Below are 63,037 nucleotides of genomic sequence, written 5' to 3' on the forward strand. Positions count from 1 at the left end.
TATTTCTAAATTATATGATTTTTAATTATAAAATACATATATAATTTTAGGTTATTAAGCAAATTATATAAGAAAATAAGTCCAAATAAACCTTTTAACTTTTCAGTAAATATCAAATAAGCTCAAATTTATCTTTGGCTCCAAATAGCCCCACAACACTTCATCTAAGTTCATATAATTACATAAATCCAACAACCGACAAATAATAGCATGTGAAATACACAAATAATTATATAATTAAATTTATTACTTATTTTTGACATAATAAAATATAATCTAATTAAATATTAAACAAAATATTTAATGATATTACATTTTCATCGAGTGTTTGAAACATGACTCCGATTCATTCAGTAGAAAGTTAAAAAATCAAGAGTCAAAAGTTATCTTTATAAGTTTTAACTTTTAAATAGGATAATTATTAATTTAAGTATCTAAAATTAATATTTAACACCATAAAAAATAAAAATATTAATGAAGTAAAAATTTAATGTATTTTTTTTAAATATTTAAATAATATTAATGAAGAGTTAAGAATTACAATTATACTAAAATTAATTAAATTTTAGGATCTATGCCAACATTACATTGCAAAATTTAAATAATTTAACATTTTCAATTTGAATATCATACAAAATATCATATTTATGATAAATCTAGTTTTTAATTAATAGATGTAAATTAATATTTTAGCTTTTTTTACATTCGATTAGAGTTTTAAATTTAAGATTTTATTATTTTAAAAAATAAACTAATATTATTAAATTAAAATTTATTAATAAATTTAAAGTTTTCATATAATTAATAAATTTTGATTCAATATGTAACTTTTTTTAAAAATTGAATATTGTCCATGTAATTTAAATCAGGCAAGTTTAACAATATGCTTTCTTTAACCTGCCTAATGTGTGTGTGTCTATATATATATATATACAATTGATTATAAAAAATTGAAAATTAAATAGATGGATTTTAAAAAAATGCATAAATTAATTTATAGGTTTCACTAAGCATTATAGATTAAATTATAATTTATCTTTTTTTTAGTAGTTTTTTTATATTTTAAATTATACCTTTTAGACAAAAATACATACAATTATACAGAAAATAGAGAAAAAATTTAGCAAAAATTAATGTAAGTAGAAAAAAAGAGCAAATTAAAATAACAAGTAATTACGTCATCGATTTTTATTTATTTTATAGATTTACTTAATTTTAATAAATGAATAATAATAATAATAATAATAATAATAATAATAATAATAATTAATCATTAATTCCTTATGATGAGAATCAATTTGAGTTAATCATTAAAAAAAGTTAATGTTATATATCTATCTATAATATATATAAATGTGCGAATGTATTTTCCTATTAAATTGATTTTACTTAATTTATATATGTTAAAAATACATATGATATTTTCTCACTTGTGAATTAAATTATGGATATATCAGGAGCACGTATGATTTCAATGTGAAATAAATATGAGCTGATTTGATCTGACTTTATATGATTAATACCCACTTACTATTGATTTTCTATCAATTTGAGTTATGGGCTTTGGTAATTTAATTTAATATTTCATAATCATTAATTGTTTGGGACCTAAAAATGTTAAAATTAAATTATAGTCTATAGTAAATAATATAAAAATTTAAAAATAATTTTATTTGTTTAAAAGTTCTCCTATCATTAATATATATATATATATATATATATATATATATATATATATATATATGTATATATATATGGAGAGAGCCAAATGAAGATATAAATAACCATAAGCATCCAAATCAAGGGAGATTGAGTCACTTTACCTAAGGCCAATAGGCCACAAGGAAGACTCTCAGTCTCTCTCATTTAGAGGTAAGCATTTGGTTCGAACCGAATCGAACAGAACCGAAATAGATAAAAAAATCGAATCGAATTGAACTGCTCTATTTCCGTTTGGTTCGATTTAAACCAATCAGTTTTGATTTTTGATTGATTTTTTAATTTAGACTTGATTTTCAAGTTATTTGGTCTAATTTGACTTTGATTTGAACTTAATAACCATTAATCAATGAAATTAAATAATTAATATGTATAAAATTAAATATATTCATAAATTTCCCATAATAAAAAATCGATTCGGTTCAATTTAGTTCGATTTGAATATATAAATTACTATTCGATTCGATTCGGTTTAATTAATTTTTTCTCTTCAAAACCGAACCGAACCTAAATAACCAAAATTTTTATAATGTAAAACAGAACCGAACCGAACCGATTGAATTTTAAAATCAAACTGATTGAACCAAATTAACTCGATTCGATTTGATTTTTCAATTTAAACCGAATTCTGCTCAGCCCTACTCTCATTCATACGGCAAACAAAAGGCTTTCCTGGACTATATGTGGATTATGGATATCCAATTCCAAGGAGAAGACTACAAATTAACCATCAACAAATGATTTGATAAGCACTTGTTGGGATCATGGACAAAATTTAATTCCACACCAATTTCAACTATTGCATCTGTCCCTTTCCACGATATATTGCTCAATTACTCACACAACCAATATATATTTTTTTATAATAAATCAATGATTTTATGAGTAAAATTTAAATTTAATTCATTAATTAAAAAAAAAAGATTCAGGGTAACCAATGCATCAAATTAGTAAAACCATATAAAAATAATTAATTTTTGGCATTAATTAATGATTTGATTAAAATTAAAATGTCTTATGGTTGGGATAATCAAATCATGCCCCATCATCTTTGTTACTATTATGGAAAATGTTTGGGCTTCATTGGATTGTTTTTGCTAATTGGGCCATGAAATGAAATACAAACTGTCTTACCCTTGAAAGGCTCAACCTGAATTAAATCCTAAACCAAACTACTGGTGAGAAAACCCTTTCAAGCCAACACAAGAGACAGATAACACCCTACCAACAAAGGCTTAAAAGAAAAAAGGGTAAATTATAAGTTAGTTTTTGAGGCATATCATTTTAGTTCATGAGGTTTCAATTTTGTTGAGAATTATGGACTATAAATCTTTTTGGCTTGGTTAATTTGTCAATATTTATATGTCTTTAATTTTCTTGTACACTGTTAATATGAGACTTATTTCCATAAGTGATATTCCAACAATTTCATTAACAGAATGATCATTCGTCTTAATTATTATTAATTTGAAGTAATTTAAAATAATTATTTTCATCCAATTTTGTTTTGTTAATAAAATGTCACTCAATCCAAGTTTTATTTAAAGTAATTATTTATTTCAAATATAAAATTTTAGAATAATTATAATTAAATAATATGTAATTATTCAATTATTTAAATATAAAAAATAAATAATTAAAAAATAATATGCTTTTCTAAATTATAAATAAGTAATTATTTCGATTTAAAATCTAGAAAAGAGACCATTTTGTTAGCAAAACAAAATTTAAGAATTATAATTATTTCAAATTAATGATAATTTAGATCGAGGGACTAATCTTTTAACAGAATGAAATCTTAAGAACAAAATTGTTTTTCCTAATAAATACAGAATAATAGGCTAGATATGCAACTAATTAATATATTTAATTACTAATTAATTTAATATCACATTACACTGTTAAGATTGCCTTCACAACATGAATAATAGGCTAATAGCCTCTTCATTAATGGAGATACTCTTAACACATATATTAAGAGAATTTCACTAATAAATTTTAATTTAATGATACTGGCTTAACATATTAAATTTTGAATTTCAATTGCAATTAGTGTTTAGTAAATAATATGTATGTGTATGAATTTATATATTGATTAGTGTCTGAGGTATTTTTTTTATCGATTTTATTTATATATTTATAAGAGTGTGATTATAGAAAATTCGAGCTCATATGAAAATAGGTTTTAGAATTACTAGATTAAATATTTACATTTAAATTTGTTCATTTATTATATATACTTTAATTAATTTTATATAAATTTTGATATAAATATTTAATTTAATAATTATTAAATTCATTTTCATATGAGATCGAATTTATTTTAAATGTATTCTATTTATGATATGAAACTTTTATAATAAATATCATAAAGGTGATCATCAAAATCCAAAAGATGAAATGACTAATTAATTTCGATGGCATGCTTTTAGAAGTTCCCACTTTTAAAGCTCTCTCTCATTATGAGTTGTTTAAGCATGCGCATGCTTATAGTGGCCTACCTTAATATATAACTTTTCAGTTTATCAAAATTAATCCACTCTTGTAAATATTCAAATAATTACTCTCAACTGTTGATCTCTCAGTATTTCCCTTTAATTATTATCCCTTTGATTTAGAGGAAAGAAAAAAAAAAAAAAACAATTATTAGAATTTGAGCAATCTTTATCATCATAATCCTTTATTTGGAAACTATAATTTTGTAATAATTTAATTAAATTAATTTTTTTAATCAATGCTTATATTTAAAATAAAAGAATTCAATTTTTTTAATTAAAAAAAAATATGTATGATTGTGTGAGACTTCTTTTAAATTCTTTTTTTTTTAAATTGATTATTTCATAAGAATCTAATATTAAATTGATGTGAATATTTATCTTTTTCTTAAATTTAATTAATTTTCAGATTAATTTAACCCTAAAAAGTTTCCATAGGGAGCAATATTCCTTGTCTAGAGTGCAAACTACTTTATGTGCATCCTAAGTTTCAAGGAAAAAAAAAATCCATAGCTTATAATAATGATATTTTGATACAAATATTTCTTTTTCCTATTTGCCCCTTTGATTTTTGAAAAATTATTAGATGCACCTAAAATATTAAATTTAATACTCTTTACACTCACATAAGTGTGAATATTTACATAAATCATGGGAAGTAGATTCTACGTCTATGTGAATGAAAGAGTATGTGTTCCAGGTGTATTGTAGAATTTGTTCTGATTTTCTATGTGATGGGGATTTACATTATGGGAAAACTTACTTGAATTTTTAAGTTTCCTAAATTGTAAAATGGGCTCGATTGCTAATTGATAGTTACAAATGTTGTAACCTTTATATTTTGAGCATATGAAAATGGGATTTGCATGAGATGCATATATTTTAAGCTAAATTTAAAATTTTTATTAAATCTTACCTTTAATTAGTCTGAGTTTAAAATATAAACATACCCATCTCACTCTTATTGTATATGTGGACCTAATATATATATTTTGTCTTAATGATAAATAAGTCTAATCTGCAGTGAGTTATAATGATATGACATATGTTTTCTAAAATTCATCCAATAGAAAAGCAAGAAAATGCATGAGTAGAGACATAAACAGACAACATTTATTATTTTGCATATCTGTATACAGTTAATTGCATAATTTGGAAATAACATGACCAGTTGACGTGACACAGCTTAATTATACTTACATACTCTCTCCTAACAAAGCTATATATATATATATATATAAAAGTAACGCATCTTTGGTGTGATCAAAACTTGGTGTATACATGTAGATATAGTAGAAAGCTCTTTCTTCATTTATTTAAATATATATAATATGATATATACAATAGCTAGCTAGTGCTTCGACTCTCAGTCAGCCCTTAATGGCCAAAACCCTTCAGTTTGGTATGAGCTTGAAAGGAGGTTTAACGAGAGCTGGAGCAGGATCATATTTTCCATAGTCTTTGGTGTTTGCTCGCAGAAGCCTTTCGTGGATCATGCTTAATTCATCCTGCTTTGATGGCTTGCTTAATTCCTACCAAGTAATAATTAAGTGACCATATTAAAGATTGATTTCTGATTATGTGTAATCATCATCAGCTACACAAACCTCATAAATAGTGGCATCCACTTGGTTCGCCAGTTTCACAAACTTGGATCGTCGACCTGCAAAAGGCAATCAAGAATGGTGTTAATATTGATCAAATGTAGATCTAGAACTGCAAAACAAAGAACTTTAAACACTAACATGATCACCACAACATATTTTTCTTTCTCTGAGATAAGCAAGAAGGCAAGAAAAAAGATGGAGCACCTGCAAAAGATGGTGAAAGAAATGCTGTTGAAGCGAGGAGGAAGAGAAGAGAGAACTTGTTTAGAAGCATGAAAGAACCCATTATGTTTCTTCGTGTCTTTAATTTCTGAGGTCGGCTCTTTCAAGAACAGCCTAAATATGAAGCTTCCTATGATGCAAAAGAACACTACTCGAGTCACCAATTAGAGAGTTGGCAAATCTTTGCAGATAAAAATGCAAATATATACGATACTTTACAAATAATATATTATATAGAACTAAGAAAATGAAAGTTTTGCTTTTTTAGTATAATGAAGTATTCAAATTAGAAAAAAAGTTGAAAGAAGACCACTTTTCTGTTGTTGGGGCACTAATAAGTCTATGAAGTTAGTGGATTTATATAATACTTAACCTTGATATTTAACAGTGTTGAATATGACCCTTAGTGGAAATTATCAAAATCTCCCTCTCAACTTTAGAAGCACAAGAATTGCTTGCTTGCTTTTATTTGCAGCCTATATACTCAGAATTTTACACCGTCTGTTATGTGAATATATATATATATATATATATATATATATATATATATATATATATATATATATATATATATATATTGTTTAAAGCATTTGAAAAATAAATTAATGAAAATATTTTATTTATTAAAAGAAAAATTAAATTATTTTTAGATTTTATTTGGACGAAGGTAGAGGAGGGGTGAGTAATTTACATATTTTATTTTGAAAGGGGGTGAATAAATAAGAATTAATAAAGGTAAGTTTTATTTTTTTTTACCCTTAAAATTTCAAAGTTTTTTAGGATGGATAAGAAATATATGATTTTTTTTCTTCTTGCACCATTTGAATTTATTTTTTCCTTCACATTTTTTAAATATAAATAATATATATTAACTCTCGTTACTTTTTTTATTATTAATTCATCACTTTTCAAAGTTTTTTTTATATTATAACACTCTTTACCTTTTTTTTATTACTCTATTAATTATTATTTTCTCACATTATTTAAAGAAAGTCAATTTTTTCAACTTTAATAATTTTATTAAAATAAAAAAATAATTATACTGACATAAATATAATCTATTAGTTTAACATTATAATTAAATAATAAAAAAAATTTATTTAGAAAATAATTTTCATTACATAAATTATTTTTTATAAAATAAATTGAGTCTAATTATTAAATTATTTTTTTAAATTTTTATATAATAACTTAGCCTACTATTTATCAAGATGACGAGTGTTGTCTTTAAGTACAGTGTGTAAACTTCTTTCTCTTAAAAAAAAAAAAATCGAAATTGCCTATAATTAATTATTTTTAAGAAGGAAACATTTTCAAAAGGGTGCCTTGAATTTGATAAAATAAGAAAAAATATGGAGGCTAGAATTGTAATTGCAGGTTTTAGTTATCTGTAACCTCAAAAGGGTAGCAGTGGAAACTGGGCATAGAGTGCTTTGATGATTAGAGGGTTGTTTGTCCTTTATTGTGCCAAAAAGAAGAATTAGGTTGGCATAAAATAGCTTTTGTGGATGACTAGTGCTCCCAATTATCCTTAAAGACAAAGACCACCCACCAAATACAACTGAGAGGACAATGGTGGAGAATAAAGCAAAGCCACTGTGGGTTTATTTTTTTATTTTTCTTTTTAAATATAACTACCCTTATCTTTTGCCTTTCTCTTTTCTAATAAAGTGCTGTTAGGACCACCCCTCCCCATGAGTCTCAAGTCAAAATTAACAGTTTCTATCTGTGAAATTAAATTGCAGACTTTCTTTAATGGTAATGAGTGTTGGGCAGAGTATTAGAGAAAAGATAGGAGTGGTGTCCACTGAAATAAGTTGAGAGAAGGGAGATTGAGGTGATTTGGTCATGTAAAGCGTAAAATACGGAAACTCCAGTTAGACAAATAGAGCACATTAGGTTAGAGGATAGAAAAAAAAAGGGGTAGACCTAAATTGACTTGGAGGAGAGTTGTACAACATGACCTAGAAGCATTACACATTTCTGAGAATTTAACCCAAAATCGTTTAGAGTGGAGAAAGCGAATTCATATAGCCGACCCTAAATTTTTGGGATAAAGGCTTAGTTGAGTAGTTGAGTTGTGAGTTTCAGTTTCAAGTCCATTCCCATTTTGATTTTGTTCATGTTTATTAAAAATTTATTTTAATTTTTTTTTAAAAAATATCATTTCTAATTGAATCCAAATTGAACTATTTGATTGGATTCGATTAGATTATAAAAAAAAAAATAAATTTTCTTTTATTTTATCAAATTTTATAGTTATTTTATAATTTATAGAAAATTAATCCGTTTATGATTCATCATAATTCAACAATGTTGCCTGAGATTTCTCCTCGATAACATTGCCTCGATGACATTGTTTATAGAAAACAAAAACATAAAATGTTAATTTATACTTTTATTTTTTTATTTTTAATTAATAAAATATTTTTTTATTTATATTTAAAAATCAATTTAAATTTATAATCTCTAATTCATTTTCAAATTTAATTAAATCAATTTCCATTTGATTTTAATTCCCACCTGGGTCTATCTCTCCCTAAGCAAATCTGAGTGATCAAATCCTCTCTTCTAAATATCCCACTTATTGCTTCATTTCCTCATCTAGCTAAAACTAAGCAAAAGAAATAAAAACTTTCATACTTTTGCCATGATCGTAGAGTGCTGATGACACACACAGATAATATATTTCGACAATATTTTAATTATAATTAAAACAATAATTTAATAATTCAATGACTATCTAACAATATATAAAACATAAAATATTTGTAATTTAAGAACGTAAAGGTATCAATTGATGGAAGAATGACACTAACAAGTGGATTAAAGAAATGATTAATGGAAGGTACAAATTAAATCTCTATTATGGCACGCCTGGTTCCATTAATTTTGAGTGTCTGCCACTCAATAGAGCAATGCCTCATTTGCACTAACTCTTGAATAATTGCATTAGTATGCAACAATTAATGGGGGGTTTTTATCTTATCAAGTTGTGCATTTGGGCTTATGTAATGTAATAATTAGGGTATTGATTCATGTATTTACGTAATCCATTTTTATTGTTAATTAGAGATGTTGGGTATTTGAATGAGTGATTATTACCTCCATTCACTTTTATTTATCATTTAAAGTTTTAGTACAGTTATTAAAGAAATAATTAAATTATTTAAATTATAACAAAATTCTTCATAATTTGATTAAATTGTCTTTATCTCACCTAATTAATAAAGAAAAATTATTGTGCTTAATAGAAATAAGGATAAAATTGAAAAAAATTAATCAATGCACCTTAATCTTTTTAGGCTCTGTTCGGTAATATTAATTGTTTTAGTAGCTGTCAATTATTTTATTAACTGTTAATTATTAAATAATAACTGTTAGTAGTTAATTGTTTATAAAACTGTTAAAGCAAAAGTGTTCAGTAAAAATAGTTATTGGATTTACTGTGACTTTAATAAAAAAGCTTCCTCAATTTCTAAAAGCTATGAGGGATAACTTTTCATGAATCACTCCTTTAACTTTTAGACACTAGTATAAATATATGCTATCGAATATTATAAATAAGAGAGGTAGAGTTAAAACACTAAATGTTATCTTAAAAAATATTATCGAATAGAGCCTTAAAGTGACAGATAATTTTGGACAAAATAATTTTTAAAAGGTGCTAAATTAAAGTAGATGGAGGTAATAACATCTACTCCACCCGTCTCTTTTAATTGTCAAGTTTAATGTTTTTACACGGTAATTAAGGAAGGAATTAGATCATTTAAATTATAACAAAATGCTCCTTAATTTGATTATGAGTTTTAGAAAATTATACAAATGATTATTATACTCAATAGAGATAAAGATAAGATTGAAAAAATTAATTAATGTCCCCTTTATCTTTTAAGAATGATAAATAATTTTGAACAAAATAATTTAAAAAAAAAGATAAATAAAACGAGTAAATCATAGAAGAAAAAAGAGTATGTTGCAATAAATTACATACCCACACGTTTGATTAGTAGAATATGCTTATGGCCATTAGGCAACCAGTTAGTTTAATGATAGATATCCACCTTATAGTATGGTAGATTCAAATCCACACCTTAAAAAAAAAAAAATTCAATATGATAATATTTAAAAAAAATCTACAGCATGAGATATCAATCAATTATTCTCAATTGAAGTATTATCACTTATTTTTGGTATTTTTATGATTGTGATTTTAATTTTTTATATATATAATTAGCCAATTTCAGGGTTCATCAACTTCAGCCACCAAGATTTTTAGAATTGAAAAAATAATTCAGTTTGGGAGTATTTTATAAATTTCACTAGATTATACATTTATGAATTTTCATGTTATATCAAGTGTTGTGTTTTCACTAAAATAATTATTTTTAGTTTATTAATTATTTTTAGACTTAAGAATAATTAAATTATTTTTTTATAAAATTAATTTAGTTAGTTTTATTTTACTGTTTTGATTAATTAAAGGCTTTAAGATAATTATTAGACAATTATGGGTGATTAGCAGATAATGGATAGAAGTCGCTAGGAGAAGTTGTGAGATGTTAAGAGAGTTTACAAATAGTGGAACATAAAAGTAGCTTCCAGATATATGTGCCGCAAGGAGAGAGCTATAAATATTAAATAAGCAGCAAGTTTACAGTCTCAATAGTTCAGCCAATTAATCAATAACTCAATCAATTACAACAACTCAAATACTCCAGCAGTCCAATCAATCAAAGACTCCAACAGTCATTTTTAATTTCCAAGTATTGTCCATTTCAATTTATGTTGTGATTTCAATTTCAAATCGTTGTGCTTACTTTCAATCAAGCAGTACAATTTCAATTTCAGTTCTAATGAGATAACATATCATTTCTTCAATTACTTTGCAATTAAAGGCAAAACTATATTTAATGTAGTTAGTTTCTACAATTATTTGATCTAGAAGTTAGAAGTACATCTCAATTGATATACTCAATCTCAGTTGATACACTCAATATCTGGTACACATGCATTCAAATTGTTTTTTAGTTAAATTGGCAGGTTAAAAAATTATATGCTCATCTTTTAATGCTTGAAAATACAATTCATTATTCTTTCATTTTTTTTTATCACCTATAAAAGAGGAGGGAGGGCTGAACCAATGTCTCTACAGTCCAACATATGTAGAGGGCAACTTTCTTTTAAGTTTTTCTTTTTTTTTTTTTAAGATGTAATATTATAGGCCATTAAGGAAGCAAAGTAGATGCAAACTGGATTTGATCCAAGGGATTACAATAAAAAGCAAAATCATGAAGGGTTTTAGAGGCCACTGAATGAGCCACCATATTCCCAATTCTCTTGCTGAACAAAAGGTGAAAGAATTGAACTGAGTCTTGAGATAAAGGATTTCTTCAATAATCCCTTTGATTGTCAGCGGGGTATTAGAACCATTGAGGGCTTGAATGACTGTGAGGGAGTCTCCTTCTAATATGAAATATTGCTGAAGTGTTGCTGCTTAGCTAGTAAGACAACCTCACAGCATGATAAGTCCTCAATGACTAAAGGATCTCGAATATCAGGGAAGTGCCAAGGTCCACCCAACAGGAAGCCCTTAACTCTCACGAGCTACTATTGCAGTCACCCCTAAGATCCTATCCTTGCTTACTGCTCCATCAAAATTTATTTTGATTGTACCACTTGGAGTAGGACACCACTGATAGCTACGATTTGGAATACGTTTGACTGAAACATTTTGCATATCTTGAGCCATTATAAAATCATCACAGTGAGTAAGAGCATTATTAATGGCTTGATTAAAAGGAACAGATTTATCCATAAACACCAAATTATTCCTCCTCTTCCAAACCTGCCACAAAATGAATGCTAAAATGGTAATAAAATTATCTACTTGCAAATCACGTAGTTCATTGCACAAATTATGCCATATGTCCATAATAGAACTGCCCCAAAGCATGGATGATCTAAGTTTCAAGGGTAAGTTGTGTAAGATTTTGTCTGGTAATTAATATTACTATATGAGTCAAAATCAATTCCTTTAATATGGCCCAATATTAATTGATATTTACTTTAATTAATACAATTCCTAATTACACAAAGATTACTTTAATTGAAGTAAATCCTAATTCTAATCGTATAAAGATACTTGATGGATGTACCAGATTAAGTATTGGATATATATATATATATATATATATATATGTGTGTGTGTGTGTGTGTGTGTGTGTGTGTGAGCTGGTCCTCTCTCTACCCATAAAATCACGCACATTCTCTTCCATAAAGTCAGAGATAATAACATCATCTCAACAAAGTCTTCCATTACTAAAGTCTTGTGTGTAAATCAAGAAAGGTCAAGAGGGAGAAATCAGTTTATTAAATTAAAAGGTCCCTCTCAATTATTAGCATGGCTCAATTAAACTCTGCATCAGGTACGCTTTTTAGATCTGTAAGAATTTATTTATTCAAGATCAATTATTAGAGTGATGGTTGAATCTTACGTTTATGATTCACATTATGTTTATGATTGTTATGATCTAATTAAGATTTATTTTAAATGTGGTATCAGAGTCCTAGATTTTGAACAATTAAATTTCTCCATTAAATTTATGATAAACATAATGTTGATATTTTTGATATTAGATTTAAGTAGAATTAAAATATAAATTTAAAGGTTTAAGGATTGAAAATTAATTAAGTTTGGCCGAAACACATTGGATTCGGCCATGGAGGTTTAACATGTTGAAAGCATGTTCATAAAATAAATGAAATTGGGAACAAGTATTCCCGAGAATAATTAAAAAAAAAATTATATTTTCTACCCAATCTAATTAAGATTTATAGTTAAGCCTAATGAATGAATAAATATTAGGTTTATTAAGATATATAATTTATATGCATGCCTTATGATATTTGTTTTAATTTGTTAGTCACCAAAGTGGTCAAATTAAAATAAAATAAAAATAATAGTTTGTTAGTCACCAAAGTGGCCGAACTATGAATGATGTTTACATGCATATAAAAATTATCAATTATCTATACTAATAAATACCTATGATGAAAAATGGATTAATTGATATCCACTAGTCATCAGAACTTAAAGATTTTACCCAAAGGTAAATTAATTATTTTATGATAATGAAAATTATGAAAACAATAATATTTTATGAAATATATATTGGATGTCCAAAGACAATATGTATATTTAATGTGAGTTAATTATTATCTAATCAAGTTTAAAGGCATTTAATTTAGAAAAGTATATTATAGTATCTACCCAAAGGAAAACTGTAGTATACTCTAATTGTTTGAATTGTCTGAATCTATTTTAATTTGAGTATGTGTATAATATTTTGCAACTATTACTCTTCATTCGCAAGCTTCATCTGTTATTGTATTCAATGGGCTAAACTTCTCTTAATGGTGTGAGCAAGTCAAGTTCCATTTAGGTGTCTTGGAACTTGACTTAGCATTATTGGAAGACAAACCCACTGCCATGACAGATACAAGCAGTGAAGAAGAGAAGTTGTACCATAAGCAATGGGAACAATCAAACAGATTAAGCCTTATGTTTCTGCGAATGACTATTGCCAACAACATTAAGATAACAATTCTACAAACTGAAAATGCAAAAGAATACCTTAATTTTGCGGAAGAACGGTTTCATTTTGTAGACAAGTCACTTCGCTGGTACTCTAATGGCACAACTCATGACCATGAAGTATAATGGGTCGAAGAGTATGCATGAGCACATTATAGAGATGAGTGATATTGTAGCAAGGCTAAAGACCTTAGGGATGGCAATGGATGATTCCTTCTTTGTGAAGTTCATTCTGAACTCACTACCTCCTAAATATGGGCCATTTTAAATCAATTACAACACTATTAAAGATAAGTGGAATGTTAATAAATTGGCCAGTAAACTAGTTCAGGAGGAAACAAGACTGAAGAATCAAGGGATTCATTCTGTCAACATAATGGGTCAAGGAGCTGGTAAAGGACTTAAACCAAAGGCCAACAAGTTTAAGAAGAAAAAGAAAGGATCTTCAAATGCTTCTTAAACTAAAAAAGGGGAACAAATGGCAGATAAGTTTCGCTTCTGTAAGAAAGTAGGACGCTATCAAAAAGATTGCCTAAAACGTAAAGTTTGGTTCGAAAAGAAAGGTAATCCTTATGCTTATGTATGTTTTGAATCAAACTTAATTGAAGTTCCTAATAATACTTGGTGGATTGATTCTGGTGCTACTACTCATGTATCCAACTTGATACAGGAACTTCTTACGATCCAAACCACAAACTCAACTAAAGACTTCCTATTTACGGGGAACCAGATGAAGGCCCCAATTAAAGGCATAGGGACTTACCGTTTAATCTTGGACAATGGTTATCACTTAGATCTTTTACAAACTCTCAATGTACTTTCAATTTCTAGGAATGTTATTTCTATTTCAAAACTTGAAGAATCTGAGTTTAATGTTAAGTTTGGACATGTATGTTTCAGTTTATTTAATAATAATAATAATAATTTCGTTATTGGTTCTGAAATTCTTGTTGATGGTTTATATAGGCTGAAACTTAATGATAATTTTGCTGAATCCTTGCTTGTTGCTTATAGCAATATTGGGATTAAGCGTAGTAGATTGAATGAAGATTATGCTTTTTTGTCGCATAAGCGTTTAGGTCATATATCCAAAGAAAGATTAGAGAGGTTGGTAAAGAATGAGATTCTAACGAGTCTAGATTTTACTGATCTTGATGTGTGTGTGGACTGTATTAAGTGAAAGCAAACCAAACACAATAAGAAAGGAGCCACAAGAAGCAGTCAGCTTCTTGAAATTATACACATTGATATATGTGGGCCTTTTGATACTCCATCTTTTGGTGGAGAAAAGTACTTAATTACCTTTATTGATGATTTTTCACATTATGGATATATTTATTTGCTTAATGAAAAATATCAATCAATAAATGCACTTGAAGTGTACATAAATGAGGTTGAGAGGCAATTAGATAAAAAAGTGAAAATAGTAAGGTCAGATAGAGGTGGTGAATACTATGGAAAACACACTAAAATAGGATAATGTCTTGGTCCATTTGCAAAGTTCTTGGAAAGTCATGGCATATGTGCACAATATATTATGCTAGGCACTCCTCAACAAAATGGGGTGGCGAAAAGGCGAAATCAAACTTTAATGGATATGGTTAGGAGTATAATGAGTAACTCTTCTTTATCTATATCTTTGTGGATGTATGCACTTAAAACCGCTGTATACTTGTTAAATAGGATTCCTAGCAAGGCAATCTCAAAGATACCTTATGAATTATGGACTAGAAGGAAACCTAGTTTAAGGCACCTGCATGTTTGGGGTTGTCAAGCGGAAGCAAGAATTTATAATCCACATGAAAAGAAATTAGATTCTCGAACGATAAGTGGATACTTTATTGGTTATCCAGAGAAATCTAAAGGATATATGTTTTATGTTCCAAACCATAGTCCAATAATTGTGAAAACTAGTAATGCAAGATTCCTTGAGAATGGTGAAGTTAGTGGGAGTATTGAGAGACAGGATGTGGATATACAAGAAAATAAAACTGATTTTCATGTGCCTATTAAATTTCCAATATCCACTCCTACTCCACATGTTGTTCCAGCAGTTGTTGAAGGACCTAACAATGCTACACAACATAATGATGAAACACATCTTAAAGAAGCTAACCCACAAAGAGCTAATGAAGGTGAACCACAAGAAATGCCATTAAGAAGATCTTAAAGAGAAAGGAGATCGACAATTGCTGATGATTATGTGGTTTACTTGCAAGAGTTAGATTTTGACATAGGAATTAATAAAGATCCAGTTTCCTTTTCACAAGCTATAGAAAGTAATGAGTTTGATAAGTGGTTAAATTCCATGAAAGATGAGTTAAAATATATGGAACAAAATAAAGTATGGGATCTCATCGAATTGCCTAAAGGATCTAAACGAGTTGGGTGTAAATGGGTCTTTAAGACCAAGCGTGACTCGAATGGCAAATCGAACAATAGAAAGCAAGACTTGTTGCTAAGGGTTATACTCAGAAGGATGGTGTTGACTATAGAGAAATATTTTCACTCGTCTCAAATAAAGACTCATTAAGAATTATCATGGCATTGGTGGCTCATAATGACTTAGAGTTACACCAAATGGATGTGAAAACAGCCTTTCTAAATGGAGAACTTGAATAGAAAGTTTATATAAACCAACCTGAAGGTTTCTCAGTTGAAGGAAAAGGTCATATGGTGTGTAAACTTAAGAAATCAATATATGGACTTAAGCAAGCTTCCCGCCATTGGTATATTAAGTTTAATGATACGATAAAGTCTTTTGATTTTAAGGAAAATGTCATTGATCGATGTATATATCAAAAGATCAGTGGGAGTAAGTTTATTTTCTTAATTTTGTATGTTGATGATATCTTGCTTACTGTAAATGACTTGGGCATATTACGTGAGACTAAAAATTTTCTCTCAAAGAAATTTGAAATGAAAGATATGGGAGAGGCATCCTTTGTGATTGGAATAGAAATATTCCATAATAGATCACAATGACTATTGGGATTATCTCAGAAAGCCTGTATTGATAGAATTCTAGAGAGATTTAATATGCATAAATATTCAGTAGGAATTGTTCTCATACAAAAAGGGGACAAATTCAGTCTCAATCAATGTCCAAAGAATGATGTGAAACGTAAAGAAATGGAATCAATTCCTTATGCTTCAGTTGTGGGCAGTTTAATGTATGCTCAAACCTGCATAAGACTCGACATTGGCTTTGCCGTTGGAATGCTTGGTAGATATCAAAGAAATCCTGGAATCCATCACTGGAAAGCTGTAAAGAAAGTTTTACGATACCTGCAAGGAACTAAGGATCGCATGCTCACTTATAAGAGATCTAATCATTTAGAAGTGGTTGGATACTCATATTCAGATTTTGCCGGATGAGTTGATAGTAGAAAGTCTACTTTTGGCTACCTGTTCCTATTAGCTGAAGGGGCAGTATCATGGAAAAGTGCCAAATAATCTATTATTGCTTCATCCACTTTGGAAGCAGAACTTGTGGCATATTTTGAAGCCACAATTTATGTATTATGGATGCGAAATTTTATCTCAAGACTTGAGGTAGTTGACACCATTAGCAAGTTACTAAGAATTTATTGTGATAATTCCGCAGCAGTATTTTTCTCCAAGAACGACAAATATTCAAAGGGTGCCAAACATGTGGAATTAAAATATTTTGCCATTAAGGAGAAAGTTCAGAAACGAAGAGTGTCTATTGAGCACATTAATACTAATCTCATGATTGTAGATTCGTTGACTAAAGGTTTACAACCTAAGATATTTAAATAACATGTGCTTAGAATGGGTTAGTTTTGTATTAATTAATGATGTATTTGCTTTGACACTTTGAGTTCATTGACACGTTTTCTGACATATATCAATAGATTTTTTGTTTTCTCATAATTGTGTACACATAATATCTTGAGTGAATGATAACAGGAAAAGTCTTTTCAAGACATTATTGTGGACCATAATATGATATATATATATATATATATATATATATATATATATCAATTATATACCTCCTATGGTAAGTTGCTAGTATTGTGGTATATGGAAGAAAGTATGTGATTAAATAATGTACAATCGCTATAACCCACACTTAGTAATTTATTATAGAAAGGTAATTACGAAGTGCATTATGGAAATGATTTGTTTATTCCATGTGCGCCTAATGTTTATGTTTATATCACTTAATTATTGTGCCAAGTGGGAGAATGTAAGATTTTGTTCTGTAATTAATATTACTATATGGGCCAAAATCAATTCCTTTAATGTGACCCAATATTAATTGATATTTACTTTAATTAATACAAATCCTAATTATACAAGGATTACTTTAATTGAAGTAAATCATAATTCTAATTGTATAAGGATACTTGATGGACATACTAGATTAAGTCTTGAATATATATATATATATATATACATATATATATATATATATATATATATATATATGAGCTAGTCCTCTCTCCACCTATAAGGTCACGCACATTCTCTTTCATCAGAGATAATAGGGTCATCTCAAGAAAGTTTTGTGTGTGAATCAAAAAAGGTTAAGAGGGAGAAATTAATTTATTAAATTAAATGGTCTTTCTCAATTATTATCATGGCTCAATTAAATTTCGTATCAAGTACATTTTCTAAATCTGTGAGAATTTATTTGTTCAAGTTCACATTATATTTATGATTGTTATGATCTAATTAAAATTTATTTTACAAGTTGAGCCAAACTTCAACCACACTAATACAATGAAAAAAGAGATGAATTAGCATCTCAATCTCACCACAGCACTTGCAATCCTTAGGGAGATGAGACAAGTGCCTGTTCAGATTGCCATTTGTGGGAAGATGTGTTATAAATAGCTTGTATGTTAGATAGTATAGAGAGAAATAATTCCTATATTATTAAAATATAAGAAAGTGAAGGAATGACAAGAGTGAAATATGTATAGAATTATATATATATAATTCAATATATATTATTCTATTATGGCACTTGACAAGTATATGTGTGAAATAAAATAATTATCATATTATAATTTTCGTAAATAAATTACGAACAGATGTGTTTATTAACAAGTAGATGTGTCTGTTAATAGACAGACATATCAATTCTATACAAACAGTCACAACTGTTTGTATAGGTGTCTGTTAATAAATAGACATGTCTATTCTATACAAAAAGTCATAACTATTTATATAGGTTTCTGTTAATAAATAGATATGTCTATACAAATAGTCACAACTATTTATATAGGTATCTTTTAATAAACAGACATGTCTATTACATAAACAGTTGTATCTATTGGAAATAGACAGATGTGTCTATCTAGTAAAGGTGCCATGACTTTTCATTCTTTATAAATATGGATGAGTTTTTTCAATCCAGATATACTACTTCTACTTCTTCTTCTTCTTTTCTTCTAGTCTCTCTAAATTCAGTTCATATAAAGAGTTCTTAAGGGAAATCTTCAAGAGTTGCTGTCTGCAGATTTCAGGCTTTGTTGTATCCTGGAGGTATATTGCCATAACCTTGCAGCAATCTAGTGGGGGCAATTAATACCTTAAAGATAGTGATTCATCACGCCTCAAAGCCTATTCTACACCCACTGCCTCAATAATTTTAAGGTATTAATCGCAATAAAGTCTAAGGCTATTTCCGTGATGAATCAAGAGTTTATGAAACTTGATCATTTTAAGGAACAACTTATATTCACTAAAAAATGTGAAAGCAGATCAAGAAAAGAAGATGAATTGCCATGCAGAGGTCATATTCTCAATTAATCATCAGATAGGCTATAAGATTTATTTACTTCTGTCAAGCCTCCAAAGGAAATCTGGAATTCGTTAGAATTCGAACATAATACAGAAAAAAAAAAGGTATGGATAAATTTCTCATTATGAAATATTTTGAATTCTAAATACTTGATAATATGCCTGTTATAGATAAGTCCATGAGTTGCGTATCTTTGTTTCAAAGTTTAAGGATTTGAAAGTGGTAGTTCCTAAATCACTGCAATTAGAAGAATAATAAGCACATCATACTTCTAGTTTGAATGATTATAGGAAGAAATTACCGTATGCCACATATAACTTTTCTCTTCAACAGATTTAGAAACACTACATTTAAAAGTTTTTTATGTGATAATTTGTCTTTATATTAATGACATGCTTATAATTAGAAGAAATATAATGTTAATTTATTATGTGAAAGCTCATGGTGAATGTGTTAAAGAAGGTAATAATATTTATGTGCATAAGTCGAAAAACACTTTTTGTATGTATAAATCCTAATTTATATTGATTGTGTCTATCACTAACTAGATGGGAATATTGTTAAAAATATTAGTGATAGAAAAATTTGTCTTATTTTAAATGGTTGTATCTGTTCTAAGAGGTATAAGTGAACAAATATAATTGTTCTAAGAGATACAAAGTGAATGGTTGTATCTGTTCTAAGAGGTATAAATGAATGGTTGTATCTTTTCTAAGAGGCATAAGTGAACGGTTGTGTATGTTCTAAGAGGCATAAGTGAACAGATGTAATTGTTCTAAGAGATACAAAGTGAACGGTTGTATCTATTGTAAAAGGTATAAGTGAACAGATGTAATTATTCTAATCTATACAAAGTGAACTATTATATATGTTTGAAAAGATGCAAATGCTTTATAAATAGCAGTTTGGAACAAAAATCTATTAACTTTTCTTTTTTGTCTTTTCTCTTCATTTTTACCTACAATCAATATTATTATTCTTTAATTTATTCTTAGGAGAATTTTAAAAATTACTGTCTAGATTTATATTTCGGTTATTATCCTTGAGGGATCTGCCTAAACTACCTAGCTGTAACATAGTGGGGATTTTACTCTTTGTCAATTTCATTATATTGAGGAAAGCAAATACTCCATATGATATTTATTACAAATTGGCTGGAAATTTTGGTAGAATAATTATTCAAATTGAGTGTGCTAGTGCTATTGGTAGCTTAATGTATGTTATGCATTGCACTACTCCTGATATTGCTTTTGCAATGTATAAATTGTCAAGATATACTAATAATCCTAGTGTGGAATATTGAAAAGAAATTTCAAGGGTTTTTGGATATTTAAAAAAGGAATTATAAACTATAAATTATTCTGTGATAAGTTTTCAATTGTGCTAAGACCATATAAAGAATTGTATCTATGCAAAGAGTTATGTCCCTTAGCCAAAAGATGTAACTAAATGAAAAGATGCAATTCTTCTAAATAGTTACATGCATGAAGAGATGAACTAATTGGCCGAAAGGTTGGTACATTTTGAGTAGTAAAAATAAGAGCCTTACAAGTCATTTGTAAGAAGTGACAAAAGAACAAATGAGTATGCATTTGTGTGTGTGTGTAAGTTTAGACTTGTTCTTTATTGTTGGATACTCTCATTTTAAACAAGTTATGAAGCAATTTATTTCTGCAAATAAGGTACGAATCTAGACTGTGAATTATTTATGCAGTTCATGTTATGAACATGTGATTATATGGTTGACTAGTGAAACAAATATGGTTGGAGATCCTAAAGTGTTATAAATGCCAATTGGATATATAGTACTAAGGATAATAAGTCAACCTTTGGTTGGGTGTCCACTTTAGGTGGAGGTTTTGTTTCTTGGGTATCAAAAAAAAAAAAACAAACTTATATAACTCATTCTACGGTAGAATCCGAATTTATAACTTTGGCGAATGTTGGTAAAGAAGTAGAATGGCTGAGAAACTTGTTATCAGATATTAAGTTGTGGCCACAACCTGTGCCATCTATTTCTTTATATTGTGATAGTCAAATCATGATGGTTAAAACTTATAGTAAAATATACAATTGAAAGTACATATATAAGCTTAAGACATGAAAATGTAAGACAATTAGTCTCTAATGGTGTTATTACCATGTTATGTTAAATCCTATAATAATCTAGCAAATCCTTTAATAAAAGGGCTCTCGAGAGTTATGATCATAAGTACATGTGCTAATTAGGATTTAGAATATTCCATTAAATTTACTATTAATGGGAACCCTACTTTATAGTATTATTACTAAATAAAGTTTAAAGGGTAATAACAAGTCATTAGTAAATATTGTAATTAAAGTACTTAATGTACTAAGTTAATGGAATGAGGATGAGTATTTATACTCTTAATGAAGTTTAAAATTATTACAAAGGAAACTTCACCTATATGAACATAGGAAGTGGTGCCGCTTCAACAAAAGTGAGAATAACTTTTGTAAATGTTCATGAAAACAGGAGGTAGCACAAGGCCATATTGGTGTTAAAATTTTGGTGAACTTTTTAAGTTGAACTAATTGATTCATGTGTGTAGTATTTCCGGTTCTATTTAATAGGAATCTAGGTTTAAGCTAAGGCCACCATGATTTCTTTAGAACTTTGAAATACTTACACTAAAGAAAAGTTTAAATCGAAAGATACTTTTCATTATGCATGAAATAATGGGATCTAATAATACAAGCTAAGTGGGGGATTGTTATAAATAGCTTGTATGTTAGATAGTATAGAGAGAAAGAATTCCTATATTATTAAAATATAAGAAAGTGAAGGAATGACAAGAGTGAAATATGTATAGAATTATATATATATAATTCAATATATATTATTCTATTATAGCACTTAACAAGTATATGTGTGAAATAAAATAATTATCATATTATAATTTTCATAAATAAATTACGAACAGATGTGTTTATTAACAAGTAGATGTGTCTGTTAATAGACAGACATATCAATTCTATACAAACAGTCACAACTGTTTGTATAGGTGTCTGTTAATAAATAGACATGTCTATTCTATACAAAAAGTCATAACTATTTGTATAGGTGTCTGTTAATAAATAGATATGTCTATACAAATAGTCATAACTATTTATATAGGTATCTTTTAATAAACAGACATGTCTATTACATAAACAGTTGTATCTATTGGAAATAGACAGATGTGTCTATCGGAAATAGACAGATGTGTCTATCTAGTAAAGGTGCCATGACTTTTCATTCTTTATAAATATGGATGAGTTTTTTCAATCCAGATATACTACTTCTACTTCTTCTTCTTTTCAGTTCATATAAAGAGTTCTTAAGGGAAATCTTCAGGAGTTGCTGTCTGCAGATTTCAGGCTTTGTTGTATCCTGGAGGTATATTGCCATAACCTTGCAGCAATCTAGTGGGGGCAATTAATACCTTAAAGATAGTGATTCATCACGCCTCAAAGCCTATTCTACACCTTTTAAAACAGATATAATTATATTTGTTCATTTACACATTTTAAGATGTGTCTATTATACACCCACTGCCTCAACAAGATGTTGCTTGAGCAATATCATAAGAATATAGAAAACTTTTTAGGCAGCTTTAGGCTTCACACTTTTTGCCAAAGTTTCGCACACCTTTCTGGGGAATCCGGGCCTGGACTTGCACTTCCTCTGCCATTCTGAAGCAAATGAAGCGCTCAACAGCACCCAGATTGGACAGTGTAATTACTGTGGATTATATGGTACCATACTATTTCCTCTTCTATGAAATTAGCCCGATGGGTGTTGGTGTTCCAAGAGCCCAAATTTGCATCAAATAATTGAGAAACCCATACAACTGCCCTGTCACGATTATATTTCACTCTAGGAGCAGCAAGGAAAGACTTGGGATCCAATTCTCCACCTTCTATAACATTAATACCCTATTATGAATATGCCACGTAACACTCCTCTCCAACACTTGTCTTGTCTATAGAATATTCTGCCATCCCTATGAGGGGCTACTACCTAAAGGTTCATTCATAAAAGATGTAAAAGGAAAATAATTCCCTTTCAAAACCTTTGCTACTAGAGAATATGGATTCGATAATATCCTCCACCCCTACTTCGCAAGAAGAGCCATATTGAAACTCTATATATCTTTGAACCCCAATCCCCTTTGCTCTTCAGCTGACACATGTACTTCCAAGAAATATAATGAATCTGCTTCTCCTCCCTTTGTTGCCCTTACTAAAAATTTGCTATTAAGGCTATTGATTTGGCGGCACAAGGACGAAGGAATTCAATAACAGGACATGGCATATACTAGAATGTTGTTACGGCTTCAATGAGAACCTCTTTGCCTTCTTTCCATCTTGCTATTTTGCTTTGGATTTTCTCCTTGATCTTGTTAAACAAGACTTCTTTTTTTTTTTGAAGTTTTGCTGTTTGGTTTCTAAGGATTGATATCCTTGGAGCAAGGGGAGGGAAAAGACATTGATTCTTGTTTTCAAGCCCAGACTGGCTTGATTGGTTCAATGAGAAAAACTGGGAATTGGGCCTATGACTAGTCTAAGTCACCTCTAAAAATTGAAAATTATAAAACTCAATGATCCTGCCAAGTAACGGATGACGTAGTCGACCCATTAGTTACATGGATGGGATGAGCCTTAGTCGTGTTTTTTTTTTTTTTTTTATAATAAAACGACATCGTTTTGCGTGTGTGATCATTATTGGTTAGCAACAAGAGACAACCCTCTGCAGGGCAAATTATTACAATGGTTATGCCTGTTTCTTCAAAAGATTAACTCTTTATACTGAATAATACAAGTTTATTACCTATATTTTTAGATAATTTTGGAAAACATGCATAAAACTCTCAGGCACTTTTCAAACAGAGAGCAGCTCAACACTGCAATTTGTCTGCCTTACAAATCTTGCTTGGCATCAAACATTAAACACCTTTGCAGTATCCTAAAGTCTATATGGACCAAAATTAATTAAGAAATCATTCCTAAACAACACAACTGGTAGCCGCCTCCATGTTCACAGGTCAACAGAAGGGTATGAAGCTACAGATACAAAACCAAACATTTTCAAAGACTATGCATCTACAGAGAACATGATAAGTGGTATCCAATGTACGACTATGATGACGAACCAGGACCAGCTCCTATCCTGTCACTTTCATGGCGCAGGCTGTTGTCCCTGCTGTAAGCAGATTCGGCACCCTGAGAAGCAGTAAAAAATTGACTTCTTTAGATATAAATTCAATATATAATGATGAAAGAAATATTACTGGTATAGACCAATATGGAAGAAAGGAAACCATACTTGAAAGATTATTCCAAGCGTTTTCAATCCCTTGGCCCGCAACCTCAGAACATCCTTGGACACACTAGGGTCCTTAAGCACCTGAAACAAAATATGCAGAAGCAAATCATTTCCTCGGTTTTCTTTTCATGGTAAAATGCAAGTGCGCAACCAGGCTATACATGATACACACACACACACACACACACACACACACACACACAACATTCCCCTTGGTGAGAAACACATAAATTTTGCCATAGAAATATATGTGCTTGATGCAGTATTTGAAGAGGATTAAACTTAGGAGTTATAGTTATTGTAGAATTAGGAAGTTTAGAGTTTTACTATTTAGGAATTATTATTATTATTATTATTATTATTATTATTATTATTTAAGTTAAAGCTTATTTAGAATTCTTAATTAGAATTGAATTAGGGTACATAATACTAATAAAATAAAGGGTTATAAAATTCTATTAATAGGTCAAGATTTTCTATTATTTGGTAGCTTTGATTATTATGATATTATTGACTAGAGAATTTTCTCTTTGTTCTTGAGAATTTGTTCTCTCCCCAAATCCCCTAATAACTATTGGTTCTACATCAGTGTGGGTATGAATGCAAGAGAAGTGTATCATAGCTCAAATTTAGGACCTTTATTCAAAACACCCATCTTCCCAAATGCTTATGCTAAGGGGTCTCCAGGTGAAACTAGAATTAGTCAAACTATCAAATTGCATTGCCATTTCCATGGAATAAACACTAGGAAAATAGACTCTAAGCAGGCCATGAGAGGTGCGCCATAAATCACATGACGTTTTAGCTCTGAAAATTTGTGACATTAAAGAGACATCAGAAATGAACAAGTAAAATTGGAATAAGATCAATTCTCAACATCTGTGCCATTGTGTTAGACTGAATAGTGAACGTTAAGGACTTAAAAGACTTATTCAATTATCAATTACAGATAAATTTGAATGGTCAGTTTCTTCTTTCCATGGATTCAAACTGCGGATGTGGCTATATTCGCGGTCGCAGATAATGAAAACAGGCTTAGAACGACTGTATCATAACAATAACGGCCTATCACTATGCAAATTTTTTTGGAAAAATTTGCAAAGTTAATGAAATGAATAGATATTTAAAGATACAATTAAAACTAAGATACATAAATTAAAACTAAGATACATAACTAAATAATAAGCATAAATACATCAAATTAAGGCATTAAATCCATCATTCTTAGATATCATTTAGATTAATCAATTTAAAACTAAAATAACCAGATCATGAATGGGCAAATGGAGAGTGACTCCTTGTGGTAGGATCCCGAATGGATTGATGTAGAAGTGTAGATTAGTTCTCCTTAACTTCACTATTTGATAATCGTAGCTCAAGAAATGAAGATATATGAAGAGGGAAAATTTGAGATGGGAAATTTGAGAGAAACAGATGGAGAAGTGTATAAATTAGAAACAAGATAAACTCTTTGCCTCTTTGCACCACAAATAAAAAGAATCAATATCTATCCAAGTTAGTGGCGGTCGTCACTCGTTAAGCAACGGCCGTTACTATTACATAACAGTAATTACTTGTTAAGTAACAGCCGTTATTGTTACGTGACGGCTGTTGCCCATTACAATTTTTTCACAGTTACTTAAAGGGGGTATCGGTAATAGTACCCCCAAAAACCTATAAATAATGATTTTAAACCATGCTTCTATCTCTTTGAACGACCAATAAAGCATGCAACATATTGAATAATCAGTCAGCTACTTGATTCTCTGTTGGTCTTAAAACACTCTAGATAGAGATTTAAAGTTATCAGACTCACATTAGAATGTCATGTGATAGAGCTCAGTAATAAACCAAATTACCCATTACCTATTGCCTTTCCACATGATCAGAGTTTGCATTAAGAATAAGACTTCAAAAGCTAGAAAAAGGTAAATAGCAACTTACAGCTTGACAGACATGTGATAAGGTTGACTCAATATGCTTCATAAGCTAGAGAAAGGTAAATAGCAACTTACAGCTTGACAGACACGTGACAAAGTTGACTCAATATCAACCACATTGATCTGCCAAAGGGATTGAAGCATAGCATCCTTCCTATCCTCAATGGCTTTTAGTAAATTCTCCTCGTTGTTTTCTGTTTGGTTCAACTTCTTTAGATCCTCCTGTATTTGAATCAAAGAAACAGCACCTGCAAAACAGATAAGAAATGAGTTTTTAGGTTCATCTCGAGGTTTGAATAAAAATGAATGAACTTGAAGTCCATTTCACCATATTCAACTTCATTAATGACAGAATAACATACCTGAAGCTGCCATTACTTGTGATTTTATCTGGTGTCCCTTATCTCGCACCCATTCTGCTAAAAATGGTACCTTCATATACCTTTTATCTTTTCCAAGCTCTTTAGCAGCTTTCCTCGTGTAAATGTAGCCAATGGTATGCAGCATCGCCTCACCAAATGCTGAAGGTTGCAACAATTATTAGTAGAAGGCAATTGCAATCATTTTAAAAGAATAACTGGATAATGCCAACAGAATGAAAAATGCTGCCTGTAACATGTATATGAAGCAATACAGATTCTGTAACTACCATCATTCATTGTTTGTCACATTGCAATGTAACTGAAACTACAGTATGATGTTTGAAAAAAGAAGTACAGTAAGTGATGCAGTCAAGGAAAGCTAGATTTAGGAGTTGTTTAGATTTAAGTCTTTATTCAGATTTTCAAGTAGAATCATGAAGTTTAGCAATTCTATTATTATTTAAGAATATTTAAAGAGTTCAAGAGTTCTATCAGTTTTAGCATTTTCCTAGTTGGTATTGGTTTGATATTCATAGTTAGATTGGTTTAGTATTTCCTTATTTTGGGGATTCCTAATACTAGTAGTAGTAGGACTAGTTATTAGTCCCTAAATACCTATGTTATTTAGGTATTGTTGAAAATCCCACATTGAAAGAATATGGAGTAAAAATGCAATATATAAGTGGTTGAATTGCAACATTAAATTGACTAATCATTTGGATATGTAAAGTAATTCAATCATTTATATAAACCCGAATTAAAATAAATTAAATTATAATTTGACCAGCATTTTCTTTAAAATTAACATGGTATCAAAGTCCAAATTGGGTTGTGAATTTCACCCACTCATAAGACTTTATAATTGAGCTCGTATCAAAGCTCAAATTGGGCTGTGGATTTCCTAAAGATTATCATTATTGACAATTGAGAATTAATAGAAATTTGAGAGTTTATTTCTTTTCACTTTGTGTGTTCTTGTGGTTCTACAATAATTTGATATTAGAGCCTGGTTCGACCGAGAATTCTGAAAATAGTTTTTGGTTTTATATTTTTCATTTTCTAAGAAAACTCTAATTTTTATTTTCTATAAAAAAATAAGGAAAAATATGAAAATTGCGTTCACCAGCAACAGAACAATTTTCTAATTCAAACAAATAAAAAATTATTCATATCTGTCATAATTAAAAAAATAAATCATTATAAAATATATTTAAAATTTTATTTTATTTTTAAAATTTTTTATTGTGTTATTTTTTTGTTTTATAATAATATGATTATTTTTTATCATTGTAAATAGATGTTTTTTAAATAATTATTCAATTTTAATTTAAAAAATTTATAATATAATTTTAGTTATAAAAAAATAATTGTTTTCCATTTGAAAACAATTGGGAAACAAAACTTTTGTTATAAAGGAAAACAGTGGAAAAACTTAAAGCTATTTTCCAAATCTTAGTTAAAGATTGGAAAATTAGAAAAGTAGTTTTCCAGTTTTTTATTTGGAAAACTAACACACGTGAACACAAAATTTTGTTTTCCAGTTTTCTTAGAAAACCTTTTTGGAAAACTACTCCAATTTTCTACAAGTGAACAGGTCCTTAATCTCTCCCTCAACTGCGTGACCGTTTTCATCCATCAAAAACATTCAGCTGGCGAAGTTTTGTTGATTTCTTGGAGTAAAACCACCTGATTTGCAGCCAAGAGTTAATAGTGATTTGCAATTTTCAAGGGAACAACTTTCCTAGTGAAACACAATCATTTTGTGATAAAATACTGGGACAGCAATAATGCTTTCCTAGCGGACCACAACTGCAACACTCAAAACAATCCTGCAGCCAACTGAAGGTCTGTCAATTAGCCCCTCAGCCAACTTAATGTGAATCTTATGTTGGACAAAAAAAAAACAAGAGAGAGTATAACTTCTGCAGCAATGAGAGTTACAAGGACAGATTCAACATGCTGCTTTCAAATTTGCAGGGGAAAAAAATCTAGTGCAACATCTATCATTGTATTTGAAGATTGTGTCTCTTCCTTAGCAATTAGATGCAAAGTGAGCTGAAATTCAAAGATTGCAAGTTGAAATCAATTCGTACAAGATTCAATTAGATGAGATATATCATTTGAGTAATGGATATGGTGGTGTTGAATTTTGTTTTCCTGACAAGCAAGAATTTCATAATGAAGAACAAGAAGAGTAGCTTGAAGAATCCAAAATTTTGAATTTGAGACTCCACATGTTGAAATCCAAAATGATAGGACTGAGTTGGGAAATTGGGGAACCTATTCTGGAGAAAGAAGCCAATGAGAATGAGAAAGAAATGTTTGAGAAATCGATCCTAAGGAAAGAAGCAAAAAACCATATAGAATACAATGAAATTTTAAGATTTAGCTAATTCTCTTATTCTTAGTGAATTAATGAGCCTTTCAATGCTAGTTGTGCTTGTGAATGATTTAATAAATTCAGATATTTCTAGGGATGTGAAGGGCAGAATGAAGTTGATTGTTTTAATCTAATTGCTAATGGCGAAGAAGATGAGTTACTTGATCTCTAAATTCAGTTTTTAATTCTTCTACATTACAAAACTTGAGGTCGAGTTTTCTCTAACCAAGGGAGAATCAAAACTAGATTTTGGAATTATTTTGATTTAGTCCTTAATTATAAAAGTAAGATCTTTTTTTCACATTGTCTATTAGAATTATGAAGTTTAGGAATTCTATTATTATTTAGGAGTATTCAAGAGTTCTATTAGATTAGTATTTTCCTAGTTAGAATTGGTTTGAAATTCCTAGTTAGATTGGAAGTTTTTCTTATTTTGGGATTCCTAATTAATAGCCTATAAATACAAATGCAATTCAGATTTTTTTTCCTAGAGATTATTATTATTGACTATTAAGAATCATTAAAAATTTGAGCTTTATTTCTTTTCCCTTTGAGTGTTCTTGTGGTTCTAAATCAATGAGACAGAGCTTCTACCATACGAAAACAACCAAGAATCTAATCTATTAAGCAATCAGGCAACCGCCCTTTTGAATAAACTAAACATGGACTACATTTATTCTACAAATATTGAACAATAAACTACAACAATCCTGATTATTTTTATTTACCAAATCTTTAACTCCAATTTTTCTTTGTCCCCTACATGCAAAACATACGTGAAAGGGGATACAAAATACAAGCAGTCAAGTATTTAAATGTGTTCCATTCTCTAATTACTGCTACTACTAGGAGCCATGAGAAATCTTTTGGTGATTGCTGGCATGGGCATTCTTGTATTTGTTAGAAACAAAGTTGAGAAATCAAGCTGATTGTAGTACAAGATTTTTTTCTTTTTCTTTTGATTCGTAAGAGTCAAACCAAACATTCTCCAACCACTGGAGCATGATAAATCTTTTTGTGATAGCTGGCATGGGCATTCTAGTATTTGCTAGAAACAAAGTTGTGAAACAAGCTAATTGTAGTACAAGATTTTCTTTTTCTTTTGATTGGCAGGAGTCAAACCAAACATTCTCCAACCACCCCCACCATTGAACTAAAGTGCAAGAGCAAAACATATCCTATATTAGATTATTATTCTTATATGTATTCTATATTATAAATTAGAATTATATTCTATATTTATATTCTATATCAAATAATATTGTTATTTATAATAAATATTATTATTTATTATATAGATTATTCTGTTATACAGAATTTAGAAATTTATATATTATTTTGTTATATTTTATTATTATATTATTTTTTATATCGCTCATTGAAAGAATAACTGAAATCAAGCAATAAAAAGATGATGTGAAAGATATCAGATTAAAAAAAAGAAAATAAAAAAGAAAAGCCTAACTAAAGAGAGAAAAACATTTTTTGAAACTAAAGTTCCATGTTTATTCTTCCTTGGGTGGTTGGGCCTTAGCACCAATATCAAGCATCAAATTTGGTTACAATGTAGAAAACTTCCTTTTGTTTCCTAGTTTGAGGAAGATGCCAACAAGAGCAATCATTTTTTCAATAGGTTTTTCGAAGTCAAACTTTCACAAAATGGTGATTTTAAAGTAATGCAACATGCAATAGCAGGAAGAAACTATACCAGCTGCAGAGAGGCGACGAGCTTCTGAATTTGCCCAATTTATGAACTCATCCACTTGACCTTCAACAAATGGTTCAAGGCGATTTTTCAGAATTGTTACGAGCTTTATTTCCCTCTCTTTCTGCAGTTCCTGTAGATTAAAAAGTAGCCAATAGCTTCAATCAATTGAACCAAAAAAACTCAAATTACATAAAACATTAGTGAAAAGAGAATACCTTCATCTTCTCCTGAACTCTCTGTTTGCGGATTTCAGCATCTTGCGTGTCTTCCTCAATTTCAACAGAAGCTAATGTAGCCAGTGCAAGTTGGCCAACATAATCGTCAAAAAACTCACTCCCAAATAGCATTCCAAAGACAGCTCCAGGATCTAACATGGAATCCCTGGCAAATAGAAGGTATTCTCTTGTTTTCTTTTGGAATAGACAAGACTAAGGAATATAAATAAACTAACTGATTTCACGTCCCATCAAGCACCATGAAAACATTAAGTTGTAATTGCCAGGGAAGGGTGCTTAACAGATAAAACTTAGAACAATAATCAAACAAAGGATACACTCAGATAAATCTTTTAGGATAAACCTGTTATCAATAATGCAATGACTGCTAATCTAATTTCCTTCTTGATGAACATTGTCATACAACGATAGAACCCTTGAAATGCTTACATATGGTTTTCGCACAACAAAAAGTTTGTACTCTTTCTTGTTTGATCAAATCAAGACAAAGATTCCCCATGATCAATTCAATGCAAAGATTCACCAATATAACCAAATGGATTTACTATCTACCAAATGCAAGAAGGTTTCCATGAACTAGAGTACTTTCTTTTAATTATTGTGTTCCAAAAACTCTCCAAAGGAATTTAAGGAATTTAGTAATGGAAAGCAAATTTATTGAGAAAGAAAATTTTCAAGCCTGTGTTAAGCTATATAAACTTACTGTGGTATTCCTTCCTTTCCATGCTTGTCATATGCTTGCCGCTTCTCAGGATCACTTAAGACCTGGTATGCCTCTCCAAGTTTCTATAAAGGTCCCATAAGGAAGAAAATAAGCACATGAAAGGGCAAAAAAGATGAAAGGTACAACTAAATTCCTTTTTTCTTTCACAATAATGTCTCTAAAACTATATAAGCCATCAAGGAAACTGAACAAAAAGGCAAGGAAACTGCAGATGAAGGCTTAAAAATAATCTTCTCAGTAATGAACAGTCAGGACAGCATCATAAAACTCGGGTTTCATCATTCTATTATACAGTTCAAAGTAACATAGTATTATCCATTGACAAAGCTGAACAAACAAACTAGCACAAAACATAGCAAACTCGGGTTTTCCTCATTCTATAATACAGTTCAAAGTAACATAGTAATATGCATTTACAAAGCTGAACCAACAAACTAGCAGCATAGAGAGCAAACTCAGTTTTTCCTCATTCTATAACACAGTTCAAAGTAACATGGTACTATCCATTTACCCAGCTGAACTAATAAACTTAGGAGCAAACAGAACTGCAGTAACTTGACATGATAAAAAGATCTAATCTTGACACAGAATCAGTTTTGCTAGCTAACCTGAAAATTTTCTGCAGCCTTTGGATCACCAGGATTTTTATCTGGATGAACTACCCTTGCCTGTTCACAAGTGCATAAAAACATCTCATCAACAACAAATACTATCATAACCATATTCACAAACATTCTACTTCTTTATTTGGGTAAATAACGTTTTTGTATGAGTATTAACTCTCGTTTATATAGGATGAAAAATATTCAAAGTAACTCAAGAAATAAAAAGTCATTGGCTACTGTCCAAATAGACCATTGTCCACCTGATAGTGTAGATCAGAGATTCAATCCCTAGCACCCTTGCCCTTTAAAAATTTCAGTTACACCAAAAAAAAAATAATAAATGAGAAAAATACAGATAAAGTACAGAGTTCTTCATATGTTTCCTTATTTTGAGCATAGAAGCAGAAATTGCAGCTGCAGGTTAAGGCTGGAGTTGAATCACGCAGACCATTTTCAAGAAGCAGCAAATAATATTTCTTCACACTATTATTTCCCCCCTTTAAATGGGGAGTGAAGCTATGAACTCTGCAACTAAATAATATAATAGAAAGTGCTTTGAGGTTGAATTGAAATCTAACCTTGAGGTAGTAAGCCTTCTTGATATCTGCGGCAGAGGCATCCACATTGACACCCAAAATTTCATAATAGGTAGTATCTTTCACCATCGGTTTTGATTTAAGATCAAGACTTCTAGAACTAGAGAAACCAAGACAACGAATTAAATTGAAAAAAAAAAAAAACAAAGGGACAAATAAATCCAACAAGGAAATTAGCAGCACAGAACAAGGGAAAAAATGATAGTCAAATTGTTAAGACATGATAAAAGAAAATTGTATCCATTTATAAGCACCAAGAAATAAATGGAACAAAGAAAAAACAAACAATATTTATTCTTCCAAATTGTAGAATGGGTATCCAAATAAGAAACAGTTCCCGAATAGAATGGCTTTGATAGAAACAATGAAACTTAAATAGTATGACAAATCTAGATCTTAGGCAATATCCACCAAAACAACAATTAAAAATAACACAAATTTAAATTCAAATAGAAGGTCCAAGAACGAAAGCCAAAAGAAAAGAAAAAAAAAAAAAAGAAAAGCAATTAAGGAACAAAATCAAGAATCAAGAACCAAGAACTTGCATAAGTAGAAAAGCAAATGAAAGAAATCTGAGATATATACATATATTATACAAAAGATTAGAGAAGGATAAAACGTAAAGAAGCTTACTTACAGCCAAAAAGAGAATCACAGAGCAAATGCAGAGGAGAAAAGAATTTCAGACACAAGTGTGATCTATCTGCTTATGTTGTTTTTGTGATTGGCTAAAAAAAAAATAACCAAAAGCGGTGGCCGTGGCAAGGAGAAGAAGCAGGCACACCATACACGGTGTCGTTTTGCTGGGCGATGCTTCGTGGCAAAGAGGAGTGACGTGTCGGTAAGTAACTAAATTTTGACAATGACAAGGTACGCGGTCTGTGCAACTCGCTGGTTTGTTACAGAGTATTTATGGCGGTCTGACACTTATATATACAGATTTCAATTTTGTAAAATATATTTTTCGGTTTCGACTCAATTGCAAGGCTTATTTTAATATCTTTAAACTTTTATAAGTTTTTGTAATTTTAATTTTATTAAATAATAATCTTTCTGATCAAATTGTGATATTCTCTCATTCTCACTTGCCACCTCTCTCAATTCACACTTGCCACCTCTCTTATTCACAAAAACGGTTGCTCCTTCCTCACACTTCCACTCCTCTTTCGTGGTCTCCTCGATGTTCAGCACGACATGGAAGCTCTAAAGAAATTCGACGGCGCGAATTGCTGCCGCCGGAGGGGGGGGGGGGGTGGTGGTGGGTGGTGGGTGTGGTTGATGTGCATACGCTTGGTAGGCTTAAAGGGAGTGGAGATGATGAAAAAAGTGTTGCAACCGTTGACAAGAAAGTCATGGAAGAAGAGGCGACGAGTGCCTGCAACGGTGGTGTGGCTAGCGATTTCCCTTTCTTTACTCGCATTTCTCTCTGAATCTAAGATTCTCATATAACTAATACAATAAATTCTTTCTGATAAAATAAAATCATCTAGGACAGCAGAACATAAGATTTTGAGTAAACAGGTAAGTGATGATTGACAAAATATGTACAAAGGTTAAATTTAACCTATATTTAACTTTTTATCAAAATTAATTTAAAAGTTTGAATTGAAATTCAATATATTGAAAATAAATTTTTTATTTAAATTTTTTACTTGAATAAAAGTTTAATTTCTTATTTTTTTTAAGTTAAATTAAAACTTTGAATTAAATTAAATAAAATGATAATAAATTAAATTAAATTTCCTAACAAATACAAGGATAAAAGTATCTATTTCTATCCAATTTTTCTATTATGTGACCTCAACGATAGACATAGTTCTTGCTTAATTTTGGTAAGGCCTTGATGAGACTTTTTTGCTTTGCTGCATTTCAAGCTCTAACGCATAGTCTTATGAAAATAGAATGGGTTTAACTCATTTAAAGAGAGGAGATTTATTCAAATTTTACACAAAGCATAAAATATTTATTCTAAATCAACGTAAGACAATACACTCACTTCACGTTTACATGTGAATATTTAAAGTGTAAATTTTATAGACAAATACATCTGTAAGTAACCTAATATTGAAATATGATATGTTGATACTATGCAGTGAAAATGAGTTGAGTCTAACTCACCTCAAAGATGGCTAAAGGTGGATTTACTCAAATCTTATATGTAGCACAAAGTTATTATCCTAAACCAATATGGGACAACATCTAGTAAAACTAATTAGCACTTGTAATGAATCTAATCAAGACATGAATAGGAGACATTTTTATGGAATTGATAATTGTGATTGTGAGCCTTCATCTATACGGTGATCTAGATCCAAAACAACCCTTTTAACAAACTAAGCTAAAACCTTCATCCTCTTTATTGGGACTGATCACACTAATTTGAAAATTATTTTTAGAGTTGCATTATTTGGGGAGTAATATTTTTTTATGGGGTTTTAAAGATTGAACATTCAAGTGATTGTGGTAGCTATATATCATCAGCTATCTACGTACTTGGGGGCAATGTGCATGAATTAATTGTCTAGAAAATGGCCGCTACAAGAAAAAATCATATTTGTGACGGATAAATTCGTCACAAATTTATTTTTGTGACAGATTTGTGATGGAAAAATAGACATTGAAATTTTTCTTGTCACAAATTTTTAGTGACGGATAAAAAATCTATCACAATTTGTGACGGAATTCATCCATCCAACACAAATTATTAACCGGTCAAAACACGTATCCATCACAAAATTGGGTAGATTAGTCACGGAAAATTTTGTCAAAAATGTTTTCCGTCACAAATTTTTTGACTAATTTTTTCGTGATGGAAAACTTTTCGTCACAAATTTATGACGGATTATAATTAGTCACAAAATTAATTTTTTTATATTTTATTTTTTTTTAATAATAAACAAATAATAATGAATTAAGAATTATTATATTTATATAATTAGTAATAAACTAAAATAAATATAATAATAAAATTTACATTAATTAGCAAATAAAAATACCATATATTATATAAAAGTATAAAGTTAACCATCCGAGTAATAAGTTCAGTTAACAAATGTATATAAATAATATCAAGCTATAGATTTAGTGTGCTCTGATTACGGGGATCAACAGAATCACTTGAAGGGTAGGATGATGACGCCATTTGCCTCATCATACACCTCATCTCCTCTTGCATAGAGCGAAACTGCTATTCACTCTGTTGCCTGAGGCGTAATACCTCCTCCTCAACGCGTTGCTGAAGAATTCACTCTTTATTTTCCCTCATGCGCATGATCTCCTCCTCAAGCACTCTAATGCGCTCATCAGCAACAAGATCTGTCACCGTAACTGTCCTACGTGAAGTCGTAGAGCTACTGAATGAGTTTGGGTAAAGTTGAAGCATGAGAGCCCAAACCGTACACGTGCCGCTTCTTCTCTCCACCCACAATATCCAAGTATAGGCAATTCACATTTATTGAGATCTCCTGTGAATCGTCATTCTGTGAGTTCGAAGTAGCATTAGTAGCAGCAGCAACCTCCATTTGATCCTGCATATAATTATTAGAGTTAATAATTAATTACAAGTAATAATAAAACTAGGAAAATGAAACTTAAAAATTTCAGTATATAAACTTCATAATTAAAAAAATTTCAGCAGAGTGCCACTATAATAGGACATATCATACCTGCTAATGAAGGCAAAATAATATTCCTGCATATAAAATAACAATTTTAATATCCTCCTTATACCATCCACTGCTACAACATTTATATACAAATACAAGTACTTCTAAAACATTAATAATATAACTCAATTTATATCAGTCAATTAACAATATTACATTGAATCATATCACTCTTATATTAACTTTGAAAATGAAATATAAATATTAATACATAAAACAATAAATATGAAAATTAAATATACACAATAATTTAAAATCTTAATAATTATCAAAATTCCAGTAGAGTATCATTTGTCCCAAAACATTTCATACTTGCCATGAAGGCAAAATAATGTTTCTGCAATTAAAATAACACTTTCAATATTCTCCTTATATCATCAGAAACTGTAACATCCTCACTTTAGCTAGTCCGTACAGTCTACTGTTCCGGTGACCAATGTCGGTCCAGACAGCTAGAATGTTCGGAAAAATATTTAAACTAAAGTGAAGAACCATAATTAACTCAAATATTAATAAGAAAAATTTAAGAAAAATTTTAGAAATAAAATACAACTAAGTTAAATGAGCCGGTGCCCTAGCGATGGGTAACCTAGTGAGAAGTTGCGGTTCTCGCAACTAGGAGCCCTAGACCAGGGGAAAAAATTATAAAATAATTTTTGGAACTCCAGAAAAGGGTCATTGAGGTTTTTATGGCATTAGAAAACCAAGAAAATGCTTAGAAAAATTTTTCAATCGGTACAGACAATTTTGGCCCGTTAAGCCAAACGGAGGGCATTTTGGTCATTTCGTTTTCAGAGATGATTTTTTGCCAACTTATCCAGTTAAATAAATAATTTATATAACATAAAATATGAAAAAATATTGTTAAAAATTTAATTGCAATTAAATAGACAAGAAATGAAGAGAAAATGAAAGAAAATGGACTTATGACATCATAATGATGTCATTAAAGTTCTCCCACCCAATCCAAAGTTGACACATGGCATAAATTTATTTAAAAAAGACCAAATGGGCTGGAAAACAAAAGAAAATCAGAACTCTTCTTCCTCATCTCTTCCTTGCCGTGAACCTCCACCATAGTTACCCATTTGCAAGCTTTTCAAAGCTTGATTTTCTCTAGCTTCCACACCACAAAACCCTAACCTAGCAACACAAAAAAGTGTTCTTATACCTTGGAGATTCTTTTGGGAGCAAAAAAAAAAGGAAAGAAAGAAATCTAGCAAGTGGAGAAACTTCACTCCCTAAAGGTTAGTGACTTAATTTTAATTTTTACTTTGAATACATGTTTAAGGACTTGAATGAGTGTAAATTACAAAGGAAATTTATTAAATACCACTTGTATGCCATCCCTTATTTTCGGAAGCCATGGCTAGGGTTTGATTGTGATGAGTTTAATGAAGTTAAAAGGTTATTATGGCTGCCCTTAATGTGTATCTCATAAGTGAATTGATAAATCAATGATAATGCATGGTTTTATAATGTTGAGTTAGGGTTTGGGGTGGAAAAATGAGACTTTGAGCATGTGATAATAGAAGTAGGTTTTAATGGTCAATTAGTGACCATTTGGTATTGTTTGAATAAAAAATGAAGTACATTGTGTAGTGGGATTGGAGCTTGGTGTGGCTGCCCTTGGTGACCTGCAGAATTGGACATGAGTCCAGCAGGTTTGGGAAGCAATAACTTGAATTATAGAGGTCCAATTGGTGCAAGGCCAATTGGACATGAAACTAGACACATAATGGCACAACTTTGGTGAAGCAACCATGCCCAGAAAACCAAACCAAGTTGACCAAAAGTTTGCCCTAATCTGGGTGACCTGCAGTCTGCCTGGGCAAAATGACCAAATGAATAGTGTTTGGTCATTTGGCCATAACTCAGTGTAGAAAGGTCCAATTGACCTGAAATTTTACCAGCAACAAGCTGAGATATAGACCAACAACTTTCATGAAGAAACCTAACCCAAATTATGACCAGAACATATTCAAAAGGTGAGTTGTAGTCACTGTTCCTAACACTGTAGATTTGGTCAGTCCAGAAATTCTGGACAAAATTTCAATCCGGCCAGTTGTGGTCTTTGGGCCATAACTTGAGCTACAAAACTTCAAATGGAGTGATTTAAAAAAGGAAATGCAACTAGACAAAATAAGGAACAACTTTAGTGTTGATTATTTTACCAAATTTCTACTGCAAAAATGACTAATGGAACAGTAAAAACAAAGCATGAAAACTGAAAATTCTGTCCAATTAACATTAAGCTTAGAAATGGTATTGGCAACCAATACCAACAAGTTTAAAATGCAAAATGTGGTATGTTGGAAGTATTTAAACCAATGTACCTATTGCCTATGCAAAAGTCAATATTTTTGTTGACTAATGAATAGAATAGTAACACTAAAACTTGAATTGCAAAAATTGTGAAACTTAAAAGTGTAAAATGCCCTAGTATACCTAGCAAGATTGGTTTAGATAGGTTAGCATGCCAATAGGATTCTGTTAGCAGTACTGCATATGGCTTCATGTCATTCTGTGTTTCATGGCTTCCCATGCCATTCTGTGACATAATAGCATTTGGTTATATTATTTGAGTTGATATACTTGGGTTTTAAACCTGACAATTATTACAGTTTATTAGCTGTTCTGTTGCACACTGGGAGACACAATGTGACCGATGGTGTGATGGTCCAAGGTACTTAGTACCCAGTGCCAGTTTACCCGTTTATCCAATCCAGTCGACTGATATAGGTTACTCGGGCAATGATAATAAACCTTACCAAATTTTAATTGAATAATACTACAAATAATATCAGAAATTAAATTAGCAGAATTGTTTAGCGCGTCGCTTTTTCCACGCGCAGGTACTGGAGACCTAGCTGGGGAGCCCAGCAGACATCAGACAGGGTGAGCCTTCAGAGCTGCATCCAGAGTCCAGAGTCACCTCACCTCTGCAGTGCATATGGTAGGACATTAGGATTTTGGGTAGCATTTTATATTTTGCATTTTGTATTAGCTTTGGGTTGTAACTATAAACTCTTGTAATTATGTAATGATGTAAATATATGAAATTTCATATTATTGGAATTTTCTGTATATTATGTTGAGAAATATTTATGAATGTGCTTCCAGCAATGAAGTGAAAAGAAAAATTTCTGAAAATAGTGTTGTGATTTGAGATTGAGATTTTGAGATTGACTTGAATGTGTATAATGGAGTTTGGATTTAGAAATTATATTGGAAGTATTTTTAAACAGGTTCAGAAGAACTGTTTTTCCAATTTATAGCCTGCACTCTGCCGGATTTTCTATAAAATTTGTGAAAAAATTCAAATTTATCAAAAATTAAAAATAAATGAATTAAAAAGGATAAATTGTAATAGAAACATAAATTGGTGCTCCGGCACACTGAGTGGCATAACTTGCTTGGCTACACTGTAGACGAGTAAGAGGTGTCACAGAAACTACATGATTTACTCACAAAACCAAGCACTTCTAAAACATTCATAAGATACAAATAACAGTAAAAATAAAATGAAATTTAATAACAATAACAATATAACATATGCATAATAATCCAAATGAAAATAAAAGTAAAATAAAAATTACTTACATTAATACTCTGAGACCTAGCATCAACAAAGGTTCCATTCTTTTTTTTATGTAACTTCTTAAATACCTCCCATTAATCAGGATCACAGTGCAATTCTTTAACCTAAAATTTATATAAATTTAAAATAATAAATCTATTGTTAATATCATGAAATATGTAATAATAGTTAATTAAAGAATTAAAAAGTGAAATACAATACCATTTTCAGACTGTGCTCCATAGTAAACCTGGAACCACCAGTATGCTTGCTTAAACCAGTGCCTGGACCACTAGTCTCGCTACGCCTATTTTGAGCAACGATACAGGATTTAACAATCCACTCTGGAGTGGACCAGTGTGCGATCCAGCTATCCCATACATCTTATGCAACACCTATAAGTTTTGTTCCTTTCTTCTGCCAAGTGTATAATTTCTTATTGTACAGGAGAGATGCCACTTTATTCCAAGTATCTTTAATTATGTCATCATCAGTTGCATTCAATTGACATTTTTTCTAAAAATTTAGCATTTTGATTATTAAAATAATTATATCAATAACAGTAAGTATGGATATTTTTGTTAGAAATAAAAAACAATAACCATAAATTCCTGCCAGTAAAAGTCACAGGTAGATGGAGAGACATCTTTCCATGTGTAACTAGTAGCATCTTATCGCTCCCTAAAAGTGCCCATGATATGGATCGAGATAGTATGACCATTAGGAATGAACCTAAAAAGAAAAAGACTAAAAATTAACATCTTCTATCATATTTAAAACTAAATCCCTTTGATTGTTTACGTTAAGAAATAAGATATGTAATGTACAATAATGTTACTTACTTTCCCCTTGCAACTCTAATCAATCCGATTAGATAGGTATGAGCCAGAAGCAGAACCAATAGAAGCATCTGGAGTACTAGGAAATGATGCTGGCAAACTACTTATATTGTCTAGGTGGCAAGTTAGGAAGACCACCTTCATCTGTCATTTGTATAAAAAACATGTTTCTTTCTCAACTCACATCGAACACAAATCATTAATAATTAATATCATATACAATAATCATTGTATTTTAACTTACTAAATTAATAGTCATTACATCGAAATTGTAAATGAAAAACAATTAAGCAAGAAATTTTATTAAGTATCTTCATCTTCATCATCATCATCATTGTCATCATCATCTTCTTCTGCTTCCTCCTCTTCTTCTTCTTCTTGGTCTTCTTCTTCCTCAACTACATCAACAGTTTCATTTTCTGGCACATCATCTATGTCAATGAATGAACCATTCACATACAGCGTACTATCTGTTTTATCCATGTGAAAATCAATTTCATGCAATTGATTGCAATCTTCTTGAAATGCTAAATCAATGGATTGTTGTGATATTTCTGAAACCTCCACAATAGGTCGTGTCTTTATTTTGCAAACGGCAAACCATTCATTCATAGTCCTCTATCATGTAGGATAGGTTGCATAATACACTTGAGCAGCTTGTGTAGCCAAAATAAATGGCTCGTATCTGTTAAATGCCCTTTTGCTGTTAACTTCAACAAGCTTATATTGTGGATATACTCTTGTACCATGTTTTGGTGTTGGATCAAACCAAGTGCACTTAAATAATACGGTTCGCTTGACTGGTAATGCAGGGTACTCTAATTGCACTATTTCTGTCAGCCGACCATAATACTCAAGATCACTTGCACTGTAACTAAAGCCCTTGATGCATACTCCACTGTTCATTGTAGACCTACTTGAACCATATACTTTAGTGTGAAACTTGTATCCATTAACATAATATCCATAAAAGGACTTAACAATATGCAACGGACCTTTTGCAAGGTCTTTAATGATTTGGTTGGCAATGTTCGATAAAGGATCATGCGCCTCTTGACAAATTATAAGCATTAGCTAATATGTAAGAAAATTTGGTTCTAATAATGGATATAAAGAATGTATATAAATTATTACTCATGTATTTCTCAAACCAAGATACAAACTCCGTTTCAAGTTTTGCATCTTCATAGATTCTTTTAAGAAAAATAAAAAAAAAAATGAAGTTAATCTAGCATCAAATGTAAATGGTTTTCATATCTGCATCATTAATAACTCACTTAATGTATGGTTTAACTTCATCGCAATTCAGCAAAATATAGGTGCGAGTTGAGTGAAATTCTGTGCTATCTAATCGCTTGGATTTCTCTCGATCAAAAGATCGTCCAGATTGTTTGAATATGGATAGCTGGAATTAGGGTGCTAGAGCATGTGAAGTGCCAGCTGGAAAAGGGAAAAGGAAGTGTATAAATATAGACAGCATTAATTCAGGAGAAAGCATGCTTTTGGAATCTGAAATTTTCTTTGGTTAAGAGAGGCAGAGTATTATCTGCATGGGGCTGAGTTCTTGGGTTTGTCTATCAGCCTTTTTCTTGTTCATTTCTTTGTTCTTAGTATTGATTGTATTTGAGAGGAAGAAGAGTACTGTATTTGTTGAATCTGAGCTAAGCTTTATTATTGAATCAATATCAATGACATTGCCTATTTACAATTTTCTTTTCAATCTCAATTACTCTATTCCTTGTCCATATCAGAGAGAGAGAAGGAAAAATCTTTGGCATTGACTAGCGGAATCTGGAGTTTACTAATAGATTGGACTATTGTTGAGCAATTTTAAAAGAATTAACACTTGATTTTAAAAAATTTTACTTTTGATTGTAAAAGCAATTTTACTTTTAGAACTTCAAGCATTGCTATCATATCAATAAATTGGTATGAATTGATTCAGCAAAAACCGAGGGAAAATAAACAAGCAATACCAAAGAATAGTATCTTTCTTAACATTGTTTATGGCTCAAAGCTAATATGCTAAGCAAGAAAGTATGACCTGCTGATAAAACATCTTTATGACAATAACTCAATAAGTACTAGCAGGCAATATGGTACAGTATAAGATGTTCAAAAGGACAAATTATCACGATGAACTGATAAATGCTAAAGAAAATACCTGAAATCGTCAATTAGAATAATTATTTCAAGTGCCAACAAGGGAATAAAGACAACCTTCAGGTTAACAACTACAACTGATCCTCAATGACATAAAAGTAATAGCAGAGTGTTTTCTAATACCATAAATACTCTCAAGATAAATACAAAGAAGCAGTTTAAATGCAATGAGCAATGGCATTGCTACGACTGTGTGGCATTATGCCCACTATCCAAGAAAGAAAACATCAATGGTGCATATTCAGAAAATAGTATCATGGATTAAAAAAAAATTCAAATTCAGGTCTACAATTTTTTTTAAATGATGATCTTGAAGTGTGTGTGTGTGTGTGTGTGTATATATATATATATAAGCAGAAAACTAGAGAACACCCTGCGTTTGTGGCTCTGTATTATGGTGTCAATTAAATGAGATTTGTGGACTTAATTTAGATTATCACAATTAATGTAGAAAAATTGTAATTAATTGATAGGAAAATAAATTAATGGAAATCAATTGATAGGAAAATAAATAGACAGCAGGGGGGAAACAGCACCATAAAGCAAGCCATAAACAATCCAAACAAAAATTGAAAAACTAACAACATCAACAACAAGCAATTCATAAAAACTAGAAACAGGAACTATATCCCTTGATTCAAGCATAAGAAGTAACAAAACCCAACAATCCTAAAAATGTCATAAATTCCACTGTTGCACCACAAATAATCAAACTCGAAACCACACAAGCAAAAATATGACAAATAAGAAACCAATCTCTCAGTGAAACGAAAATCAAAATAGCAAGTCGGTGACTTGAGAGGTAACTCTATGACATCCAAACCAAGAATTTGAAAAAAAAAAAAAAAAAAAAAAAAAGAGCTACTGGAGAACAAGCCAAATGTATTGAAAATGAGCCGGATCAACTATTAAGACCGATGGAACGAAAGAAACGACCGAAGCAAATGCTGACCTTGTACGAAGAGAAATGGCCTAGCAGAAACTGAGAGAACCGATGGAATGAGGAAAGGGAAGAGAGTTGGGTACCCAAAGTTAGAATGAGAGAGGGAAAAAGAAGTTGGCTCTGTGTTTACACTTTATGTTGCCTGTTCTTTCGAAGTCAAAACTACGCAGTTTTGACATTACAATATTGATTTATGTAATTGTAATTAAAATTTGTTGCAATTAAAATAAAACAAAAATTTATCATTTTCTTTTTACTAGTTTTATTTCAATAAAATGTAGAGTGGGCTCTCCACAACTAAAATAATCAATATTATAACTTCTTAAATATTATTTTAATTATTTTATTAAATTAAGTTATTTTCATCATTGTTGTAAATAAATTTTTTAATAAATTAATTAACTATTCACATTTCATTAATTTTTCATTAATAAAATTTCACAATAAAATAATTTAAAATAATTTTATTTATTTATTATCTAATATTTTAAATATATTTCTCATATAAAATTAACTTAATTTTTTATAAGAAAAATTAAATTTCAATTACATGTTATAAATGAAAATTTTACTTTGATATATCATAATTTTATATAATAATATAATATAATGTTTAATAGTGTATTAATTATATTGAGAGCATATATTTATTATTTAATAATTTAATTTTTTTTTTTTTAAAAATCATTCGGTATCCGAAACCCACTAACCTAATTAATTCAGAGGGCTCAAACTCAAGACCATTAGTTAAGGGAGAAGAGACCTCTTATCATCCCATCTCAACGCTTTAGGGTTAAAGAATTTAATTTTACCTTTCATATAAAATTAACTTAATTTGTTTTTCTATACAAATTGCAATCAAAATCCCAGCAATGGAAATCAATTGATAGGAAAATAAATCAAAAAAATAGTAATTGCAAGCGTGGCATAAAGTTTACCTTGATAAATTAGTTTATAAAATCATGTATATTAAAGTGGAATTCATTTTATTAGCAAATAAAATGATCTTAAATTAAATTTAAAAAAGATAATATTAATTAATGCAAATTTCACTGAATAGTTAAATGATTAAAAATTAATTAAAATGATAATAATAAAAAATATAATAGCAAAAAAAATATTTTGAAATTCATATGAACACTTAGGTGGTATAAAATTAAAATAAATAAATAAAAATTTCAAAATTATATTAATAAAATAAACAACTAAATAAAAGTTTAAATAGGACCTTACATTTTTTAAATTCTGAAATTTTAATTAATTAAAAAAATGAAAAAAATAAGAAACTGTTACAAAGAAAAATGATTACAACACTATAGGTAAAACAATGAATTACATTTTCCTATAAAATTGTTTCAAAACTATAATTAAATATTTTAAAGTAATTAAAATTAAAATAAAAATTAAAAAGAGAAAAATAAATTGAATTATAATATATTTAAATCAAATTATCAAATATATAATTATTTTTTATTTTTATTATTTATCAAAAATTACAAAAACTATAAAATTATACAATTTTTTATATTTATTTTGTAATTATTATGATATTATGGGTAAAAAAAGATTCATTATATTTAATTTGTGACGGAATATTTTATACCGTCACAAATTTATGACGAATAGGATTGTTTGTCACAAATTTATAATGGAAAATGATGTTCCGTCATAAATTTATGATGAATAACCATTTTTTATCATAAATTTGTGACAAAAAATATGGTCATCAAAATGTTGTCACAAAATATATTATTCCGTCGTAAATATGTGACTAAAAATCTCATCCATAAAAAATTTGTGACGAACTAACCTATCCATTACAAATTTGTGACGGCATAAAATATTCTGTCATAAAATTTTTTACGGCAACTTTTCTCTGTAACAAATTAGTGACGGATAAATCTGTCTATCACAAATTTGTGATTGATTAGAGATGGAATAATTCATCCGTCAATAATTAAAATATTACAAAAATATCTAAAAAATTTGTGACGGATACTCCGTCACAAATTCGTCCACTAATGAAATCTGTCTCTAATCTGTGACGGAATATTTTCATCACAAAAAATTATTTTTCTTGTAGTGGGTGTATATAATCCAGGAATTAGCATCAAGAAAGAAGAAATTAACAAAAGCTTAATTTGATAAATCACTCCTGAGGTGGTAAATAATATATATGTGACACAGGAAATAAACAGCCCAAGCAGGGCACCATATATATTCTTCGGCCTTGTTCGATTCAAAATATTCTAATTCCTGGGATATCTCTTGGCAAGTATATTTGTACAAAATTTATTTTTTGAGAAGAATAATATAAATGTGTTTATTATATAAATTAACTTCTCAAAAAAATAGCTTATATCTAAATTATGAAAAATAATAATACCCATAAAATAATTTAAAGTATAATCATTAAAAGAAAAATTGATAAATTTATTATACTTAACTAGAGAAATATAATTTATTAGGCTATACTTAGATAAATTATTTTCCTTGTATAGAGAAAATGGAATGATCATACTTTTCTGAAAGTTAATTTGATTTGATAATATAAACCAAATAAGAATTTTTTTTCTGCAGTTTTCAGGAAGTTCTACTTCCTTAATCAATTTACCTTCAACTAAACAAGCCCTTTGATTGATACATGAAAATTTTTAAAAGAAAGAGGGCATGTTAAGATTTGCCAACGATTATTGAACTAGTAATTTAATGATAAATATCAAACTTTGCTAATAATACATCTTACTTGTTTAATTTTCTTTTTTATAGTTAAAAAGAATATTGTTACTAATTTAATGATAGAAAAATGTTAAAAAGGAATGAAAGGGTAGTTTAGTCTTTTCCATTTTTATCGATAGCTAAATTGATTGAAAATGCATTGAAGGGTGAAAGTATAAATAGAACCAAATTTTAGAAATATTTTAATATATTTTTTAAAATAAAAAGTGTGCGTGTACTCATATAGATTGGCATAATTTAATAAAATTACTATAATTTTATTAAACTTCATATCTTGTTACTCAGGCATGTGTTTGCATATTTGAAAGAAATAAAAAAAAAAAATAATCATAATCAAAAGTGCATAATAATAATCAAAAGCGGATAATAATTGACAAAGTAATCAAATGATATAAAATACAATCAAATCAATATTAATGAGACTAATCTTTTGATTATTTTGCATGTATATTTATTGGAATTTGGAGGAAACATCACATGCACTTACAAGTTAGCCAAGTTGGCCATGTATCCATTAGATTCAGAGGAATTCATCAGCTCCGGAAATGTTAATTATTCTTCCAAACCATTAAGATTTTAGTAAGACTTTTCCTCCATGTTTTGAACTTCCATTGATTGAAATGCATGATGTAATGAATAGTAAGAGGCCACGAGATACTGGGCCACATTTTCACAAATCCATAAGCTAATTGTAAATATATATATATATATATATATATATATATATATATATATATATATATATATATATATATATATATGTGGCATTTTTGCTTACTCAAATTTATAGATATCCTTAAAAATAAATTAATTAATAGCAAGAGAAAGCTGAGTGTCTCGGTGTGATCTTGATTGAGATCTGTGAGTAAGGGGGTGTTTGGTTTACCTGTTGGGTGCAGCTGATAGCTGATAGACACCCAAACAGGTAAACTATAGTGTTTGGCAAGCTCAAAAAATAGAGTGATGCGATGCCAAACCGATATGATACCCATCAGTGCGGTTGTATCACTCTAATTTTAGAAATTTGTTTCTCATCAGCTGATAGCTGATTTTATTTTATTTTTTATTTTGACCATATTATCCTTTTTTATTTAACTAGAAAATTAATATTATTAATATTTTTATTTTTTTATTTTAAATTTTAATATTTTAATTAACGTATTTTAATTTTGATAAAATATTTTTAATTAATAACATAAAATATAAAATATTTATTTATATCTAAAAACTTAAAATTAATTATAAATTTTTCTATTAACAATAATAATTATTTTATTATTTTATTTATATTTTTAAAATTATTTAATTATCTTAAAAAATAATTATTTTCTTATTTCAATAATAAAATAAATTATATAATATAAAAGATTAATAATTATATATTTATTTAAATAATATAATATATTAATTTAATAATTATATATTTAATATAATGTAATAAATTTATAATTTTATATTTATTTAAATAATAAAATAAATTATATGATATATACCCTTATTAGTCATTTCACATATCAACAGCAACAGCTAAATATAATTTTACCAAACACTTAACATAAAGCATTATCATCACTATCGATTTATCATTATCATTATCACCTATCGATTGTATTCAATGATTAAACCAAACAGGCCCTAAGTCGAACATGTTAAAAGTTGATCTTTTGAGATCTAGTGTATGTGTATATGAGTTATATAAAAACAAATACTCTGTTAAAATTATCATAATTTTAATAATGATTCATTCTTTATTATTGACCCATATATGCGTGCGTTCTATCTATGAAAAAAAATTAATAACAGTTTAGAAAAATAAAATAAAAATTGCTTAAATACTTGTATATTCATGCACATGAACTTATTAAATAATTTTCCTTTAATTACTGAACTTAATAAAGTATGTTTAATTAGTAAAGCATACGAAGTATCCATCAGCTTGGTCTGTTGGTAGAAAAAAGGAGAGCAGTGGAAAATTTGATAGTTTAATCAAATGAGTTGTGCTTTTCTAGAACATTTAATTAATTAGTAAAAATAATTTATTTCAATATCTGCACGATTTTCTCATGGATGGCGGATTTATTGGTTTATAATTATTCTATAGGACTCTCGACCAAGTGTGAGCCTCCACGGAAGCTGTTCTCACGCACACGCACACTTCTATAATTTGTGGAATGCTGAAGCGTCGGTTCACAGAGCTAATAATATATTTTTTTAATTTTTTATAAAAAAAAACAAAAATTATAATTATTAATTATAATAAAATTCGCATAAAACATATATTAAAAATCGTCAACATCTATCAGTTTCATGGTATAAGTTTTCCATTGTTACACGTAAACTTTTCTTGTGACTCCATATTTGTCTATTTGTGGTGCATGGCATGTTTTATGAAAGATAATTTAATATATTATTTAATTAATAATAGAATGCTATGTTTTATATTTTTTTATTATTTGAAAATTTAAAATCATAATAATAAAATAATTCATTATTAATCCAAATTTATCATATTTCATATGCTTAAAAATTTATTTATTTGATGTTTACTTCTTTAAAACTCTTTAGTTGTTTAATTGGAGTCATATTATTATTATTATTATTATTATTATTATTATTATTATTATTATTATTAAATTAAAGCTTTAAGTTTAATTTTGAGAACTTGAAAATCTAACAATAGAACGACCAATTGACTGTTTCTTTATTGTATATATACACACAATAAAGAAAGATGAATTCCACGAGAAAGAAGAAGATGGACGAAAATTTAAGGCTATGGGAGCTATTATCGGGAAAAATATATATATATATTTGAAATATATTAATTTTATAATATTAAAAATTAATTTAAAATTAAATTTAATAAATTTTAATTATAAAAATATTAAAATAATTTTTCTCAACCTCTTAATTTCAATTAATGTTATTAAATTCATTCTGTAAATTCACCTGCTAAGTGATTAAGTGAATGGATTAGTAGTTTAACTAGCAAGTCATTAAAAAATTAATTAAGTATATAATACTTATTAATATAAATAAATATATAAATTAATTAAATTTTAATTATTTAAAATGAAACTTTAACATTTATATAAATTTTAATAATGTTCTTAAATTTTATATAAAAGTATTTAAGTAATATAATGCATACAAAGTTTGTATAATTCCTTTTTTAATGTTTATGAAATATTAGGTATGTGTTAAAAAATAAATATATTAAAATAAAAAGCACATACTTATCAAATTAGTTGAATTGAGAAAGGCATATTGAGAAAGGCGTTGGCTAGTACCATCAATTTAACCATGAACACTATGACAATGAATGATGATAGAAATTAAAACAACGTTTCCCATGACAAATAATTACTGAAATTAAGAATGATAAAAATATGATTATGAATGTTATTGACTTGAAATATAGAGGGAGAGGTGGAGGGTAAAGAAATTGAAGAAGTAAGGAGATGTAGAAGAAAAAGAAGAAGATGAAGTTTATTAATTGGCAAGGAAAGAAAGAAGGCGCTATAAGAGAATGAGGTGCCGAGTTCGGTCATGCCCGCTGCCGGTTCGTTCGACATCTCCATGGCTACTAGCTTTCATGGCTGAAGCGGTTGCTGCGTTGTTACATGCATCTGTTTGGGTTTTGCTCTTCATGGTTGGATGGTTGTTTGCCCTATTTTGGCGCAGAAACTCAGTTTTAGTGCTTTGTTGAGTGAGATGTGGCCTTATGGTAGCTAGAGGTTCTGTGGGCGGCAATGGTCGACATTGTTCTAGGATACACTTGGAGCTTTTTACTCCCTTGCTCATAAAAACATGGACTCCATGTAATTGTTAATGGGGTATTGGGGTGCATGTACACCGGACACTGAATAATTTTTCACAAAAAAATATTCCACACTTAGAATTGATTTCTATATATATATCAATTATAAATATGAATTTACAAGAAATAAAAAGTACAATTATATGAAAATTTTTGTTATACAAGATAGAAGTGTAACCTAGCTACATATACTATTAATTTTGTTATATAAACTACTTAATAATTTTCATTTTTCTAGGAAATTTTATGTCAAATTACACTTTGTTTAATGTACTATAAAATTTTAATTTACTTAAGAAGATATAAATGCTATAAATATTAATTGAAAAATGTAATTGGATATAAACTTAATATTAATCACATGAATGAGATCATTAACCCAAAATTGCCAACCTAGAGTAATTTTTTTATTTTATAATTTATTACTTTTTAAAATTATTTAGCTATTTAACTATATTCATCTAGCAAAAGTTGTTGTCATTCAAAATAGAGGCCCTTATGGCCTATTTAACATTTCTGTTGAAGGAAAAAATTATTTTTTAAAATATAATTTAAAATTAAATTTGATAAGTTTTAATCATAAGAACACTAAAATAATAAAACAATTTTTTTCAAATTATTTTTTTTAACAGTATCTAAAATGACACTTTCATTCGAAAAGAAATATTGATCCTCTAAATGCAATGTCAAATAGTTACTTAATTAGCTTAAGAATCAACCATTCAATCAGGTTCAAGTTGAAACTGATTGTCTTTAGGTTGTTCAAGCTATCAGTAGTACTTCTCTGGATGAATCTTATTTTGGTAGTTTGCTAGCTGATCTTGAATCTCTTTTGGATGTCAGCGAATTAGATAGCTCATGCTTTTACTCTGAACTATTGTTTTTATGTCTGATATGAATGAGTGGAGTGTGAAGATCTTCTCTTCCATTGTTCTTTTACGATGTACTCCAGTTTGATGCTAATAATATATAATTTCAGCTGTTTACAAGTCCATAATTTCTCTTACTATTACATGCCCATTGTTATTTCTTGTATCACATATTTAAAATTTATATTTTACTAATAGACTTCATATTTATTATTATAAAATATTTTAATAATTTAAAAAATTAATTCAACTTATGTAATTTTTGATATAATTAATTAAATTATTCAAATTAAAACTAATATCAAAATTTGAATTTCAACTTGATAAAATTAGACTTCCTTTAAAATAAATCATTTACACAAGAAAAAATAATTTGAATTCTTACAATCATACTTAATTTTTATTTATTTTAAAATGAATTTTTTTAAAAAATTAAAAATATTCTTTCATTTTTAGCATGAGAATTGTCAAAGTAAAAATCAATTGAATTAAATTTTTATAAAATTATAATTTCCAATGAGGGGTAAATGCTCTAGTTAAAATTAAAATCCATGTAAAGTTTGAACTTTTTTAGACTTTTTTTTATAAAAATATAAATTTATTAATAATATCAAAATTTTAAGCATTACAAACAATTACAGAAGGGATAAGGCCCACTCCTATATATCAAGTATATAACTTATTATTAGAGACAATAAAATTCGTAGATCTTTTAATATAATGATATTGGATCTTTCTGTTCGAAAATAATCTTCTTAAAAGATATAAATTCTTCAATTAGCCACCAGTCATTTGTTTGATTTGAATGACAAAATAATCTCTTTAAATCTTTCATACATGGATCATTTTTCCAAAATTTTGATACATATGATATATACAGATAAATTTCAGTCATTATGTGTCAGTGGAGAAAAATGTCACACTATCAAACTCTATTGGTAAAAGATCCACATTTGTAAATAAAGACCTAAAATCTTTAACCAAATAAAACTATTAATCATATTTTTATTTATAATAACTAAAAATCAAACCTTATAATAGAAGGGACATTCATAAAAACTAGGAGAAATAAATTCAAGACATGTTAAGAAGAATGGATTTGAAAACAAATTCCCATATCCATTCTAGAATGGAACAAATATGAGAGTTATTAAAAGAAAAACAGAAAAATAAAAACGCAAAAAACAAAAAAAAATAAAGAATAATAGATCTTGAGATCCGAGTATTATTTAGACATTTGATCATTAAAATATGTAATTCTACATGATCTACATAATCTATCAACATTATATGATATTTCAAATTCTTTATATTAATTTTTATATAAGTGATTAATTTTATTTATGTAGAAATATGTCGATTTGTACTCTATTTTTATACTCTATTTTCAATTAATGAAATATTTCCCTAATTCTATAAAAAATATAAATTTATAAATCAAAATTCTAAAATTTATTTAATTAGGATGAATTTGGATGATTGTACGTAACAAAATATAAAATTTAAATATATCATTATTTAAAATCCATTTACGTCCAATAAAAACAAGCAATCATGCTTTTATAATTTTGAAACATTAATGATACAATAGCACGCCAAAACATAAACACATTGGGATTAGTATCTCTAAATATTTCGATTTTAAATTCCATTCTAATTGGAATTCCTCTGAGATAGGAGAAAGGAAGAAATCTACTATAATCACACTTTTCATCCAAACCAAGTATATTTGATATCTATATAAGGGGCTCGAGTCTGTACAGTCAGATACGCTATTATCTCTAATTAATTATTCTCAATCTCAGTTTCAATTACTGTCATAAGCATCAGAGCAATTAGCCAAAGTAATCTACTACTATTTTCTCTCTTATCTTATAAGTATATGCTTAAAAAAATCCAAGAATAGCATCAATTAATTAACCATTCATCAAAATTTAAGAATGTGGAAATTGAAATGGGGCCAAAGTCACTAAGAAGGTTCATTTCATGGAGACACAAAAATAATAATCAACAGTACAGCAGGGAATAAATTGAGAACTAATCAAAAGTATATTTATTAAGCATTAGAATAGAGAGTAAGAGAGAACTTTTGTTATGATTTTGTTTGGAAAGAGAATGATCAATAATTTTGTTAGCTTGATTCTGGGCTCTTTAATTAACATTAGCTGTGCTGTCTTTATTATTTCAAATCATTAGAGTGGGACTTCACAGCAAAGATAGATCTAAACCTAATTAATTAAAGCTTGTGTTTTGTCAACAGAACTAGGATTAACCACTAATCACTTACCCTTAAAGAAATCTTATTTGCATGCTTGTTTTGTTTAAGTTCATGCCATGACTACCCCACCATCTGTACTCAACTAATAAAGCATCCCACTGTTAATTAAAGCCGACCCTTTCACTTTTCATGAATTTAATTATCTAAAAATCTTATTTATATATCGTTTATTTCTTATATAAATATATAAAATAATAAATAAATTTAATTATAAATTTTATATTTTAAATTTATAATAAATCGAATGTAAATAAAAAAAAATTATTTGATGATGTTGTTTTAGGCCTTAACAAATCAAGCCATATTGATGACTCCTAGCCTAACATCATCACTCAATAACTTGCTTACAAGTAACCCATTTAAAGTACTAATTAATTTCTAACATAAAGGGGTAGTACAATTCACAACTGGGTTTTGATTGAAATTTCAATTCTAAAATCAGACCATAGGAAAAGTGTTTTTTTATATTTATAATTTTTTTTAATATCAATGTGATGAATCTTTAATTTGGAATCTCAGAAATTGAGTTTGTTTTTACTTGAGATTTTGGCTGATAAAATTTCTTAAACTTCTATAAATATGCTTTTAATGCTTTTTAAAATTTTTTAATATTTGATTTCATTTTAGAAATTTAAAACTTATATATCTTAAAATAGGTAAAAGAATTTAAAATTATATTTAAAAAATAAAATTATAAATATATTATACAATGCATATGCATTTAACTATTTTTTGATAAATTAAAGTTGAGTGGGTCAATTGACCCTACTCAACATGATGTGGCTCAGCCCACAGACACATACATAGACCCCACTCCACATACATAATGAACTAAAAAATATTCATAATAATCTCAAATTGTAGTGACAAAATATTGTAGAAAATATGTTTTTTGTGCATTGAAAATATTTAAAATAAATATAATTATCAGAGTTTTAAGTCAAAACCTTACACAATGAGGCAAGTCTCAACTATCAAGCTATTAGCTCAATAGTCCAATCCAATTATCTTATATTCATAATTAAAATAGCATCATTTTCTACATGAACAATAAAATCTTTTATTCTACCTCGCAAGAAAAGGTGAAAGAAAGTGTTGCTGGGCAGTCCATATCATATTCACACTTCCACACAAGACTTGACTTAGTTAAAGCAAACAAAGTCTTATATTTTGCTGTATAAAAAGGGCCCTAGCTCACTGTTTAACCCTAGCTAGAAGAGGAGGAGGAAGAAATGGAGACCTAGTGTTGCCCCATCTCTTGTTTCGCCTGGAAGAGCAGAAGAAAACGACATGAAGAGATGGCAACGTGAATCACAATTTCCAAATTCAACATGGTACCTTAAGCAGAAAAATATACAGTATATCAAACTTTGTATTTTGCAGAAAAGTCAAAAGATAGGGCTCGAATGACATTTCTTGGCCTTAGTGGGTCAGCGAACCAAAGAAGAGTGGTCGGTGATAAAGGCCCCTGTGATTTCCTTCGTCATGGCAACACAGCACCCTTCCGCAGGTTAGGGTTCATCAGCCAGTACACTAAAGCAATGTCAGCTTGAGACCCATACATTTAACCCCACATAACAGGTACAGCTGATGTAGCTTAAAACAGTGAATTCAAGAAGATTCCTCGCCATTCACGATTAGATCTGCTATTAAAATCAACAATTATTAAGTCACAACCCCGCTCGAAAGATGGGGAGGGATGACCCACTTCCAGAACAAGAAGATGAAGGCTCATTGCTCCATTGGAGTAGGGAAAAGTGCACTCATGGCATAAAAAGGGTAGCCAAGCCTCAAAGGAAAAAAGAACTTGTTGAGAAAAAATTTCTCTCTATCGTGTAGAGAAAGACAATTCGTTCTATGAAATACTTTTATCCCATTTAACCTTCTCTAAGAAATAAAATTAGAATGCCATGCATAATATTAATTTGCATTGGTTGTTTGTAATATTCTTAGCATTTCATGGACATTTTGACTGCTATTGCTTGGTATATGTTAAGGGATTAGGGTCATAAACTGAAATAATTAAAGAAAATGTGACTATTAAACTTGGTTGCGACCGTATTGTGTTATCCCGTTGGAAGGGGCCGTGATGTGCCTCCCACAAATCCAACCGTGCAGCGGATGGGTTGGAGGATACCCCGTCAAGGTGTTAAAAAAATTATTTATAATATATTCACAAAAAAAATTATTTGTAATATGTTATAATCCCCCTAAGATGCATGGGTAATAATTTGTCAATTCATGTAATGATGTGAATAGTTGTAGCTTGCTAGTTGTTAAGCTTCATCCATGCAGCTAAGGAGAAATTGGAATTATACTAAAAGCTAGTGCATGATAAATTTTATAGATATTGTATATATCATTTACGCTTTATTTATTTCAAAAAAAATAATTTATTAAAAAATTATTAAAAATTATTTTATGAGAAAATATTTTTATCATTATTTGATTGTAATATTAAATTATTGATAAATATTTATATAGAACATGAATAAGTATTTTTATATTTAATAAAATTATGAAAATTTGAAAATAGCTTTCTCTTTAAAAAAATCATTTTCCTTAAAAATAACATAAATTTTCCTTTAATTAAAAAAATATTTTTTATTAACTTATTTTTTAAATATTTCAAATATTAAAAAATAAATAAAATATTTTTTTTAAAAAAAATATTTTTTATAAAATAAATAAAAATTTAAAAAATATTTTTCTCAAAACATACAGAACATTAATGTATATTCATTAAGTTGCATGGTTGATATACTTTGCATAAGATGAACTAACTAATTTCCAATTTATATTAGTGTCTATTATGAAGTAAAAGGGTATATATTATGAGTCTCAAAAGTCTAAATTTTCCCAAATTTTAGTAAAGTCCAATCTCAAAAGTGGTAGGTGCATGATAAGACCAAAAAAATATAAAACAACTTTAATTTGTAGGAAAGCATGGGTGGCCACATGCTATGAAAGTATCCCTTACACAACTTGAAAGCCTTTAAAACAAATATCATGTAACGTGCAACAAATACAAAAAGAAAAAGGCATAGGTTTCATCATACTTGTTCCCTCTTTAACACAACATGGGCTTATTTTAAGATCCAAGTACTAATACTATGGTTTCTTTTGCTTTTTCTTTTGGACATTATTGAGGAAATCAAAATCTTCATACCTAAAATTTACCCATATCTTTTCAACTTTTATTTTATATGTATATATATATTTTTTTATTTTAGAGATAGCTTTTTACTTTTCTTTTGTTTTGTATAGGTAGCACTAAATTAGTGGCACAACATTGAGATGAAGTGGCATCCATTATTCTCTTATTTAATAAATTACAAGCCATTTCTATAATTGTACATATTTAAGTGATTGCTTCACATTGGTAAAACTAATGAACATTACAATCATCAATGAATATTAGTTTAATAATATTTAAGTCATCTCTAAAATTGTGAAATATCGAGTTTAAACTCCGATCAAAGTTAATTATATAAAAAAAATTCAAAACAAATTCCTTTTTATCCTTCTCCTATTAGTGAGCTTAATAACATTAATGAAAGGTTTCAAATCCATCTTCAGCATTGCCTTGCAACTCTTCATTCACTTTTTGCTATGGTTTGAGCTCCTACTTGTCCCTAATTTTTGTATCTTCCTTCTCATCAAAATGGTCTCCTCATCTTCATCATCATCTTTCATGACAAGCTCATTATTATAATTGAAACAAATGTTAAAATTTAAGAATTAATATAACAAAATTAAAAGCTACCACTCAAATTAAAAGTAATAGAGCAAAATTTTAATATTTTCATTTATTTGGAAAAATACCCTTGCCTTTTTATATATTAGCATAATGCCCATACTATGCATGGGTATTTTATAATTTTTATTTTTAATTTAATTTTTAATTACATTTTAAATAAGATAAATTATTATTAAATTAATTTTAAATTAAAATTTATCTCTTATTTAATTTAATTTGAATAAATTTTTATTTGTTATAATAATAAATTTTTAATTGATTTATGGTGTAATTAATTAAAATACCTATTTAATTCTTTTTATGCATATGTTAATAGTAATTTCCATGATTATTTTGTTTAAAATGTAATTAAAGTACTTTATTCGAAAAGTAATTTAAATTTCGTAAAATTTTTATATTCTATCTCATAATTTATAAAAATTGATATTTATTTTTTGTAAATTACAGAAAATATATTAGATTAATGAGAAAATAATATTATTTTAAAAATATATAAATATAATATTTTTTTGTTATTAATATAATAAAAAATAATTAAATTACTAATAATGAATTGAATTATTTAGTTTTAATAATAATGAAAATATATAACATTATTATTAATTAAAAATAACATTCTATTATATTAATTTTTAAGAAATACTATATCTACGTGTAAATTTTTTTTATTAATCTGATTTTTTTTATAAAATAATTCTTTGACAAAAATGGTTGTTACTTTATATAAATTTATAATATAAAATAAATACATTTCACAAAATTAAAATTTTAAAATATCATCATTTTCTATTAATATCATAAATATTAAAAATACATACTATTTTTTAAAAAGCAGTTTCCATAATTTTAATACTGTAACTTTAATTTTTTGTAATCATCTTTATTTGTAACTAAATTTTTTATGCAATTATATTTGCAATTTATCTTCCAAATTATACTTCTATATAAAAATATAATTGATAGATAATTTATGTATAAAAATATAGATATTTAATTAAAATTTAAAAATAATTCTATTAAAAATTAATGATAATAAAATATGAATAATTAAAATATTAATCATAATTGTATTCGATATATAATTATAATAAAATAAAATATTTAAAATTTTAGGAAATATTAAATAAATTTTTTTTTAAAATTAATAATTAAATTCATATTAATTAAATATATTTAAATAAATAAATTTTGAGAACGATAACTAATATCTTTTAAAAGAAATAATAAAAAAAGTGCAAATCCAAGAACATTTGAGAGCATTTAGGTAAAATAAAAATATTTGATGAAAGGAGAGTACTTAATATGTATCAAATATCTCATATAGCATACTATATATAGACAAATAAATGAAAGTTAATTAATAAAAAATAATTTATAATTAAATATTATTTAATTAAAAAATGTAACAAAAGCATTCAAATTCAATTTTTATAACAGTAAAATGTTTTATTTTTATTTGGTCGTTTTAATTAAATGGCCATAAGTTAGTCATAATGATAATAATAATAATAAATATTAATTAATCTTAGAAAAATGAAATAAAAAGAATTTTAAATTATTAATATAAAAAATAATACAAACTAATTCTAAATAAGTTAAATATCTGTATTTTATTTTTATAATTTTTTATGTAGACTACACTTTTGTCTCTCAAATTTTTTAACAAAAATTTCATAATAAAAATAATAGAAAATATAATAATGTAATAAAAATATTTATTAAATATATAAAATAATTTAAGGTTGATTAAATTATATGATAGTTGATTATAAGATCACAAATTAATGATTAATTTTCTTTAAATAATGGCCATTAATGACCTGTTGTTGTTATTATTATTATTATTATTATTATTATTATTATTATTATTATTATTATGTGGTAAATAATATTTTTACATAAATGAATTTATAAAAAAATAATATAAATAATTTTTAAATATTGTATTTAACTATAAAAGATCTTAATTTTTAAAAATTAAATTAAAAAAATAATAATTTAAATCATAAATATTAAGATAGTATTGTAAATAATAACGATAATGAAAAAGAAAATAAAAAAATGAATAATAATTAGTATTTATAAAATAATATAAATAATTTTTAAATATATGTCTTAATTTTTTAAAAATTAAATTTTAAAATAAATAATAATTTAAATCATAAATATTAAAGTAATATGTAAATAATAATGATAATTAAAAGAAAAATAAAAAAAAATTAAATAATAATTAATATAAATAAATGTATTTATAGAAAATAATACATGACAAGTTTTTTAAGAAAAATACCACATTATTTTCTTGGAAATACCTATTTCATCTATATATATATATATTTATTTATTTATTTATTTTAATTAATTATATTAAAGTAGATAAAAAGACAGAATAAAACAAAGTTATCATTAGAAAACACATTAATTAATTAATTATATAAGAGAGGAAATGACAAAAGATGAAGGTATTTAAGTGGAATCAAACTCTAAATTGACTAATTAAGCTAACAATTAATTATAGGAGATAATATGTGCATTAATTTATAAAACTAAAATCATCAAAATATTGTATTAGTAATAAACCTACCAATGGGTCCATTGTGTATGGCTACATATATGGCCTTGGAAATAGTCTTTTTCTTGCTTTTTTTTTTTTTTTAAACTTTCTAATTTGTTTTATTTTCTAGTTTTTTAAAAATAAAAAAGATTAGTTTTTCATTTTACCCTCTGATTTCAAGAGCAACCAATGAAAAATGAATTGGAGTTGATAATGATGATGATAATGCTGATGATAATGATAATAATAGCGATAAGAGTTGATATTGACACTTTCACTTCAATACTTAACACTCCAACAGTCAGTTTGTTCTTTTGTTTTTTACTGCTAATACTCCAACAGCTACTTTGTATATGATTGGCCCAAAATATCTTCAATAGGAATGTGAAAATATTTTGATAATCTTAAATTACATATCAGCCTTTAATTTCTTTTGTTTTTAACAGTACACATAAATTAATTAACTAAATAAATCCATCAACATATAATTGACATAATAATTTATTGATTTTTTTTAAATAAAAAAAGCTTTTATTATTAAATGGAGATAAGCTATAATTCTAAATTATAAAATTTCACATTATTATAATTTTATATAAAAAAATTTAAAATAATTTATTTATATAAAATTTACTATCAATTATCTTAATTTTTAAAAATTGATCGTGTTGACAGAATATTTAATTTAGGCATTTGATAGGAAGTATACTCTACTTGATGATGGTATACTATAGTTCGATTTTATAGTCTTTCTAGGAGCTTGATTTGAAAATCATTAAACTTTTATATTCCCGTAAATAGAAAATTTATACTTACTATTATTATCATTGCACTTATACTCAAATAATAAAATACAACAAAACACCTAATTTCATGATAAAAAAAAGAAAATCCTCGCAATGAGAGAAACGCAGATCCTCACAAAGAAAGAAATATCAAATTCTTATTAGAATACACCATATTCTCATAAAGGAGGCAGCAAAACTTAGATTTACTAACAAAAATAGATTAAGGACAAATATAAATTTATTTCAAAAAAGATACAATCTAGAGATTATTAGGAAAAATAATAAAAAAAGAGAGAGGGCAACCACCGGTGAAAATTATCACTGATAGCCATTCTAAAAAGTTCAAAAAGGAAAGAAGGAGAAAGAAAGGGGAGAGAGTTTAGAGAATGAAGCATCTAGGATCTTTGTATTTTATTTTTATTTTCTTTTTATTTTTTTATATTTTTCTAATAATTCTTAAATTTATGTTATATACTCAAATATATTATTGTCTTAAGTTATTTGCTAGTAAGAATTTATTTTGTTTTGTCTCATTTTTATGAAGTCATTCCTTATGATTAAGGATTTTTTCTATTTCGATTTTATACAGTGTTTGAATGTGTTTTGATTTTATATAGAGTCAAATTGTGGCAATAGATCATCACTAATTAGTCAAGTTAAATACTCTATCAACACGATGAAACCCTTCAAATCAAGAAAATTATTATTTTTTTATATAAATGGTAATTTAGCAACGCTATGTTTTGTACTCCAAATTGGTAATGCATATAGTTGTTATACTTGATTTAATAAAAAATTGCACTATTAATAAATTAGTGTTAATTAATTAATTAATTATAATTGATAAAAAAAATAAACAACTTCATCTTTAATTTTAAAGACATATATAATAAGTAGAAATCCTAATCCAGTTTCTTTTTAATATAATTTTGAAATGCAATATTTATTATAAAAATTTTATAATTATAATCAAAATTCAAATTCGTGCATAAAGAAGAATGTGAAAATTGAATTAATAGGAACTATAAATAATTAGATTTATTATAAAAATTTTATAATATAAATAATTAAATTGTAGTAGTATTATAATTATATTAAGAATTTTTTTTGTTCAAAATTTTATTTCTTTATTCTTACTTTATATATAATTATATTATAAATTTTAGATATAAATAATATTAATTTCCGTTTATTTCATATAAAATATTTTTCTTCAAAATATTTTTTTATATTTTTTAGTATTTAGGGCACTTACAATAATATATTAATAAAAAATATTTTTTTATCAAAGAAAAAATACATCATTTATAAGAAAATTTCATTTTCTAAACTTTATTAATCTTGTGTATAACTACAAAGGGTTCATTGTGTATAACTACATATATGGCCTTGGAAATTGTAACACCCCTCTCTTGTCTACAGTGTAACCAAGTAAGGCGTGTTATATTTGGTGTCGAAGTATCCTATATTGTCTTATCGTTTACAATATTAATTTAATATTCATTTAATTTTATTATCTCACTTATAAAATTTTTTTTTATCCTATTTTATTTTTATGGAGACCCAAATAGAGTCCCCTTTGTTCTATTAGTGCATGGTGGGTTTTATGTTACCTGTTAAAATAATTCATATCCATTTCATCATGTCACTTCTCATGCTCATATCAATTTCAAGAAAATAATTACATTTCATTCATATACAGTTTACATATACAATAATTTATTTATTTAACTGGACAAG

At 28.0% G+C, this 63,037-nt stretch overlaps 3 protein-coding genes and 1 long non-coding RNA gene across 11 annotated transcripts; all 4 read right to left on the reverse strand.

Annotated features, from left to right (window-relative positions):
* Nucleotides 1-5,305: 5,305 nt before the first annotated feature.
* Nucleotides 5,306-6,374, reverse strand: LOC110665263 (protein CASPARIAN STRIP INTEGRITY FACTOR 1). The gene is made up of 4 exons (XM_021825338.2): nucleotides 6,354-6,374; nucleotides 6,026-6,173; nucleotides 5,822-5,877; nucleotides 5,306-5,746 (listed from the first exon to the last, which is right to left on the reverse strand). Exons 2-4 carry the CDS (start codon nucleotides 6,105-6,107, stop codon nucleotides 5,609-5,611), a joined length of 276 nt encoding a protein of 91 aa, XP_021681030.2. The 5' UTR covers nucleotides 6,108-6,173; nucleotides 6,354-6,374; the 3' UTR covers nucleotides 5,306-5,608.
* A 17,907-nt stretch (nucleotides 6,375-24,281) lies between these two features.
* On the reverse strand, nucleotides 24,282-34,093 carry LOC110657338 (chaperone protein dnaJ 10). 2 transcript variants are annotated; one of them, XM_021814601.2, is made up of 10 exons: nucleotides 33,937-34,093; nucleotides 33,282-33,399; nucleotides 32,707-32,766; nucleotides 32,078-32,160; nucleotides 31,354-31,519; nucleotides 31,139-31,268; nucleotides 27,051-27,209; nucleotides 26,764-26,936; nucleotides 24,749-24,829; nucleotides 24,282-24,645 (listed from the first exon to the last, which is right to left on the reverse strand). In XM_021814601.2, the coding sequence occupies exons 2-10, from the start codon at nucleotides 33,366-33,368 to the stop codon at nucleotides 24,562-24,564; spliced, it is 1,023 nt and encodes a 340-aa protein (XP_021670293.1). In that variant the 5' UTR covers nucleotides 33,369-33,399; nucleotides 33,937-34,093; the 3' UTR covers nucleotides 24,282-24,561. The 2 variants fall into 2 exon arrangements, with proteins under 2 accessions (XP_021670293.1, XP_021670230.2); XM_021814538.2 differs by having other exon boundaries at nucleotides 33,933-34,061.
* A 2,185-nt stretch (nucleotides 34,094-36,278) lies between these two features.
* Nucleotides 36,279-40,824, reverse strand: LOC131179932 (uncharacterized). Its single transcript, XR_009148911.1, has 2 exons — nucleotides 40,568-40,824; nucleotides 36,279-36,826 (listed from the first exon to the last, which is right to left on the reverse strand). It is a non-coding gene; the product is annotated as an uncharacterized LOC131179932 (long non-coding RNA).
* Nucleotides 40,825-41,493: 669 nt separating this feature from the next.
* Nucleotides 41,494-44,591, reverse strand: LOC110657231 (uncharacterized). 7 transcript variants are annotated; one of them, XR_009148908.1, is made up of 3 exons: nucleotides 43,548-44,399; nucleotides 42,661-43,427; nucleotides 41,551-42,296 (listed from the first exon to the last, which is right to left on the reverse strand). XR_009148908.1 is itself a non-coding variant. In XM_058147162.1 (2 exons), the coding sequence occupies exon 2, from the start codon at nucleotides 41,993-41,995 to the stop codon at nucleotides 41,687-41,689; it is 309 nt and encodes a 102-aa protein (XP_058003145.1). In that variant the 5' UTR covers nucleotides 41,996-42,296; nucleotides 44,499-44,591; the 3' UTR covers nucleotides 41,551-41,686. The 7 variants fall into 7 exon arrangements, 1 of the variants encoding a protein (XP_058003145.1); XR_009148907.1 differs by having other exon boundaries at nucleotides 42,661-43,430; XR_009148904.1 differs by having other exon boundaries at nucleotides 42,661-43,442.
* Between the last annotated feature and the right edge of the window lie 18,446 nt (nucleotides 44,592-63,037).

Source organism: Hevea brasiliensis, chromosome 1, assembly GCF_030052815.1.
Source record: "Hevea brasiliensis isolate MT/VB/25A 57/8 chromosome 1, ASM3005281v1, whole genome shotgun sequence".
In the NCBI taxonomy this organism is placed as follows: domain Eukaryota; kingdom Viridiplantae; phylum Streptophyta; class Magnoliopsida; order Malpighiales; family Euphorbiaceae; genus Hevea; species Hevea brasiliensis.

What these genes read in the sequence shown, in the direction of transcription:
- LOC110665263 (XM_021825338.2), bottom strand. Translation starts at nt 6,107, where the DNA reads ATGGGTTCTTTCATGCTTCTAAACAAGTTCTCTCTTCTCTTCCTCCTC. An exon ending in TCTTTCACCATCTTTTGCAG is followed by an intron (nt 5,878 to 6,025) that starts GTGCTCCATCTT and finishes TGCCTTTTGCAG; the next exon opens with GTCGACGATCCAAGTTTGTG. An exon ending in TGGATGCCACTATTTATGAG is followed by an intron (nt 5,747 to 5,821) that starts GTTTGTGTAGCT and finishes ATTACTTGGTAG; the next exon opens with GAATTAAGCAAGCCATCAAA.
- LOC110657338 (XM_021814601.2), bottom strand. Translation starts at nt 33,368, where the DNA reads ATGGTGAAAGATACTACCTATTATGAAATTTTGGGTGTCAATGTGGAT. An exon ending in ACAAGTAATGGCAGCTTCAG is followed by an intron (nt 26,937 to 27,050) that starts GTATGTTATTCT and finishes TCTGTTTTGCAG; the next exon opens with GTGCTGTTTCTTTGATTCAA. An exon ending in TGTCACGTGTCTGTCAAGCT is followed by an intron (nt 24,830 to 26,763) that starts GTAAGTTGCTAT and finishes ATTTTGTTTCAG; the next exon opens with GTGCTTAAGGACCCTAGTGT.
- LOC110657231 (XM_058147162.1), bottom strand. Translation starts at nt 41,995, where the DNA reads ATGAATGAATGGTTTGCCGTTTGCAAAATAAAGACACGACCTATTGTG.